This window comes from Quercus suber, unplaced genomic scaffold, assembly GCF_002906115.3.
Source record: "Quercus suber isolate HL8 unplaced genomic scaffold, Cork oak 2.0 scaffold_17, whole genome shotgun sequence".
Classification (NCBI taxonomy): Eukaryota; Viridiplantae; Streptophyta; class Magnoliopsida; order Fagales; family Fagaceae; genus Quercus; species Quercus suber.
In genome coordinates, this window is record NW_027069482.1 from 1254481 (window position 1) to 1315428 (window position 60948).

The 60948-nt window shown below is 33.4% G+C and overlaps 3 protein-coding genes and 2 long non-coding RNA genes across 14 annotated transcripts in view; all 5 read right to left on the reverse strand.

Annotated features, from left to right (window-relative positions):
• The window catches only part of LOC112034762 (UDP-N-acetylglucosamine transferase subunit ALG14), a 6130-nt gene extending 6068 nt beyond the window's left edge, over nucleotides 1–62 (reverse strand). Inside the window, exon 1 of the mRNA XM_024067579.2 lies at nucleotides 1–62. This exon is cut by the window's left edge and continues 233 nt beyond it. The gene's annotated coding sequence lies outside the window, so the exon portion shown is untranslated.
• A 16753-nt stretch (nucleotides 63–16815) lies between these two features.
• Nucleotides 16816–27675, reverse strand: LOC112004338 (uncharacterized). The gene is made up of 5 exons (XR_010623722.1): nucleotides 27586–27675; nucleotides 26873–27480; nucleotides 25930–26231; nucleotides 17351–17492; nucleotides 16816–17267 (listed from the first exon to the last, which is right to left on the reverse strand). It is a non-coding gene; the product is annotated as an uncharacterized LOC112004338 (long non-coding RNA).
• Nucleotides 27676–27704: 29 nt separating this feature from the next.
• On the reverse strand, nucleotides 27705–32685 carry LOC111998804 (disease resistance protein Roq1). The gene is made up of 5 exons (XM_065760346.1): nucleotides 32314–32685; nucleotides 28936–30046; nucleotides 28527–28805; nucleotides 27825–28437; nucleotides 27705–27739 (listed from the first exon to the last, which is right to left on the reverse strand). The coding sequence occupies exons 1-5, from the start codon at nucleotides 32580–32582 to the stop codon at nucleotides 27705–27707; spliced, it is 2307 nt and encodes a 768-aa protein (XP_065616418.1). The 5' UTR covers nucleotides 32583–32685.
• Nucleotides 32686–35552: 2867 nt separating this feature from the next.
• On the reverse strand, nucleotides 35553–50688 carry LOC112034734 (uncharacterized). Of its 8 annotated transcripts, none has more exons than XR_010623593.1 (8): nucleotides 50432–50688; nucleotides 49872–50087; nucleotides 48916–48987; nucleotides 43501–43586; nucleotides 42068–42478; nucleotides 41830–41898; nucleotides 40069–40163; nucleotides 35553–35865 (listed from the first exon to the last, which is right to left on the reverse strand). It is a non-coding gene; the product is annotated as an uncharacterized LOC112034734 (long non-coding RNA). The 8 variants fall into 8 exon arrangements; XR_010623592.1 differs by having other exon boundaries at nucleotides 35553–35879; nucleotides 50432–50687; XR_002885407.2 differs by having other exon boundaries at nucleotides 35553–40163; nucleotides 50432–50686.
• Nucleotides 50689–53580: 2892 nt separating this feature from the next.
• Nucleotides 53581–60565, reverse strand: LOC112034561 (alpha,alpha-trehalose-phosphate synthase [UDP-forming] 5). 3 transcript variants are annotated; one of them, XM_065759952.1, is made up of 4 exons: nucleotides 60419–60565; nucleotides 57632–59692; nucleotides 55817–56090; nucleotides 53581–54334 (listed from the first exon to the last, which is right to left on the reverse strand). In XM_065759952.1, the coding sequence occupies exons 2-4, from the start codon at nucleotides 59611–59613 to the stop codon at nucleotides 54011–54013; spliced, it is 2580 nt and encodes an 859-aa protein (XP_065616024.1). In that variant the 5' UTR covers nucleotides 59614–59692; nucleotides 60419–60565; the 3' UTR covers nucleotides 53581–54010. The 3 variants fall into 3 exon arrangements, with proteins under 3 accessions (XP_065616024.1, XP_023923149.1, XP_023923145.1); XM_024067381.2 differs by lacking the exon at nucleotides 60419–60565 and adding an exon at nucleotides 60095–60406 and having other exon boundaries at nucleotides 57632–59687; XM_024067377.2 differs by lacking the exon at nucleotides 60419–60565 and adding an exon at nucleotides 60095–60406.
• Between the last annotated feature and the right edge of the window lie 383 nt (nucleotides 60566–60948).

The following is a 60948-nucleotide window of genomic DNA, read 5'->3' on the forward strand; positions in this document are numbered from 1 at the left end:
ATTGTATTTATTTATTTATTTATTTATTTTGATAGATTCTAATTTGGTGTACAAACAAAACACAGCTCTCTCTCTCTCTCTCTAAAAAATGGGTAAAATACCTTAATTTTAAAACTACATAGCAAAGTACCCTCTTTCCAAAGTATTTAACAAAAAAAATTCATATTTTTAGAACTTGATTTTAACAAAATTTTTGTCATTTATTTTTTTTTTTTTTGAAAATTTAAGTAAAACTCAACCTTGCTAATATCGAGTTTTACTTAAAAATACACATAGAACTTGATTTTTAGAATATTAAGTTTTACACAAAACTCAATTTTATTAAAGTTGAGTTTCAAAACATAGGCATTTTGCTAAATACTTTGAAAAGATGGGTATTTTGCTATATAGTTTTAAAATTAAGGATATTTACCCATCTCTCTCTCTCTCTCTCTCTCTCTCTCTCTCTCTGCTTTATATTTTGACCAAAACTAAAAAGTATCTTTTTTTTTTATTAAAAAAATCACGTTAAAGTTTTAAACCCTATAAATTTTTTTATGGCGGAACATACTATTGGTCCCTAAAGTTTATTAGATAAGCGCAATTGTTCTCTCAAGTTTCAAGTGAGCGTTATTAGTCCCTCAAGTTTCAAATATGAGTATTATTAGTTATTCTGTTAATTGCTATTAATCTCATTGTCTACATGGCTAACAGAACTATGATAAGACATTTTTTTATGTCATGTCATAGTTCCCTCTCCATTTTCAATTGCTGCTCCACTATCCCTCCCTCCCCCCTCAATCCAGATAAACCCCAAGTGTAGAATACTCTCTGGTCCCAAATCTCACATATATTTTTAATTTTATTAACCACATTAGTCATAAATTATGATTCTTTTTCTTTAATAAAGAATTACAAAAGTTACATTAAATATTTTATCAAGGTTCAAAAAAAAAAATTATCAAGTTAGATATTAAATTCAAGTGAAAAAACTATGTCTCAAGATGAAAAATCTGTTTGTGATTCGCCTATTTTACAGGTAATTCTACGGTACCCCCCAAAAAGAGGGGGAGGGGGTATGGTACCCATTAGTAGGTAACCTGCTATACCATGTTACATTTTTCTCACATTTGACAGTTCCATCATCACATTGTGCAATTTCAATATCACATGTGACAGTTCTTTTCTCATATTTAATGTTCTCTTACTTTTTTCTCACATTTGAGGGTTTCATCCTCACATTGTGCAGTTCCAAAATCACATGTGACAGTTCTTTTCTCACATTTTGTGGTTCCCTTACTTTTTTTTCTCACATTTGACAGTTCCATCCTCACATTGTTCAGTTCCAACATCACATGTTACAATTCTTTTCTCACATTTAGTAGTTTCCTTACTTTTTTCTCACATTGGTAGTTCCCTTACTTTTTTTCTCACATTTAACGGTTTTATCCTCACATTGTTCAGTTCCAACATCACATGTGATAGTTCTTTTCTCATATTTGCTGGTTCCCTTATTTTTTTCTCACATTTCACTGTTCTATCCTTACATTATGCAGTTCTAACATCACATATGATAGTTATTTTCTCACATTGGATGGTTCCCTTACTTTTTCTCATATTTGACAGTTTCATCTTCACATTGTGCAGTTCCAACATCACATGTGATAGGTTTTCTCACATTTGATGGTTTCCTTTCTTTTTTCTCACATTTGACAATTCCACCCTCACATTGTGTAATTCCAACATTACATGTGACAGTTCTTTTCTCACATTTTGTGGTTTCCTTTTTTTTTTCCTCACATTTGACCGTTCCATTATCACATTGTGTAGTTCTAATATCACATTTGACAGTTCTTTTGTCACATATAGTGGTTCCTTTATTATTTTTTTCTCAAATTTGATGGTTCCATTGTCATATTAAGCAGTACCAATATCACATCTGCTTTATTTTTGTTACATGTGACAGTTCTTTTGTCACATCGGGTGGTTCTTTTACTTTTTTTCTCATATTTGACGGTTTCATTCTCACATTATGCAGTAACAACATCACACATGACAGTTCTTTTCTCACATTTGTCAGTTCCATCCTCACGTGACAGTTCTTTTCTCACATTTAGTGGTTCCCTTACTCTTTTCTCACATTTGATAGTTCCATCCTCATATTGTGCAATATCAATATCACATGTGACAGTTCTTTTCTCACATTTGGTAGTTCCTTTACTTTTTTCTCACATTTGACGGTTTCGTCTTTACATTGTGCAGTTCCAACATTACATGTGACAATTCTTTTCTCACATTTGGTTGTTCTCTTACTTTTTTTTCTCACATTTGATGATTTATCCTCATATTATGCAGTTCCAATATCACATGTGACAATTCTTTTCTCACCTTTGGTGGTTCCCTTACTTTTTACTCACATTTGACGGTTCCATCTTTATATTATGCAGTTCCAACATCACATTTGACAATTCTTTTGTCACATTCGGTGGTTCCCTTTTTCTTTCTTCTCACATTTGATGGTTTCATTGTCATATTGGGCAGTACTAACATATTTGACCTTACTTTTCTCACATTTGATGGTACTTCAATTTTTACTCACATTTGACAATTCCATCGTTACATTAGGTTGTATCAATATCACATTTGACTGTACTTTTACAATTGGGCCCACCACTAAAGTCACTTTTTTACTTACTAATAACTGCTCATCACAATAGCAATTTTTAAAAAAATTTGTAGCTCTAACAAATTCCGCTGAAACCCTCAACAATTTCTAAAATACCCTTAGAAACTAAAAAATTATCAAAATACCCTAAGAACCTAAAAAATGACCAAATGTTCTTGAAACCTAAAAAATGGCCGAAATGATCCTAAAACCTAAAAAATGTCTAAAATAACTACAAAACCTAAAAATGACCAAGATACCCTTTAAAAAAGAAAAAAAAAATTACCATAATGCCCCCGATACCTAGAGAATGTTTATAATACCCTTAGAGACTTAAAAATGACCGAAATACCTTTAGTACCTCAAAAATGACCTCGAAACCTAAAAAAGGATCGAAATACCCTCGAAACCTAAAAAATGACCAAAATATCTTGATTCCCTCTAAAATTACTGAAATACCCTTAAAACCTAAAAAAAATTATCAAAATACCATTAGAACCTAAAAAATGACCAAAATACCCTTAGTATCTAAAAAATGATTGAAATACCCTCAAAACCTAAAAAATAAACGAAATACCCTTAGAACCTAAAAAATGATCCCTATGAGCCCAAATGTTAAATTCACTATTGATTTGTTGGGTAAAAGTGTTGATTCATCTCTTTATAGAAGCATGATAGGTAGTCTTCTTTACCTTACTGCTAGTAGACCTAACATTAGTTACAGTGTGAGAGTGTGTGCTAGATATTAGGCTAATCCCAAAGAGTATCATATGATTGCTTTGAAAAGAATCATAAAGTATGTCAAAACCATTGTTGACTTTGGTGTGTGGTGCAACAAGGACATAAATGATGTCTGAGCTGGGTATTCTAACCCTGACTGGGCTGGGAATGCTGATGATAGAAAGAGTACATCGATGGGTTGTTTTTATGTGGGTAATAATCTTGTCTCCTAGATGAGCAAAAAGCAGAACTCTATCTTATTATCCACTGCAGAGGCTGAGTACATTGCTACTGGTAGCCGTTGCACCCAACTTCTATGGATGCAAAAACTTCTCATTGATTACGGTATTCATCAAGAGCATCTTACTATTTACTATGACAATACCAATGCCATCAACATATCTAAGAATCCGGTTCAATATTCTCGAATTAAACACATAGAGATTCGACATCACTTCATTTGGAAGCTTGTAGAAGATGGTACTCTTACTCTTGAATTCATTCACACTGATGATCAGAAGGCTGATTTGTTCACCAAACCTCTTAATAGCAAACGGTTTGAATTCCTTCGCCAAAACATTGATGTTATCTCCATAGATTGATTTTTTCTCCTCCTCATTCCTCATGCATTTGCATCTAGTTTTATGCATTGTTTTGTTTAACATGTTTTTCTTTGTTTATTTATTTATTTATTTTTTCATAAAAATAAAAAATAAAAAATTGAAAATCAGAAAAAATACAATAACAGTGTGTCTGTGTACATTGGTACTTGTGTATCTTTGATGGCCATTGAAACAAAGTTTTCTAAACTTTGTATCTTTTGTAGTTTAGATGAGCATCTCTATGCACAACTAAGTAAGTGAGTTTGGTGGCTCATGTTTGTGATGAGTAAGATTAAGTAATCTCTTGTACTTAACACTCGTATCACTCTTTTTGACGGGAAGGATTACAAAATCCTAAGAGAAAGGCATAAATAACCATCTCACCACCGTTGCCCGTCAATCATGAAATGACATCTGTATGCTTTGGCATAGCAAAAGTGTAATATCAAAAGCTTAACATCAGTGGGTATTTCTTTTCTCTCTCTTATATGTCCATGCATGGTTTGCTTAAAAGAAAATATGCTAAGAAAATATAAAAGCAAAAAGAATTAAAATGCTTTATATATGATTGCAAGCGTGTCTTCTAGGAGATATGGGAGTTATAGGATGTACCTCGAATGTGATAGTCCCAATCAAACAGTTATGATTATGTGTAAGTTAAAGTGATTTTCTCATATCTCAAATCGTCATAACATGTAGACACTTATACAATCTTACGATATTTTTCACACACAAAATGCAATATTCTTTGCTACTCTTGATATATGTGCGAGTACAATATGATTTGGCCATCACAAGGAATACATGTGTTAATGTATGCTCACTAAATTGTCTTAACTTATTTTTGAAATATATATAATTGGTTAGACTTGTTTAGTATGTGTGTATGTTTTGGATCTAAATGCTTGACATTTTTCTTGATGGGAGATGTTTTTGAGAGCTTAAAATGTTGTTTGGATCTTTGGTTGAGTAGCATGTATGATTGCATTCATGTCTGTGTTTTTCTCTTCTTTGAAAAATTATTTTTAAGCAATCTCGACATTTTCTCGATACCTCTCAACAGCTAGGCTATTTATCGAGCCTTTTGAGCTTCCTTTCTCGATAGTTGCTATCGTAATCTCGATCCATCATGATTCTTGAGATTCAATCTTGATAGCTGCTCGATAGCTACTCAATCCATCAAGGAAGTTTTTGTATGCTCGATAGCTTCTTGATCCATCAAAGTTTATTTGCTGTGAACACCTCTTAATAGCTCCTCGATAGCTATTTCTCATGTTTTAATTCTTGATAGATCTTGACACCTCTCGATCCATCGAGAAATTGGGATTTCTATATATAGAGTCTGCGCAACATTTCTTTCATTTCTCTTCGATCTCTCTAAACCCTTTCTGACATCTCACCTTCACAAACACCTCTCACTCTCACTCCAAATCACTTACGCACTCTCTCTTCGGTCTCAAGGTCTCTTCTTTTCTCCAGTATGATTCTATTTCTCTCATATTATCATGCATTTCATGATTTCTGACCTAACTTTTGGGATTTCTGATAAACTTTGGGGTTTTTCAAAATTTTGGAGTTTCTGTGAAAATTTTGGGACGAGTTTTTGTTTAAATGATTTTAAATCATCATGCATTGCATTACATTTGCGTTTTAACTATATTTCCATGCATTATAGATGTGTGTTATATATGTTGAATTGTTGTGTGTTGTTAGGTTTGGATTAGGTTGAGCCTATAATGATTTTTATGTTGCATATCACATGCTCATGCATTTTCATGCATACATACCTTTATTTCTTTATATTCTTATATTGATTTGTTTGTTTCTTTTCTATGTATCTCTCTCTCTCCCTCTCTCTTTCTTGCATTAGTTTGCTTTATAGCACCTAAATGCAAATCTACTTCGTCTCGAAACCCTCTTCGTGTCGGGGCATCTTCCTTTGATTCTACCCCCTCCCATGTTTGGTTCCGTGATGAGAAGGCCAAGTCAGACTTCTTGGAGAACTTTTCACGATGCGGCATTCATTTGGAACCCCAAGTCATTCTATTGGATTTTTCTGATACTGACCTTCCCACTATCTTCTACAGTCAGTGTTAGGAGTCACTGTGTGGCATCCTGGTCACTTGTCCCTCCGTGATCATATAGGAGTTTTACTCCAATATGCATGGATTCGATACTTCAATACCTCATTTTGTTACTCGCATTTGAGGTACGCACATTGTAGTCACTCCGGATATTGTATTCGAGGTACTACACATTCCTAGGGTAGCGCATCCTGACTACCCTAGTTGTGATCATCTCAAGACTGTGTCCAAAAACGAACTCTCGTCTAGATTCTGTGAGACACCTTCATCTTGGGATGACCATCAAAACACCCTTTGCTCAGGCTTTGCAAAAGATTCGAGATTCCTTAACATAGTGATGACATTTGTTCTTCATCCATTGTCTCACTATAACTCTATCACATAACCTCGTGCTCCATTTTTGTCATCCTTTCTTGAAGGAATCTCTATTGATTTTCCCTCTCACTTCATCCTATCCCTCATAGATGTCTATAGGAATACGACGACTCGTGATAAGCTAATCTTTCCTTCCTCCTATCCCGAGTCTACACATTTTTCGGTTATGTGTGCCATAGACGCAACTACCATCAGACGAAACGAGGCCTAGCTTCGATTGAAGTGGCCACGGACAGAGACAACGACTCCTCTGGCTTCTTCCGCTCCTTCCACATCCGCACCTTCTTCATCAGCAAGTGGTGTGACCGTCGAGGCGGTCATGGCGCAGCTGCAGTGCATGGATGCTCGCCTTGACACACTCAGTGATGAGTTTTGTCAGGTGAACACCTGTGTCAGTCGTATTGCTTGCCTTGGCGGCTTCGATCTCTCTCTCTCTCTGCTTTATATTTTGACCAAAACTAAAAAGTATCTTTTTTTTTTATTAAAAAAATCACGTTAAAGTTTTAAACCCTATAAATTTTTTTATGGCGGAACATACTATTGGTCCCTAAAGTTTATTAGATAAGCGCAATTGTTCTCTCAAGTTTCAAGTGAGCGTTATTAGTCCCTCAAGTTTCAAATATGAGTATTATTAGTTATTCTGTTAATTGCTATTAATCTCATTGTCTACATGGCTAACAGAACTATGATAAGACATTTTTTTATGTCATGTCATAGTTCCCTCTCCATTTTCAATTGCTGCTCCACTATCCCTCCCTCCCCCCTCAATCCAGATAAACCCCAAGTGTAGAATACTCTCTGGTCCCAAATCTCACATATATTTTTAATTTTATTAACCACATTAGTCATAAATTATGATTCTTTTTCTTTAATAAAGAATTACAAAAGTTACATTAAATATTTTATCAAGGTTCAAAAAAAAAAATTATCAAGTTAGATATTAAATTCAAGTGAAAAAACTATGTCTCAAGATGAAAAATCTGTTTGTGATTCGCCTATTTTACAGGTAATTCTACGGTACCCCCCAAAAAGAGGGGGAGGGGGTATGGTACCCATTAGTAGGTAACCTGCTATACCATGTTACATTTTTCTCACATTTGACAGTTCCATCATCACATTGTGCAATTTCAATATCACATGTGACAGTTCTTTTCTCATATTTAATGTTCTCTTACTTTTTTCTCACATTTGAGGGTTTCATCCTCACATTGTGCAGTTCCAAAATCACATGTGACAGTTCTTTTCTCACATTTTGTGGTTCCCTTACTTTTTTTTCTCACATTTGACAGTTCCATCCTCACATTGTTCAGTTCCAACATCACATGTTACAATTCTTTTCTCACATTTAGTAGTTTCCTTACTTTTTTCTCACATTGGTAGTTCCCTTACTTTTTTTCTCACATTTAACGGTTTTATCCTCACATTGTTCAGTTCCAACATCACATGTGATAGTTCTTTTCTCATATTTGCTGGTTCCCTTATTTTTTTCTCACATTTCACTGTTCTATCCTTACATTATGCAGTTCTAACATCACATATGATAGTTATTTTCTCACATTGGATGGTTCCCTTACTTTTTCTCATATTTGACAGTTTCATCTTCACATTGTGCAGTTCCAACATCACATGTGATAGGTTTTCTCACATTTGATGGTTTCCTTTCTTTTTTCTCACATTTGACAATTCCACCCTCACATTGTGTAATTCCAACATTACATGTGACAGTTCTTTTCTCACATTTTGTGGTTTCCTTTTTTTTTTCCTCACATTTGACCGTTCCATTATCACATTGTGTAGTTCTAATATCACATTTGACAGTTCTTTTGTCACATATAGTGGTTCCTTTATTATTTTTTTCTCAAATTTGATGGTTCCATTGTCATATTAAGCAGTACCAATATCACATCTGCTTTATTTTTGTTACATGTGACAGTTCTTTTGTCACATCGGGTGGTTCTTTTACTTTTTTTCTCATATTTGACGGTTTCATTCTCACATTATGCAGTAACAACATCACACATGACAGTTCTTTTCTCACATTTGTCAGTTCCATCCTCACGTGACAGTTCTTTTCTCACATTTAGTGGTTCCCTTACTCTTTTCTCACATTTGATAGTTCCATCCTCATATTGTGCAATATCAATATCACATGTGACAGTTCTTTTCTCACATTTGGTAGTTCCTTTACTTTTTTCTCACATTTGACGGTTTCGTCTTTACATTGTGCAGTTCCAACATTACATGTGACAATTCTTTTCTCACATTTGGTTGTTCTCTTACTTTTTTTTCTCACATTTGATGATTTATCCTCATATTATGCAGTTCCAATATCACATGTGACAATTCTTTTCTCACCTTTGGTGGTTCCCTTACTTTTTACTCACATTTGACGGTTCCATCTTTATATTATGCAGTTCCAACATCACATTTGACAATTCTTTTGTCACATTCGGTGGTTCCCTTTTTCTTTCTTCTCACATTTGATGGTTTCATTGTCATATTGGGCAGTACTAACATATTTGACCTTACTTTTCTCACATTTGATGGTACTTCAATTTTTACTCACATTTGACAATTCCATCGTTACATTAGGTTGTATCAATATCACATTTGACTGTACTTTTACAATTGGGCCCACCACTAAAGTCACTTTTTTACTTACTAATAACTGCTCATCACAATAGCAATTTTTAAAAAAATTTGTAGCTCTAACAAATTCCGCTGAAACCCTCAACAATTTCTAAAATACCCTTAGAAACTAAAAAATTATCAAAATACCCTAAGAACCTAAAAAATGACCAAATGTTCTTGAAACCTAAAAAATGGCCGAAATGATCCTAAAACCTAAAAAATGTCTAAAATAACTACAAAACCTAAAAATGACCAAGATACCCTTTAAAAAAGAAAAAAAAAATTACCATAATGCCCCCGATACCTAGAGAATGTTTATAATACCCTTAGAGACTTAAAAATGACCGAAATACCTTTAGTACCTCAAAAATGACCTCGAAACCTAAAAAAGGATCGAAATACCCTCGAAACCTAAAAAATGACCAAAATATCTTGATTCCCTCTAAAATTACTGAAATACCCTTAAAACCTAAAAAAAATTATCAAAATACCATTAGAACCTAAAAAATGACCAAAATACCCTTAGTATCTAAAAAATGATTGAAATACCCTCAAAACCTAAAAAATAAACGAAATACCCTTAGAACCTAAAAAATGATCCCTATGAGCCCAAATGTTAAATTCACTATTGATTTGTTGGGTAAAAGTGTTGATTCATCTCTTTATAGAAGCATGATAGGTAGTCTTCTTTACCTTACTGCTAGTAGACCTAACATTAGTTACAGTGTGAGAGTGTGTGCTAGATATTAGGCTAATCCCAAAGAGTATCATATGATTGCTTTGAAAAGAATCATAAAGTATGTCAAAACCATTGTTGACTTTGGTGTGTGGTGCAACAAGGACATAAATGATGTCTGAGCTGGGTATTCTAACCCTGACTGGGCTGGGAATGCTGATGATAGAAAGAGTACATCGATGGGTTGTTTTTATGTGGGTAATAATCTTGTCTCCTAGATGAGCAAAAAGCAGAACTCTATCTTATTATCCACTGCAGAGGCTGAGTACATTGCTACTGGTAGCCGTTGCACCCAACTTCTATGGATGCAAAAACTTCTCATTGATTACGGTATTCATCAAGAGCATCTTACTATTTACTATGACAATACCAATGCCATCAACATATCTAAGAATCCGGTTCAATATTCTCGAATTAAACACATAGAGATTCGACATCACTTCATTTGGAAGCTTGTAGAAGATGGTACTCTTACTCTTGAATTCATTCACACTGATGATCAGAAGGCTGATTTGTTCACCAAACCTCTTAATAGCAAACGGTTTGAATTCCTTCGCCAAAACATTGATGTTATCTCCATAGATTGATTTTTTCTCCTCCTCATTCCTCATGCATTTGCATCTAGTTTTATGCATTGTTTTGTTTAACATGTTTTTCTTTGTTTATTTATTTATTTATTTTTTCATAAAAATAAAAAATAAAAAATTGAAAATCAGAAAAAATACAATAACAGTGTGTCTGTGTACATTGGTACTTGTGTATCTTTGATGGCCATTGAAACAAAGTTTTCTAAACTTTGTATCTTTTGTAGTTTAGATGAGCATCTCTATGCACAACTAAGTAAGTGAGTTTGGTGGCTCATGTTTGTGATGAGTAAGATTAAGTAATCTCTTGTACTTAACACTCGTATCACTCTTTTTGACGGGAAGGATTACAAAATCCTAAGAGAAAGGCATAAATAACCATCTCACCACCGTTGCCCGTCAATCATGAAATGACATCTGTATGCTTTGGCATAGCAAAAGTGTAATATCAAAAGCTTAACATCAGTGGGTATTTCTTTTCTCTCTCTTATATGTCCATGCATGGTTTGCTTAAAAGAAAATATGCTAAGAAAATATAAAAGCAAAAAGAATTAAAATGCTTTATATATGATTGCAAGCGTGTCTTCTAGGAGATATGGGAGTTATAGGATGTACCTCGAATGTGATAGTCCCAATCAAACAGTTATGATTATGTGTAAGTTAAAGTGATTTTCTCATATCTCAAATCGTCATAACATGTAGACACTTATACAATCTTACGATATTTTTCACACACAAAATGCAATATTCTTTGCTACTCTTGATATATGTGCGAGTACAATATGATTTGGCCATCACAAGGAATACATGTGTTAATGTATGCTCACTAAATTGTCTTAACTTATTTTTGAAATATATATAATTGGTTAGACTTGTTTAGTATGTGTGTATGTTTTGGATCTAAATGCTTGACATTTTTCTTGATGGGAGATGTTTTTGAGAGCTTAAAATGTTGTTTGGATCTTTGGTTGAGTAGCATGTATGATTGCATTCATGTCTGTGTTTTTCTCTTCTTTGAAAAATTATTTTTAAGCAATCTCGACATTTTCTCGATACCTCTCAACAGCTAGGCTATTTATCGAGCCTTTTGAGCTTCCTTTCTCGATAGTTGCTATCGTAATCTCGATCCATCATGATTCTTGAGATTCAATCTTGATAGCTGCTCGATAGCTACTCAATCCATCAAGGAAGTTTTTGTATGCTCGATAGCTTCTTGATCCATCAAAGTTTATTTGCTGTGAACACCTCTTAATAGCTCCTCGATAGCTATTTCTCATGTTTTAATTCTTGATAGATCTTGACACCTCTCGATCCATCGAGAAATTGGGATTTCTATATATAGAGTCTGCGCAACATTTCTTTCATTTCTCTTCGATCTCTCTAAACCCTTTCTGACATCTCACCTTCACAAACACCTCTCACTCTCACTCCAAATCACTTACGCACTCTCTCTTCGGTCTCAAGGTCTCTTCTTTTCTCCAGTATGATTCTATTTCTCTCATATTATCATGCATTTCATGATTTCTGACCTAACTTTTGGGATTTCTGATAAACTTTGGGGTTTTTCAAAATTTTGGAGTTTCTGTGAAAATTTTGGGACGAGTTTTTGTTTAAATGATTTTAAATCATCATGCATTGCATTACATTTGCGTTTTAACTATATTTCCATGCATTATAGATGTGTGTTATATATGTTGAATTGTTGTGTGTTGTTAGGTTTGGATTAGGTTGAGCCTATAATGATTTTTATGTTGCATATCACATGCTCATGCATTTTCATGCATACATACCTTTATTTCTTTATATTCTTATATTGATTTGTTTGTTTCTTTTCTATGTATCTCTCTCTCTCCCTCTCTCTTTCTTGCATTAGTTTGCTTTATAGCACCTAAATGCAAATCTACTTCGTCTCGAAACCCTCTTCGTGTCGGGGCATCTTCCTTTGATTCTACCCCCTCCCATGTTTGGTTCCGTGATGAGAAGGCCAAGTCAGACTTCTTGGAGAACTTTTCACGATGCGGCATTCATTTGGAACCCCAAGTCATTCTATTGGATTTTTCTGATACTGACCTTCCCACTATCTTCTACAGTCAGTGTTAGGAGTCACTGTGTGGCATCCTGGTCACTTGTCCCTCCGTGATCATATAGGAGTTTTACTCCAATATGCATGGATTCGATACTTCAATACCTCATTTTGTTACTCGCATTTGAGGTACGCACATTGTAGTCACTCCGGATATTGTATTCGAGGTACTACACATTCCTAGGGTAGCGCATCCTGACTACCCTAGTTGTGATCATCTCAAGACTGTGTCCAAAAACGAACTCTCGTCTAGATTCTGTGAGACACCTTCATCTTGGGATGACCATCAAAACACCCTTTGCTCAGGCTTTGCAAAAGATTCGAGATTCCTTAACATAGTGATGACATTTGTTCTTCATCCATTGTCTCACTATAACTCTATCACATAACCTCGTGCTCCATTTTTGTCATCCTTTCTTGAAGGAATCTCTATTGATTTTCCCTCTCACTTCATCCTATCCCTCATAGATGTCTATAGGAATACGACGACTCGTGATAAGCTAATCTTTCCTTCCTCCTATCCCGAGTCTACACATTTTTCGGTTATGTGTGCCATAGACGCAACTACCATCAGACGAAACGAGGCCTAGCTTCGATTGAAGTGGCCACGGACAGAGACAACGACTCCTCTGGCTTCTTCCGCTCCTTCCACATCCGCACCTTCTTCATCAGCAAGTGGTGTGACCGTCGAGGCGGTCATGGCGCAGCTGCAGTGCATGGATGCTCGCCTTGACACACTCAGTGATGAGTTTTGTCAGGTGAACACCTGTGTCAGTCGTATTGCTTGCCTTGGCGGCTTCGTAGAGTCTCCCTCTCCTTCTCTAGAGGCATTTAAGGATGAGGACAACGATGGTGACTCCAACGATGATGATGATGATGAGGATGAAGATGCTAGCCCTTCTAGTAATGACGAGATGATCGCTTGATTTACTTATCCTTTGTCATTCGTGACAAAAAGGGAGAGTAGTTTTGGATATGAGAGTAGTCATATACATAGAGGGAGAGTTAGCATATGAAATTTTTGTTAGGGGGAGTGTTTATATTTTTTTTAGGGATGTAGTGAGGTTATTATGTATTTTTTTTTTTTCTTTCTTTTACATTTACCTCATGTATACCGGTCTTGTGACCATTTGATATACATTGTACTTACCTTTGGATATAAATATATATATATATATATATAGATGTATGTTATTCACCTATCTTTACATGTGTTGCTTTTTTTCTCTCTTTATGCACATGATTCTTATTAATTGTATGCAATCTTTTATTTCTGTTTCACACTAAGATGCCGTGATGAGTTTTGTTTAAAGTGTTTCAGAAATACAGGTTGTCAAAATCTTCTTGCCATTAACTCTCTTCTTGCAAAGTTTTTCAAGAGTTTGTGTTAGGATAGATTTTATTGTATTCAACAAGTGAGTATGAGTTGAGTGATTTATGACTTCTCTCATATGTTCATTTGTTTGTTGTGGTTTTGTCACAGATTGCCAAAAGGGGAGATTGTTAGGACATATGTGAATCATGTTAGGAACATATGTCAATATAGAATTGGCTAATCATTTGACAAAACACACTTTACTTGTAATTTGGTAGATCTATGATGTGTTTAATACTTCAAAAAACAAGGTTTCAAGTTCAAGTATTAAAGCCATGCAAGTCTGTCCAAGAATCAAGTGAAGAAGTGCTAGATTTTAAAACTCGACAGCTAGTATCTATCGAGATTTAAAAAATTGTTTAAGCTTGATGCTCAACAGCTACTTGATGGATAGGGTATCTGTCGAGGTTTATGAAAATCAGTTTTTCAGATCTGATTTCACTCCAGTCCATGTATAGATGTTTAGGCTTTCTTTTCTCACAACCCTAAACATATATAAGGATTGTTTTAAGCGCCGTCACAGCTGATGCAACTCAATGTAAAGTTTTTTCACAAGCATATTGTGAACCAGAGACATATGCCCTAGTTCATCTTTCTATTCAAGAAGCTGCAGTGTTTGTACAATGTAAGGTTTTATAACCAAGAAATTTCGTGATCTTCATCTTGTTGATGAACTGAAGAACTTTGCAGCCAACAACTTTCTCAAGTTGGTGAGTAAGCTGCGTACTAGGATCGCGCATCGAATTGGTTAGTCACGTACTGAGAGCCGTGCATTGAAATGAGAGATTTGGTCTGTTTGGATACAACTTATTATTGCTAAAAGTTGCTAAAAACTGATTGTTGCTAAAAACTGATTGTTGCTAAAAACACTGTAGCAAAATAATTTTTAAATGTATGAATAGTACCGCGAGACCCATTTTTAATATTTTTTTAATAGATAAACAGTACATGAACAGTGCGTGAACAGTGCACGCACTGTCATAAATAGTATTTTTTGTCCCACAAAGTCAGCAAAAGCGGGCCAAAAAAAAAGAGAAAACGTGCCGCAACTATATGCTCTATCCAAACCCTCACATTGTCACTACAAAACAAGTCCAATTGGGTATTGAGGTAAGGGTTCAACTGAAAGTTGGTATAAGGTACTAGGATTCCTTTACTTGTAACCGTTTGTTGTGATAATAATGAATTCTTGGGAGTGGTGACTTTAAAATCACCCGGTAGGGTTTTTGTCGTGTAGATTTTCCCTATTTATAAACAAATCACCGTGTCAATTTATTTTTTGCTGCATTCTTAACTTAATTGGTGATTATTTTGTGCTATCATGCTTATTGCATGCTAATTAAATTAATTAATTAACTTGGCTAATTAATTGGTTAATTCATTACAAGGGGTCAATACATTCTTGGCCTATCACATCTCATACCCTACTATAAATACCATTATACCCACAAAATGTAGAGAGTTTTTAGAGAGAATTTTGAGAGATAAATCCTAAAGAACAGCAAGATTGATTCATCCATAATCTTATACTTTTGATTCTCTAAATTCCTCTACTCTCACACTCTCCATTGTCATACCCATGAAAGGATCTTAAGTCAAATCCTTACCTCACCAAATTCATAGCAGTGAGAAGGTTCTTGGTGTTTGGGAAGCAATTCGAGAAAGAAATCAATTCAAATTGGTTGATGAAATGAGTTTATTGTGGGATTCGGTAAGTTAGAGAAGACAAAGTTAGGTGTAACCTTGTTAGAGGAAGAAACTTAGAAAGCTTAGGTGCATCAGTTAGATTAGGCTTGGAGGGTCTATTGCTGTTCATGTATCCCAACTAATTTTCTAGTGGATCATTTTACCACTTGGAGGGCAGTGGAGAGGTTTTTCGCCAAGTTCTTTGGTTTCCTTTTCGATAACATGTGCCGGTGTTATCTTGTGTTTGCTTCTCTCTATTCCTTACTTTTTGCTTTTACTTACCACTGAGTTATGATTAAAATATGGCTTAGAGTAGTTTGCATATTTAGGTGTTGCTTATATTTCATATTTAGCACATACATTGTTTGAATATAAGCTTGCTTTGGAAATTTTTAATTAGGGGTCTAAACATTCACAAGTGTTTTACACACTCAGTGAGCTTTCAAGTCTGAAGCTTGATCTCTTAAATCAGTGAAAGAAAACATGAAACTGAAACAAGTCAGTATCATAAATTTTACGAAAAAAGTCCATAGAAAAGAAGAGCAAGACAGATGTCGAGATTACAAATGATTCACTCAAAAGGGAAAAGCTTATTGATGAAACCATAAAGCCAAGTGGAGGTAACAATGGAGCAATCATTACAAGATTAAGCAAATGCCATAGTTATTGAAGAAGATAAGCCAATCATGAAGCAAATGGAAACAACTACTTCTACAGAAGCACCTGATGATAATGCACAAGGTCTAATGCCAACTCATCACACATTACTAAAGGCCTCAACAAATGTGGAAAAGAAACAAAATATTCCAAGCTTAATAGGACCAGCAATATACATATTTGGTTCAAGAGAAGGTGAAGAGTGTAGAACCACCAAAAGAAGCACTGACTTTTCCTGCTCTCAAAGAACATTTGCTCCTCCAGTTAATCAAGCTACCAGTCACTCATGTTCCTCCTACAGAAAAAGTGATTGACAAAGACTTCACACAACAAATGGAAAGGGACATGCTACAAGCTGTTTGAGCCAGTAGCATCTCGATTAGGTTCAACTCCTAAAGAAAGCTCACCCTTGACATAATTACTCTCCAAATTCTATTTTTAAGTCTCTAACATTAGTGTTTGTAATATTAGAGTAGCTTTATATTCATCACAGCCTTTAACTTAGATGCCTTCAATAACTTATTGAAAATAGCAAATAGTCTTTTCAGTGAATCTTTTGGAGCTTCATCCTTCATATCTTGAGGCAACCTCGAGTCTTCCTGACACTACATATTTGTAGACTTTAACAACATTGAAGCAGATGCTCTTAACAGACATTCATTAGAAGCTACATGATACAAAATTTTGGAGCATGTTTATGAAGTTGCTTAAACTCCTATAGCTCTAGGAGCATGATAGGTCACATTACATTATAGCATACATTTGAAATACAAGTCTCACACGAAGATTATTTCATGATAGACTATAACTACATTAGTTATCAATTGACTAAAATCAGGGTAGTTTTATATTCAACTGGCCTAAAATCATAATTAACTATCAATTGACAAAAATCAGAATCTAACTACAACAAAAACTAAAGATGACTCATTCTATTTTTTCCAACTCCTATAAATACAAAATTATTTCTCCTTTCCAGTGCTAAGACCCACTGTAAACATGAGTCAAGTATGGCTCTACTTGGGAACTATAGCTCGGTTTCAGTCCGAAGCTCTGAAGCTCAACAAATTCCTCGAGTCATCTGCCATAACTGTGAACGAGAAAAAGACAGTTAGACAAAGACACAAATAGAGAGAGAGAGAGAGAGAGAGATTCATGTATCACTTTACTTACAGAATAGAATTAGTGGCCATAAATTTTCTGGGAGCAAATTTAGTTGCCCTTGATGGAGTAGGAGAATTCCCAACTAAACCATCAAACAATTCATCCAACTTGGGAATTTCAATGAAAGATTTCATCAACCATTAAGGAGCATCTGCATATTGTAGGCAGAATAGTTTTAGCCTTTCCATTGTTTGTAATTGAAAATTTTAGGTAATAAAAATAATCAAGAAATACAACTTATCAAAATTGAAAATCAAATTCTCAACTGTGGCATAACAATTTCAATTGTATTCCTCCTTTCAACAGCAATCTTCACTAGTGGTACTTAGTTCTCATCGTATTACTTCCAATTCTAAATGGACATTTTAGATTTTAATTCCAACTTCCAAGGTTGTTTCTTTATTGAAATCAATTGGCATCTTAAGTCAAAGACATCAGTGCTTTAGAATGACTTCACTAGCAAAATAAGACAATTTTGGCAAGTAATAAATAAGCAAATTTCCATTGCATAACTTGCAAATAGAAAATTCAAGAGTATGAAACACTCAGGGTCCAAAAGCCCAGGGGGCAGAGAGAGAGAGAGAAACTTGCAAAATTATATTGCAATTCTTCACATAAAGGGGCTAACTCCCAGCAAAATTATATTGCAATTGAATTAAAAAAGAAAAGAAAAAAGTGTGTAATATCTGAGTCTAGGTAAAAGGAATTTTAGTCATACATGATGCAATTTGCATGGCCGTCAACATATTTATAGTGAAATATAAAGAAAAAAATCAACCAATATTGTGGTAGAGCTTTTCTTTATTTAACTACAGGAAATGGATGTTATACCTGAAAATGAAGCGAATATATCTTAGAAATTTATGGTACACCGTAGGATAGTATAAAGTAGCATCATCTTGACATTTGAAACTCTGATTGAGAAGAGTTCAACCAAGGCGAAAAGTTAGCCAAACATGCAGTGGATCAAAAAGCTACAAACATCCATTTAAGACATTATATTGGACAAGAAGGTCTAAGACAGTTAACAACACAAAATCCTTGTATGTATGCTTAACTATATTGACATTTGGCAGGTCATCTAGGACTATCCATGAAAAATATTACAAACTTAGAAGAAGAAAGGGAAAATCAAGAATGGAGGAAGTTTTTTTGAAAACAAAACTCCAAAAAACAAGTCATGTAGTTCAAAGAAAAAAAAAATTCAAGGTCTATAAAACTCACTTCCTTCTCTAAATCATTACCATCAGAAGAAAAAAAAAATCCTGCTAATTTCAAGATAATTGAGTCTGCCTCATTTTAAAAGCCCAGATGACCTTTGCTGAAAATGAAAAGGTGAAATCAGAAATAACACAAACTCTACAAGTATGGGCTTCAAAGAAGCACTATCCGCATTTTATCACACAACATGTTTAGTCCTTATGACGAGGATTTGGAGCAGCTTTGATGGAATGTAAAGCAAGTCTAGGAAGTACTATATGTGTGTATGTGTGTGTGTCGGACTACATGGAACAAACAAGAACGCCACTAATTGCTTCCTGCATCTGCCATGTCACTCCATCTTTCTTAGTACGGTCTATAATGATAATGACTAATGAATTTCACTTTTCCTGCTTGCATATCTTTCGAAATAAGTTAATTGGATTACTTCTGATTTCCTAAATAGTTTGCTTGAAGTTTATTTGATTATGGTTGATTCAATTACTGTGTTGAGTTTAATTATAGTAATTTTCTAAAATCTATGGCCTATCTTACTAATTTCACTTTAAGTATTTGATTTGTACAAAATATTGATGTGTGTTTCTTAATTGTATTACATTGAAAATTCACCTTGTTATTGGAATACCTAGTACAGAAGTAGGTAAAAAATGGTATGAGTAAAATATTAATGATTTTATTCCAACAAAAACAATGCGTGTGTCTTTTACCATCTTGTACATAAAACCAATGTGGAGAAGAGGTCACTTATGGAATTTCCAATTTTTATTTTTTATTATTTCTCCCTTTTTTTTCTTTTCCTTTTTGTTATTTTGTTCATGTTGTAACCAATGGTTGGTTTAAAATATCAAGCATTTATCATGTTAATTTTGCATGTTAATATTGCCTTGTTAATAGTATTCATACATATTATTTAATCATTTTAGACAATTTCGTGTTAGTTTGTGAACTGTACTATTTTTATGAGTGTCTTTTTTATTTGTACTATTCATAAATGATTGCTCCATAAATGCCATTTAAAAATTTCTTATCATGTTTGCCAGGCTATGGTAGCATAAGTTTAGCCCTAGTTTCAACTTGGAAGAATTTCCATACAAGGAGTCAATTATTATAGTTTCTTGTCAAGATTTACTATTGCAATTATGCAAGCATTGTCCACTGTGATACAAAGTCTTCAAGCTTCAGAAAATAATTTCTCTGGTTCCACAATTCTTAACCTCTTACTGCGCCAGGTAAAACCTTATATCCAAGTAACTCAAGCTTTTTGTTTAAATAAATAAATTTATCTCTAGATGGCTATTCTCCTTGATGGTTAAACTTTCTAACTTGCATAACATTAATTATCTCTCCCTAAAAATTTTGTTCACCAAGTGTTGACCATTAACACAACATGGAAGCAGTATATTAGTTCTCTTATTTCTTATCATTGCTTTTCCTAAATCTACGCTAAGATCATGACTTATGGCGGTAATGTATTGAGGTCATTGATTGGAAACAACAAAATGTGCAAGGAATGCATATATTAGATATTAGAGAGTTGTCATTAGGTGTTAGCATCAATAAGTTCATCCAAGATTATGCCTTTGACAGCCACTCAACTCCAAACATTAACTTAATTGATCTCACTCTCACATACACACATGCCCTATCTGTTTGACGTAGGTACCTTGTTAGTATTATGGTGTGAACTCTTCTTATAAATTGATGGTCAATTACTCAATCCTAAGCCAAAAATTTGTAGAAAAGCTTTTCTTTCCAACCACGAGAATATAATTTTCTTTCTTGATAAATGCCATAAAGGTGGAATTGCCATGGGCCAAACTACCATTGCCCTTGAGATACATCACTTGTCTGTAATAAATAATTATATTAGCAACTTGAATAACCATATATTATTTGAGATGGAGAAAATTTAATATTTAGAATAAGAAAAAATACCAATTGACATTTTTTGANGTCTATGATACTTTTCTAGGTTGGCTGGTCATTCAAGACAGGCTAGCCAAAAATTAAGTTACTGGGTTTCCTAAATGCCTTTGGGTGTGATCTATGGAAGAATATAATTCTACTTGATTGGTTGAAGAGTTTCTTTATATACAAACCAGAGGTATTTATATGTAATTTTATTTCTATTAATAATATTTGAATTAATAAGGATGGCAGCACCACAACTTCATCACTATTGGGATAACAACTATGGTTGCCTAAAATCGATCTTTCTGTCCTTTAGGACTCTTTTGAATGTATCTTATGTTGATATACTTCGTACTTATGCAATTGGTACAACTGTAAGTCTTTGTTCTATGATATGTGACGTGCTTATTTTTTGAGACATTAGAGCATCCACAGCAGTGGAGTTATTTTTTAGCTATTTGGCACCACAAAAGTTAATTTATTTATTTTACCTACACATTTTACAAAACATCCTACAGCAGTAAATTTATTTTACCTTTCAACACAATAAAAATAATATAATCATCGCAATAAAATATTCATCATATACAGTGTGGAGATCACACACACTATGCTGCACCTTGCTTGTGAGCTCATGCTTATAAGCTGCGGGTGGGAGGCGTCTCTCCTTGATGTGGGATTGAGCAAATCCGTCGGGTGACATTGCCTCCTCGGCCCATTCCCAAAGGAACAATACCTTCTAAGGGAGAGATTCGTTCCTCCACATACAGCATCATCATCTTTATTGTTTTCTCTCTCTTCTTCTTCGTCTCTCTCTTCTTTGATATAGAGCAAGCAAACCACCACACCACAACAACAATCACACCACGGCAATCACACCATAGCACACCACGACAACAATCACACCACAGTAATCACACCAACACACCACAGCAATCCACAGATCAACAACCCACCATAACTGACCCACATGCCACAATCCAACGATCAAAAATGAGAAGGAAAAACAGAAGAAAGAAGAGAAGCCGGAGAGAGAGAGAGAGAGAGAGAGAGAGAGAGAGAGAGAGAGAGAGAGAGAGAGAGAATTAAAGAGAGAGAAGAGAGAGAAATTATAATATATATATATATATATATATTTTAGCTTCTTGCTATAGTGCACATCCTTTTGGAGAAACTAAAATAGCTATATAGCTATTTAGCTTTACTGCTGCAAATGCTCTTAGAATGAATCTCTATACCTAAAAAGAAAATGTTTTTATTATTATTAGCAACTGTGAACATATTTCTATCCTTTGGAAGAATATAGTTGTATCTTGGATATCTTATGGATCCACCAACTTATTAAATTCTTTGGAGGTAATTTGATGCCATGGACACCCATTTCATCTCTTTCCTGCTTGCATATCTTTCGAAATAAGTTAATTGGATTACTTCTGATTTCCTAAATAGTTTGCTTGAAGTTTAATTTGATTATGGTTGATTCAATTACTGTGTTGAGTTTAATTATAGTAATTTTCTAATAATCTATGGCCTATCTTACTAATTTCACTTTAAGTATTTGATTTGTACAAAATATTGATGTGTGATTTCTTAATTGTATTACATTGAAAATTCACCTTGTTATTGGAATACCTAGTACAGAAGTAGGTAAAAAATGGTATGAGTAAAATATTAATGATTTTATTCCAACAAAAACAATGCGTGTGTCTTTTACCATCTTGTACATAAAACAATGTGGAGAAGAGGTCACTTATGGAATTTCCAATTTTATTTTTTATTATTTCTCCTTTTTTTTCTTTCCCTTTTTGTTATTTTGTTCATGTTGTAACCAATGGTTGGTTTAAAATATCAAGCATTTATCATGTTAATTTTGCATGTTAATATTGCCTTGTTAATAGTATTCATACATATTATTTAATCATTTTAGACAATTTCGTGTTAGTTTGTGAACTGTACTATTTTTTATGAGTGTCTTTTTTATTTGTACTATTCATAAATGATTGCTCCATAAATGCCATTTAAAAATTTCTTATCATGTTTGCCAGGCTATGGTAGCATAAGTTTAGCCCTAGTTTCAACTTGGAAGAATTTCCATACAAGGAGTCAATTATTATAGTTTCTTGTCAAGATTTACTATTGCAATTATGCAAGCATTGTCCACTGTGATACAAAAGTCTTCAAGCTTCAGAAAATAATTTCTCTGGTTCCACAATTCTTAACCTCTTACTGCGCCAGGTAAAACCTTATATCCAAGTAACTCAAGCTTTTTGTTTAAATAAATAAATTTATCTCTAGATGGCTATTCTCCTTGATGGTTAAACTTTCTAACTTGCATAACATTAATTATCTCTCCCTAAAAATTTTGTTCACCAAGTGTTGACCATTAACACAACATGGAAGCAGTATATTAGTTCTCTTATTTCTTATCATTGCTTTTCCTAAATCTACGCTAAGATCATGACTTATGGCGGTAATGTATTGAGGTCATTGATTGGAAACAACAAAATGTGCAAGGAATGCATATATTAGCATATTAGAGAGTTGTCATTAGGTGTTAGCATCAATAAGTTCATCCAAGATTATGCCTTTGACAGCCACTCAACTCCAAACATTAACTTAATTGATCTCACTCTCACATACACACATGCCCTATCTGTTTGACGTAGGTACCTTGTTAGTATTATGGTGTGAACTCTTCTTATAAATTGATGGTCAATTACTCAATCCTAAGCCAAAAATTTGTAGAAAAGCTTTTCTTTCCAACCACGAGAATATAATTTTCTTTCTTGATAAATGCCATAAAGGTGGAATTGCCATGGGCCAAACTACCATTGCCCTTGAGATACATCACTTGTCTGTAATAAATAATTTATTACAGCCAACCTAGAAAAGTATCATAGACTTGAAAGGTTCAAAGCAAACCCCAACTCATTGTAACAGCACAAATTGTTTGCTAGACATTTCCCTATTATTTACTTTAAACACCAATAAATACTTAGGCAATCTAGAACATTGTAGAGTTGAAAGGTTAACCAATAAGAAGGATGGTTTATACACTTCTCACCATTTCAAACCTTGGTTAGAAACCAGGAAGTGCAATGAAGATTATACACATCTTGAGTTTGTACTTTTGTTTCTCTGAGCTCAAAATTACCATCTTGTCTTTACATTCACACATGTTAGGGGACTCATATTATTCTTCCTTTCATCTTTACTTTTATTTTATTTTTTTCCAACTAAATTGTTATTTAATAAATTGTATCCTTTTAATTTAACCAACTGGAAGATATAATAGGAAAGAAGTAGCATTCAAAGCAGGGCCAAACTTGGTTGTTTAAACATGATAATTCAACGTCAAAAGCGAAGCGACATTGAATATTCACATGACTTACAATGCATAGAAACTAGCTGGAGTGCCCAACTGTAGTAGCAAAGGTCTGATTAACTAAGCCACTCTTGAACTAAGACCTACTCTTATTAATGAGAAAGCCCTCATACAAAGGAAAATAAACTTAGGCTAAAAATGAAAATACGGCATACAACATGCTATTGCTTCCCCCATATGATACAAGTCATTCTATGATGTCCTTAGTCCTAACATAATCACTTCTCTATATAGTTTCTCTTTCTGATTGCTCCTGTTTTGTAAATTTCAAAACACTTGGTGAGAAATCCAAGTAGTTGATAATGAAACCATTCAATTATTATTATCTTCTGACATTGATTATTATTTTGTTAAGTGGACATTTTCATAGGGAGGTTTTTGTTATTGTTTGTTATTGTCAAGGAAGTTAATAAGTTATTTCCTTTTTCAAGGCAAATAAGCTGCACTTTTGAGAGTATTTAGGGTACCATGGAAAAGAAAGATCATTGCTAAGGGCCTGAAAACAACTTTTTGTTGCTCTTTGGGGCCATGTTTAACTTTGCCTTGAGGTGAAAAATGGGACTACATCACACAAAAATACAATCCCTCTTCAGAATGTACAGCAATCTAGAGATAACAGTATACAGTAATAAAGATTTCCATCCATGAGAAGTGAAAGCATACAAGCATAAACAAATTCTTTTCATATTTATTTGTATGTGAGTTTTTGTTGTTATATTATTGCAATTTTAATGTGGAAATTGTTATATGAACCTATGAAATATCCATCAAGTTACTATTAACCTTGATTTATTTGTTCATATATACTCTAAAGATAACATATATAATATTATATCATGTCAGTATGAAATTAATTGACATTTTTTGATTTATTAGTACTTAATAAAGAAAACAAATATGTATAATATATTAAAATAAAATTGCCAAACTATTTTGTGTATAACATGGGTTAGCGACTAGTTCAAATAAAAACCTATCATCGTTGATTGAACTCTCTCAAAATAAATAAATAAATAAATAAACTAATGAAAGCAATATTCAGCATATAAATGGAATTAAAAGTTTATCCCAACGGCAACTCCAAGCAAAAGGGAGAAATGAAAGACGACTAGGCTAGCAACGATCTCTCTCTCTCTCTCTCTCCACTTAAAATATTCAATTATTTTTTACCATCTACTCAATTACGCTGCACCTGCAGTGCACAAACGTCTTAAGTTAACCAATTGACTTACACTTCATGCCTAGCATCGAAACGACATTATTTTGATTGAGAAAACCCAAACGTTTTCTTTTTTGAACTAACTAGCAATTATCTGTTTAGAAATCAAGAATATCCACCAACTACACCCACAAAGGCCATACACAATAAAGGAAGTCTAACGACACAAAAAAAAAAAAATATATATATATATATATATATCAAGAACACAATAAAGGAAGTCTAACGACACAAAAAAAAAATATATATATATATATATATATATATCAAGGCATTTTTACAACATTCTTGTTTTTTGTTGTAGTGAATTTTCATATAATATTTTATTTAACTTTAGTTTGATATATGATATATTAATACCTCAAATGTAGTGACATATTGTTTTGATAGTAGAACAATTTTACCACGATAATGGCAACATGAGCACAACAACAACAATAAAAGGTTAACACTTGACAACTACGAGACAAAATTGGAAAATAAAAAATAAAAAATTAAAAAAAACACACAAAAACAAAAAATGTGATGGAGGAAGAACATGTAATTTATTTGATACGGCTACTGATTCTTCTGAGATCTACAGCCTGTGGGCCCTTTTACTCTCCTCTAAAAATAGTTTGTTAGGCTGAACGATTACTCAACTTATCATCTATGATCTATGATTTGTAGATTTCTATCCTTCAAATTTATCCATTGCTCTGTATGCCGTATTTTCATTATCATCTATGACTATGATTAAGATTTATTATCTATCAATTCCAACTGTGCTAGAGAGGTAACATCAATAAAAATAGAGCAGAGAAGAAAATCAAATGGGCAAATGAAACAACAGAACTAAAGAAGGAGACAAACCTTGTCATAAAGTGCAAAAGAATTGAACACTCAAACAGAACTGACAAAGGAGAGAATAGTTTCAAGGCTGTGCTCAGATGGAGGCATATTTCTATCAAATTCAATCAATATGTTCTACTCTTCTTCAATGGTGAAGTCAGATTGGAGTCAGAATCATTGTGAACAAAGTAAGTCCCATTGAAGATGAACCCATATCAAACCCCTCATAACAAACATAGTAACTCCGTCTCCATTATATGCTTGATTAAACTCTTTACTTCTTCATACAGTCAGAAACTTATAGTCATATGCCCTGGTGTATCCTGTTAGTAATCAATACTTCATCAGCTGGGTCTTTTTTTTTTTTCCTCAAGCACTTAATCAATTTTTATGAGATGCTATAAACTTAAATAAATGATATGATTAAATGCACTTAGAGGATCGCATAAAATTCATGGAAAAGAACTTGGGTACACTTCAACAAGCTACAAAAAATTCGGCTGTTACAAAGGCCAAGTAATACAACAAAGCTTAGTTAGTTGAAGGATATCACACAGCACTCGGCTTGGTTTGTCTCATTCAATTTTTCAATCTCACAATCAAATAATCAATAAAAAAGTAAACATTCCATTTCATAGTAAAAGCTATAAAATAGCATGCCCAAGTGAGAAATAAAAAGGTCCAACCAAAACAATATAACAAAGAATTCTAATAAGATCAATTGTTGCTGCACTAGACTAGAGATCTCAGTAATTACAAATTCATACATGAAATGCTAAATGCATAAATGGATCAACCTAGAATTCAATACCATCCTTCTTTCTAGTTTCCACAATCTCTTTTAATTAAGATGTATTTTCCTTCAATTTCAACCGTACTGGAGAGGATATCATCAATAAAAAATAAAGGAGAGAAGATATAATTAAGGGTAAATGCTACACTGCAACTAAAGAAGGAGACAAACCTTGGCATATATATATCTCCCGAATTCAATCAATATTTTCTCCTCTTCTTTAATGGTAGATTCAGATCGGAGTCAGAATCATTGTCAACAAGGGTAATGGCCATTGAAGAGGAAATACTAGATTTTTGAGGACAACAGGTACATTCTACTTTGACCCCCCACCTTCTAAACTCTAAGGTAGGAACAGGTGGAATTAATCCATATGTAACCTCAACATGATTGTAATCAGATGGATTTGATTCATTCAACAGCTTCTGCAATTTGAGATGTGATCTAGAAGATATCCATAATATATTAGAAGCATCACGATATGGGGTAATAAAATTAATCAAAACTTTTTCAAAACCATTAATGGAGAGGTAAACATTTAAAACAGCTGGCGATGGATGCGGCACCAGTCCTAAAGCGAAATAGAAGGCAAAAACATTTGGAAATTTGCGACCAACACGGAATGATACGGAATTTCCAACACTTTGATGCTTGCAATTCAACCACCTTGGAATCTCTGTACCTGGTACCATAAAACTACGCTCATCCCCCCAATGAAAAAGGAACAAATCTCTACTTAATATGTCGCTTCTTTCTCCTTCACTTAAAATTTCTCCAATCTGCATATAATTAGCAAATTCAACCAATTAAATTAAGAAAGAAAGTTTTAAAAAAAAAAAATTGTTTTATTTTTTATTTTTTATTATAACTTGAAAAAGAGAGACCTGATTCAATAATCTGCTTGCATCTAATGACGTACAGCCCCTTGCATCTACACGTTTTATAAATTGTGGAAGCCTCAAAATTTGTCGTAGTTGCTTGCAACTTCGTATATCAAGGCATTCTAACGTAGTAAATCTGTGTAGGCTTTCAGGGATGCTAACAATATCAGTCCCAAATAGACTTAGAACTTTCAACACGGGAAAGTAATTGGGCTTCATCAAAAATTCTAATTCGATTCCACATTCATAGATATACAGTTCCCTTAAGCTTGGAAACCCATATTCGGAAAGTCCATCAAAAAAATTACACGGTGGTCTCAATTTGGCAATGTCAAAAGATAAGAACTCAAGCATTTGCAATTTGTAGATGCTGTCTGGAAGATCCCTCAGGTTGTGGCAACCTTTTAACCATAATCCAGTAAGCTGAGTAAGATGCTCGATTGATGAAGGCAACCCTCTGATGCCACTCTCAGATAAATGTAAATTCTCTAAATTTTTCATTTCTTGATGAATATTGGGGAATTTCTCAAGCATAGAGCAATGCTCAAGATTAAACACTTCGAGCGATTTCAACCTGAGGTTGTTTGGAAGATTTCGAAGACTCATACAGTATTGTAGGTCCCATATCCGTAGCCTATCAAGAAATCCAACAAACTCATGAACCGTAACTAATTTATAACAAAAAGAAAGGTTCAATGTCTCTAGGTTTGTGACACACAATTCATGAACCGTAACTAATTCAGTACAAGACGAGAGGTCCAATGTCTTTAGGTTTGGAGCACACAATTTAGGTAATTCTGTAATGGAGTCACACTCCTGAAAATTGATATGCTTTAAATTTGTTAATTGGATACCCTGTAGATTAAAAAAACTGAAAATTTAGTTTAGCCAACATTCAAAAAAAATGTAAAGAAATTATAATTCATAAATACTAATAATCATACCTGCTTAAATATTGTCTCCATTTTAATGCGACTACTCCAACTCATATTGAGTGCAACAAGCTTTTCAGGACAATATTTAGATGGCCAGGAGGAAAAAGGAAATTTATGCCATTCAAGTAACCGTAACCCATTAGGGAGATATTGAAATTCTTCACAAATGTGTACATTTTCAACTAAAAGAAATTTAAGATTTTTCATCCTTTCAAAAGGTTCACCTTGCAATTTCATGGTTACCGGTTCAGGTGAGCACAATATCATTGCTTGAATTTTATCAGTCCCCTAATTGAACAAAGAATAAAACAAATAAGTTTGATTATATAATTTTTTTAAAAGCATAAAAATTTTGAAATTTAAAACAAAAAAATATATATATTTGGAAAAAGGAAAAGTGAAGTAAAAGAACTTGTACCATATTTCTAGTTAGCACTTCATAAGCATCCTCATAACACCATATCCTGCTACGATTTTCAGGGTTTTCAGATTCTTGTTGAACGATTTCCCTACCCATTTGTTGTAACAAGTCATGCATCGACAATATGCCATATTCATCAACAGTTATGAGACACTTATCGATAAGTTTGCGAATACCATAATGTGGATATAAATTGCAAGTTTCTAGTATATTTGTAACATAATCCTCCTCAAATCCCTTAAAAAAACAAGCAACATTGAGAAAAATATCCTTTTCAATTTTTTCCAATCCATTATAACTTATTTTGAGCCTTTCTTGAATTTCTTGGTGAGGAATTTTTTTGTGCTTTTCTAATGCATTTTCCCATTCCTGTATACTTTTTCCACACAAATCAGAACCTATTATTATTAGTGCTAATGGAAGACCATTGGCGTAATGTATAATTTGCTTTGCAACTTCTAAATAGTCTTCCCCTAGTTTATTCATTCTGAAGGTGTGTAGGCTGAAGAGTTCATGAGCTTCACGTTGATTCAATCCCTTAACCTCATAAACTAGATGATCTTTTCCAAGAGTGGTTAGCACTTGTTTGTCTCTTGTTGTTATAATAATTCTACTTCCGGAACTAAACCAATCATAACTTCCAAGAACATTATCTATCTGGTTTGATTTATCCACGTCATCAAGAATTAAAAGAAGCCTTGTATGACAAAGCCTATCCATTATCAGTTCAATTCCTTTGGGAACACTGTCCACCTTTAAATATGGGTCTTGTAATATCTTAGAAAGAAGTGTCTCTTGTAGTTGGATTATGCCATTGGTTGTCCATGACTTTTCTCTAACATTCTCTAGAAAGCAGCTCTTATCAAACCGATAAAAAATTCTATTATAAACAGCTTTTGCAATTGTAGTTTTACCTACTCCTCCAAGACCATGAATCCCTAGCATGCGAACACCATTTGACTTTGTATCCAAAAGCAATTCTATCTCCTCCACACGAGAATCTATTCCAACTGGATATTTAGCGACAAATAGCTGTGTCCGATTTGATATGGTACTTGATATCTCTTTTATAATTCTTTTGATAAATTGAGTTTCAGATTCAAAGCAACTGCCAAGCACAAAAGCATAAGAAGCATTTGATGTGTTAGACTATACGAAAATCTATATATTTGTATGTGTGTGTGTGTAAAATACTGGAAAAGTTTTATTTTTGATTGACCTTGTAGAATTTTTTTCACATACGCTTACGAGTTACGAGGCCACAGAATTTAAATGCCATTATATATATATATATATATGTATGTATATATATGTATATATATGTATGTATGTATGTATGTATATTCATATGAATTTTGGTCATCTCCTAATTGTAAGTGGTGGACACTCACTTTCATATGAATCTACCACTTTTCTACATCGCCCACAATCAAAACTTTACAGTTATAGTAAAAGTTGTGTTCCTAAACTTTTTCCTCAATTAAATTAAGCACCAACTTAATTATGAAATGCTTCCTCCCACTTTTCCCTCTTTTCCCTTTTTTCTAAAATTTGTTTTCAACATTTTCCTCTATACTAATGTCTATTTATTTATTTATTGTCTTATTCTCAAATTGTTGCTTGGTAAGCAATTAAGGATGCGATTATGAGATTTTCTCTCCTTCCCAATATGACAGTATTTCAAAAACCATATCAAAATGTAAACAACAAGGGAATCAGCAAAGAGGAGGCAATCTAGACTATACCTATGGGTTATCTCTTGTTTATTTCCTACTCAGTACATGGACATAAAATTCAGAGGTGTGAAATCATTTACCTTGAAGTTTATATCCTTTATATATTAATTTAGATATGAATGCACATTTACTTATGTATGACGAACTTGAAGTTTTAACATGTGCTAATTTTGAGTATACAATGTAAATGCATTGGTCTATGGGATTACAAGTTATATATATAAAGAGTAAGTGAGTAACAAAAGTAATATTAAGGGGCCGTTTGGTTCACCGTGGTATTACATTATGCCATAATATTACGTTATTATAATCTTAAATTAATGTAACCTCAACACAAGAATACAACATTAAATTGATTAGGAAGGTGATGAGATTAAGATGATGTGATATATTTTGTACTTTTAAATTATGGTAGTGTTAGAAAAAATAAAATAAACAAAAAACTTTAATATCACATTATTCTAATGTACGCATCATATCAAGGGTACATAACGGCAAACCAAATGCCCCCAAAAGAGTAATTGTGTTTCATGTTATGATGAAGGAAATTACTAATTATTCAAATTAGTATACAAATGAAAAATTAGTATACAAATTATTTTTTAAAGCTATCTAAATATATATTTTTTTTTTTATAAAGCAAATGAAAAATTGTGTGTGCATGCTCAAAGAAGTTTATCTCTAAGCGTATTCACGTATTAAGAAAATTTTATAATTTTCATGTATTTATGCATTCTTTATAACTCATACCACCTAACCCCTTTTATTGAGCTCTGTTAGCTTACCTTCTTTAAAAAAATAAAATAGAAAATCGGTGAGCAGGTTTTGTGCAATAGAGTAGTTGCTGGAGCCTTAGTTGAGCTTCATAAGAGCTAGTTTTATTTTCATTTAGTTTTTACTTTCCATTTAGTAGTTTTGCGCTCAACTTTGTAGTGATGTTTGTATATATAAATCAACAGTTGAGCGTTGGAACTTTTGATGTAATAGGGGATTTTAGTGTGTGAACTTGTGGTATATTCCAAATTGATGATGTTTGTTATTATTTAGAGAAAGATATTAGATAAGGCATTTATCAACTAACAAATAGACAATTTTTTGTTCACAGGTTTACTTTGGTTCATATTAACATCAGGCTTAAGCTTGGTATTGACATGTTGGTCATGGTTGAAAATGTGGAATTCAATTGGATTGCAAGTCGTGACAATTTTTTTTTTCTTGAAAAAATATCTTATTCTGAAATTTTTGTTTGGCAAGTGATTATGGATGTGATTGTGACTTTTCCTCTCTCTTAGCTTCTCAAAAAACCGAATCAAAATCTATATGGAGAAAGGAAACAGCATAGAAGAGGCAATCTAAAGTGGATCCAATGTTTCTCTAGTCTCTCTTGTTTATTTCCTATTTAGTTCATGGACATAACATTGTAAGGTGAAATCATTTACCCTTCTAGAAGTATATATTTTTCTGTGTTAATTTAGAAATCAATATTCTTCTACCTACGCATGATGAATTTGAAATTTTACCATGTACTAACTTTGAGTATGCAATGCAAACCCTTTGATTATTTGAAATTAAATGGTGATAACAAAACAATTAACGTTTTATACTACAAGAAGGCAAAAAAGTAGTAATAGATACATACCCATCCTTGTAAGAGAATCCAGCCAAATAAGTTACTTTTGTTAAAGCTGCCCTCCAACTTTGAACCTTATCTTTGTTATGATTTTCTTCATGTTCAGTTAGTGCAATCCTAAACTTTCCCTTTTGTTTACGTACTTCTGATGGATTTACTTTGTAAAATACAGGTAGAACTAATTGGCCATAATTCTTACACTCAAGAATTTTGACAAGCTCATTCAAACACCAAGTTGAAGATGCAAAATTTTCAGAAAATACGACAATCGAAATCATTGACAATTCTATCACTTTGAGAAGTTCCGTTAAAATTTCTTCTCCTCTTTGAAGATTATCATCAATAAAGGTGTTAAAACCTTTGTCACGTAAAGCCTGATATAAATGACCGGTAAAATTATAGCGAGTATCTTCACCTCTAAAGCTCAAGAAAACGTCATAGATGAATCGGGCTGTGGAAGAACAAAAGCCTCCTTCGTTGATTTGCAGAGCCATCAGAATCTATGAGCAAAAGAATTGAGAAAATATGGAGGGAGAAGTAGAAGAGAATGAAAGAAAGATGTGACTAAAAATGGAAATTAAAAGAGATACAAGTGAAGAAAGCATATATAGACTATGGAAACAACCTTACTTATATATAACTCGCAGTGTCCATAAAATTAAAAGGGTCCAGTGAATGTGTGCTCTTATGACACATATTAACAAATCCATTTTTGGAAAAATTTTATTAGAAATTGAAAAAACTATCAAAACTTTTTCAATTTAGCCTTTACATGAACTTTCATTCCTTGACTGGCAATGTCCCTAAAAGTAAAAACACCTATTTAGGTGTGCTTATATACCGCTTATTTTGCTAAAAATTAAAAACACTGTTACAAAATAATTTTTAAATGTGTAAATAGTGCCATGGAACTCATTTTTAATGAAAGTTTTGCTGAAAAAAGAGGTTTATGGATCTCGTGAACAGTGCACAAGACCCATTGAAAGTGCATTACCTTTGCTGAAACGCGCTTCTAAAAAAAAAAAAAATGCAGACGCAAGATAGTGCTGAAAAGGATAGTGCTTTTCAGCACTATCCAAACGCATACTTAGCGCCGATTTGGATAGCAATTCATTCCACTGAATCCTGCAGCACGTTTTCCCCTTCTTCTTTTTTTTTTTTCATGCATTTTAGGGACAAAAGTTACTGTTCATGAGACAAAAAACACTATTCATGCACTATTTTGGTACTGTTCACAGGGGTTTTAGGGACAAAGAGTACTGTTCATGAGACAAAAAACACTATTCATGCACTATTTTGGTACTGTTCACACGCGTTTTAGGGACAAAGAATACTGTTCATGAGACAAAAAACACTGTTCATGTACTGTTTTGGTACTATTCATGCACTGTTTGTGAGACCCACAGCTACTTTATTCAGAAAAAAATATTAAAAATGGGTCCCACAGTACTATTTACACATTTAAAAATTATTTTGCTACAGTGTTTTCAGCAACAATCAGTTTTCAGCAACAATAAGCTATATCCAAACGGACCCTTAGGGTCCGTTTGAATACCGATTATTTTGCTGAAAACTGAAAATACTGTAGCAAAATAATTTTTAAATGTGTGAATAATGCCGTGAGACCCATTTTTAATAAAAATTTTGTTTAAAAAAAAGGTTTGTGGATTCTCTAAACAATGCACGAGACCCACTAGAAAAGCCACCACATCCACAAAACGCTCAAAAATAAAATAAAAATAAAAAAATAAAAACAAAAGGAATTGCAGATGCACGCGTACCTTTTCATAAATACCCAAATGGGTACTTAGCACGCATTTAGCTTAGAAAAACTGAAGGTGCGGCTACTGTTCATGCACTGTTCATGAAGAGTAGCTTCATTATTTGACTTTTCCACTCATTTTTACTCACACCAATGGCTCCGTGCACTATTCACGAGACCTACAAACTCCACTTTGCAACAATTTTTTCATTAAAAATGGGTTTCACGGTACTATTTACACATTTAAAAATTATTTTACTATAGTGTTTTCAGTTTTCAGTTTTCAATAAAATAAATTGTATCCAAAAAATGGACCCTTAGTCTTTTACACTAACTTTATTCTGTCTTTACACGAACTTTCGTTACCTGACTGGCAGTGTCCCTAAAAGTAACTGACAATCCGACGCGTGTTGACTTAACAAATCCAAAGTGGGAAGATATATGCTTTGAGGCTTTGAGCAACGTCGAAAGAAACTAAAGAAAGTGCTAGAAAGTAAATGCACTGAAGCCGTAAAGCAAGTTAGCAACGTCATATGACATTGAAGCCATAAGGGTATCTTGATTTGAATCCTATAGTAAAGTGCTTGATTCAAGCTTGCTGTGCAGGTTGTTAATTGGTTTATTCTTATTGCGGGGTCCTTCAAAACAAAAGGAAAATTTATGCTGTCTTCTTTTACTTTGATCACTTGATCTCTTTTATAATTTTGTAAAATTACGCTTTGCTATTAGACATGAACTTCTCTTAAATTTTTTTTAAAAAATGTATACAAATAATTCTTGAGATAGAAAGATTCACACTTTTTAAGTTTATTTTATTAATTTATAAAGAACAAAATTTTCCTACAAATTAGCTTGCAGCCAATAGCTACAAACTTCCTATATCTTTTTATTGGATGTGAATTTTGACAAATTTACCATAACATTACATTTTACTATTATATCATCTATGCTTGCAAAATTTAACAAAGATCAAAGATTAATAATTATGTTATCAATCAAATATTTAAATTTCTATTTGTTTGTAGTACTAAATTATGCATAAAAAAATAAGTTTCTAGATTTTTTTTTTTTTTAAGAAGAAAGTTTATAGATTTAATAGTAAATAATATCTTATTTGAATGAAATTTGATATGCATGTTAAGAAAATAAAGAACATGCAATCCAACGATTAGATTTTTAAAATATGTAGTCATTTTAATTTTTTAGTGGGAGTTTGTGAACTTTATCCAATTGTCTCATTAGCTTTTTTTTCTCCCTCGAATAGTTTGATTTGACCTAGACTCTCGCACACAAATTGATTATCTCTCTCGAGTAAGAACAAAAATTATTTTGAATCTTGGTGTGTGGAATTGCACCCAACATGATGTTCAATACTATAGTTTTATCTTGAGGCTTTGTTCTATTAAAAAAAAAAAAAAAAAATCCAATTTGCATGGAATTTTACTCTAAGTAGTATAAATCAGCCTTCAAAAACAACACATTTGCATAATACTATAGTTAGTGAGACTTTTCAAGTTAACTTGTTTCTTTTGTTTAAAACTAGTGCATTCACATAAATAAGTCCCAACAAAATTAAAACCTTGAAAAAAAAAATGGCACTCTCCCTCTTTCCTTGTACACATTTGTTTAGTTTACAATGTAAAATTTACATTGCTAGTGTTGGGGCCTTTTTTGTTTTTGTTGTACGTTGGGCTGGGCTGCCTCCTGCGGTAGTGGGCCTAAGTATTCTGAGTAAGGAAGTTGAGACTGGTCCAACTGCAACTCAATTTGGGCCGGCTTGTGCACAAACTATGCCTCGTCTGCTAGGAGTAAGCTTATGGCAGACAGAACTTTTTTAGATGAGCCATGGCAGGTAGATATAATAACAACAACAAAACAAAGTCCTCTGACTATTTAATAAATGACCAAATAATCCCTATTTATGAAACATAATCACAGTGGTAACAATGACTTTACAAAAAAAATAAAATGAGTAAATGATAATATGAGTTAATTAAGAAGAAGCATAAATCAAGTCAAGTCTGGTCCGCAAAAGCAAAACCAAAGAGGAAAGAACGCCTCCTCTTAACGCAGCTAATCTCCCAGGAAAAGATCCTATCACGGAGATTAATGGCTTTGAGGGAAACAGACCTGAATGGTTAGTGCCCAAAGGAATCCTTTTTACTTTTTGGAAGAGAGCAGGATTTTGAGAGGGATAGAGAGAAATCGACCTACTGTTGCATGCCCACTGTATTAACTCTCTCCGTTTTTCTTTTCTCTTCTTCTTTCTTTGTTTTTTAGTTTTCCTCTTATCTTTTTTCTTTCCTTTGTTTTTTTTCATTTCGTGATCCTCTCCTGTTTTTCGATCCTCCTTTTTCTGGGAATGAAAAGGGTTTTCTTATAGTGCCTGCCATGACCAGATTTTACTATTTTGCCCCTTAACCACCTTTGTCTGGTTTAGGTGTACTTGCCGATCACCACTAGTTTGTCTATGTGCCACTCCCCACTTCCAAACAAAGGAAGGTTGTCTTATTTATTAGTCTACCATAGCACCCTTTCTTGCCACGGTGTAGGTGCTCTCTCTCTCTATCCCTCATGGAATGCACCTAGCAGTTCCCCCTCAAACTTGCTTCTTTTGGGTGGTCTGTCATCCCAGCAAGACATACCCCCCAAAAGAGCTTGGGCAAGAGCCGTAGAATAGGTCTTTTCCCCTCTCCCCACCGCCAAACCATACCCCCTTACCTCTAACCCATGACCCCACCACACCCCATATTGGCTGGGTACAGGCTGGTGGTGCCTGGGCCTTGCGCGTGCCTCCCTTTCATATATGTCCAAAATCTGCCTGCTGCTCATGCGTTTGCCGCGATCTGGAGGCTTGCTTGCACAGTCTACCGCCCTTCTTTGACCTTTTATGTGGGTTGTTTTATAACTCCCCACTCCCCTTAGGGGTTGGGCTTTATTTGACACTAGGCTTTATATTTCTTCCAGCCTAATTCTTGATTGCCTTCATGTCCTGCCATATTACTCTGTCATTCCTGCTGTAATCACTTGATTCTGCTGAGCCTCTTCAGGCCTGCCATTTATTCTTTCCCCAATGGCTTAGCATGGCCATGGATTTTCTTACTTATGGGCTCCTATGTCCCTTTTGTTTTCCTTTGGGCATCCTCGGCCCATTTGCTTGTCTTAGGCTTCCTCGGCCCTTTTCCTAACTTTGTGTTCTCATGGGCTTTTACTAACTTCATTGGGCTTCCCCAACCTAATTACCTCATACTCATCTTTGTGGTTTGTGGGTCTGCCATCAATCCCCTACTCTCTTTGCTTGCATTATTTTAGGCCTGCCACGGCCCATTCTTACTTTTCTACATCACACTGCCCATGGGTTTGCTATTTGCTATTTCTCTCTTTTCGGGATCTTTTGAGCCCATTTGCTTCCTCAAGGCCCATTTATTTATTTTATGGACCTGTGATCCATTATTCCTGCCGCTTGGACTTAATGGTTCTTGTTTTCTATCTTTTTGCCAACTTCTTTTCAATCTGTGTTGCTAGGCTCTTTTCCTTCTCTATGACTTCTCAAAAATGGCCCTCAACAGCTAGTACAATGTAAATCTATAATTTCCCTTTTATATCACATTCTCAGAGGCATTTCTATTTTTTGGGTAAATGATGTAGGACACAATTTACTATTTAATTATTGTAATTTATTATTTTTGGTATTTTTATGTAAAAAAAACGTTATTTTAGGTTTAGGTGATTTATTTCCTTGTTTTTAGGTGCATTTAATGCTTTTTTAGGTCAAATTTGGTTCCTGTTATGGTTAGGCATCAATTAGGAGTTATTTTAGATTATATTTTCTTGTATGTCAAGTTTTAAGGAGCCCTTAAATAGGCCTCTAAGTCTGTAAACGTTTTTGATAGACTATTATCAATAAACACAGACATTTTGTCAATTTTCTCTTCTGGTGGATTTCAGTTTTATCTCCTTGTGGATTCAGGGAAACCTCTCATGGATTCGAGGTTTACTACCCAGAAACTAACAGTTTAGTTTCTGTTTCATCAAGAGAGCATCGTGTGTGCTCTTCTTCAGGCTTCCACAACATCAGTTGGTATCAAAGCCTTGACTTACCCTGGTCTAATTGCTAACCGACGAGACGGTAACCACCACCACAACAACGACGAATAACTTAGCGAGTATTACGTGACGTACAACAAGCACTTACAAATATCTATGCTAGGATAGCTCCATTGAAGAATGGAACCAATAGGGATAACTGCAACGGAGACATAACTCACGGGCAACCTATTGGTAAGCAAATTTCATATAGACCTTATAAGAGAATTGCAAGTTTTAATGGTTATTTTTTAAAAGAAGATTTTCTTGATTGGTTACTTGATCTAGAGGATTTATTTGACTATGAGAATATTTGCTATGAGAGAAAAGTTGGACTTGCTTTGTATAAACTTAGTAAGTATGCCTTATGTTGGTGGGAACGAGTACAATCTAATAAAATCCGACAAGGTAAAGACAAAATTCGATCATGGCCAAGGATGAAAAAGATGCTTGCTATCAAATTTTATCCTTTGGATTGTGAAGAAATCTTGTCGTATACAATACAAGATTATTATTGGTCAAGAAGTTCATACTTGAATTATTTTGAAGAGCCAAATATTCCACCGTTAAAGGAAAAATTACATGTTAAAGAAAATATCTTTCTTGAAGAATATGGAAAAGTCAAAGAAGAAAATATAGAGATTTCTGAGGAAATTAATGAAGACCTTGTTATACGAGAAGAACCTAAAATCAAGATTGTGGAGGAGATTAATGAAGACCCCATTATAGAGAAAGATCTTGAGGTTGAGATAGTAGAGACCATTAAAGAAGAAATTATAGAGAAAGTTGTCAACGATCTCGATGAAATCAAGTTAGATGATTGCAACATTCAAACTCCTATTATTTTATTGGAAGACACCAAAACAAAGTTTATTGATTTTATTGGGGTGGAAAGATTTGATTTGATCATTGACTCTTATTTGGTGAATATTGTCAATTACATGAAGATCAAGGGAGAAGAAGTTCAAGTTGCCCAATTAATGACTTTCAAGTTTGGCAAGAAGACAAAGAAGATGAAGTATTCAACATATTTGTTCTCTTGGCATGGGAGATTCCAGATTTCAAAGATGAACTCGAGGACGAGTTTGTTTCAAGTGGAGGGGTCTGATGTAGGACACAATTTACTATTTAATTATTGTAATTTATTATTTTTGGTATTTTTATGTAAAAAAACGTTATTTTAGGTTTAGGTGATTTATTTCCTTGTTTTTAGGTGCATTTTAATGCTTTTTAGGTCAAATTTGGTTCCTGTTATGGTTAGGCATCAATTAGGAGTTATTTTAGATTATATTTTCTTGTATGTCAAGTTTTAAGGAGCCCTTAAATAGGCCTTTAAGTCTGTAAACGTTTTTGATAGACTATTATCAATAAACACAGACATTTTGTCAATTTTCTCTTCTGGTGGATTCCAGTTTTATCTTCTTGTGGATTCAGGGAAACACCTCGTGGATTCGAGGTTTACTATCCAGAAACTAACAGTTTAGTTTCTATTTCATCAAGAGAGCATCGTGTGTGCTCTTCTTCAGGCTTCCGCGACATCAGTAAAGGTTACTAATAAATGTATCCATTATAATTTAGGATTACTACATTTTCCAATAACAAAAAAAAAAAAAAAAAAAAAAAAAAAAAAACATACGGGTGTGATGAATCACTAATACCAAAACAATTACTCTGTATTAAGCTAAGAGTATACATATGACAAAGTCAATAAAACCTAGGCACTAACTAATATATGCAATCCAACAAAGTTCTACAAACAACGAAAACAAAAAGCCTGGGCACTTTGTCTTGATTAGCACTCTTTCCACTTAGAAAATTGAAAATTGAAAGAAATATCTAAAGAAAAGCCGGGCCCATAAATAATCTTTGTTATATTAAAAAACATAAAACATGTTTCAAGTTTCAATTACTTGTACCTTGCACCAAACGTGGTTGTTATTCCTTGTGCTTCAAAAATTTTGCATCCAGATGATTACGGAGTAGGGAGAACGGGAGCAGTAGCCTCTTTTGCCTATTTTTCAGCATAAAAAACATGTCCACACTAAAGCCCAATGATCCAATCATCAACATCAAGGCAACAATCATAAAAATCTAAGACTGAAAGAGAATTGAAAGAGGAAATTGAAGATGCATCTCAAAATTAAGTTTAAGGCAAAAGAAAAAGAAAAAAAAAAAGCTACATATTACCTATACAAATATTAGGCAATACGCAGTTTCTATCAACAACAAAATAAAGGATAATGATTACAAGTAATGATGATACTGAAGAGTTTGCATGAGATCCAAACCAAATTAAAACCAAATACTAAGGGCAACTCATAAAAATAAAAAGGAAACGTAAAGTTACGTAATATGTAAAAGGGTAAGAGAGTGTTCTTTCTTTGTATTTCTATATTCAAAATGACCATTTGAAATATACACAAATTCTAGTGTGAAATAGTATTTAAATTTTGAACAAATAAAGATTGACATAGAAATATGTGAGGAAGAAAATATAAAAAAGATTGAGTATTAAGAAAATTATCTCTACTTATGCCTCAAAGTGAAACAGAGTGAGGGGAAGAGAAAACATTTATTGATGTCTTGTTTTGGTAATTGGGTTGTAGTTAAAAATAAATAAAGGTGTATGGTAGTACTTAAATTTACAGATGAGAAGTTATAGCAGGAGTGTTATTTTTATTCAAAATAAAGAAGAAGGGAATTGAAAAAAAAACAAAAAATTAAAATGTGAGAGTAAGGAAACCGCAAATTTAAAAAAAAATAATTAAAAAAAAAAACATTCGGTTAAGAACTAAGCCTTGATAAAGGGTTTTAAAAAATATTGGGAAACGTGAATTTAGTGATCGAAGGAATATAAATAGTTGAAGTAATTCAAATATCACTACAAGAAAAGAGTTTACTAGCGAGGGTAAAATGCCCTCGCAAAAATTCAAACATCATCGCAAAAGGCTATTATCTAGGGCATGTGACCCTCGAAGGCCGTTGTATTTGCTCTTGTTGCTAAAAGAGATTTGCAACCATGTCTTCGCAAATAGATAATTTATGAGGCCAATTTACTGTCGTTACTGAACAAATCCGTCTTCCCAAATATATTACCAAACGGCGAGAAAAGTCGACTACTTATTTTTAGCGAGAGGAAGTAGTCGTCGTTAACAACTATTTGTGAGGACCTTTATACCCTCGCAATTAATTATTTGCGAATTTCAAATTAACGACATACATTTTAGAGACAAAAAATGTCATTGCTAAAATTTATTTGTGAGGACTTTTAACCCCTTACAATTAGTTAGGAATAATGGTGATGACATTAAGCTGTCACTTAAAATGTTTTTGCAAGGGGTTAAGTGGCATCACTATTCTATAAATTGCGAGGGACTTTGTCATCACTATAAAATTATTTATGACCAAATTTTTATGTCATCGGTGATAATATTTTATATAATTTGTTAAATATTTTATTATTTATTTATTTTTAATTATTTTATATAATTTTTTTTTAACTATCATGTTACGATAGTACAATAATTACTAAAAATTGATCAATTGAAAGATAAAAATCCATATAAGTTCAAACTTTAAAATATAGAATATACAAAGAAATCCTGAAATTAAATCTTGTTTTAAACTTAAACAACTAGAATTATGAAAAGATCTATACTAGTCTTCCTCTGAGTTACCTTTCAAGTTGTTTTCAACCTCCCCCGTGTTATTGATTGAGTTGTCCTCTTCATCTCTACTAGTACCATCTTAAAAAAAATTTAAAAAAAAAAAAAACAAACAAACAAACAAAACAAAACATTAAACATAATTCATACACTAGAATATTAGCTTTTATAAAAATAATAACAAATAATGGTTAAAGAGAGTGCAAGAGAGATAGAGAGAATTCATGACATATATTTCATTTATACTCACCCCCTAATCTCCATCCATCCATTTATCCACCATCTTTTTCCAAAAGAGTGTAGGAATGAAGGAATGACCATTCTTATAACGATCTTCTTTCTCTCTGTACTTCTTAAAAATAGGATTTTTAATGTGAAACATCCAATCAGAATAACAGCATTTCACCAATTCTACAAATTCTTTCTTCACTTCCTCATCTGGTTGCTTATGCTTAAAATGTTGAGCTCTATAGCAAGCATATAGAGTTTCAAGCTCAGATCTTGGGTATTTACTAAAAGTTGTCCAAGCTCCATTCAGCTTTTGGTAAAAAAGAATGGTAATCTCTCGAGTAGCTTTTGGTGTGATAATTATGCCTTTACTTTTACCTTCCCTTGCCATGTTTGCCTTTTTTTTTATATAAGCCCTTGCCACTTCTACCTACTATTAGTTAGTATTAATATGATGAAAGTATATAATATAAACATGTATTTCCAATACGATTGTGTTAAAGACATGACCCACTAGTAAAAGATGATACTCTAGTATAAGATGATACTAGACCTTATCCTCAATCCAAAAATACTTATTGCTACAATCAACACACAAATAATTGATTTTCATATCTTTATTTATTGAATGTTTAAATGCACACTGAAGAAAATTTTCAACCCCATTAATATATCTAGTAGAATGATGCATCCAAAATTTATCAACTGGCATTTTATCTACTCCCTATAAAGTATCATATTATACAACTAACAACAATAATGGTTGCTAACACATATATAATTATGCACTCTTAAAAATAACTAGCACAGTTAACATTGGGTCTTCTAATAGAAATATCAAGGATTCGCATATCTGGCCACAAAATAGAAATATCAACACAACCTAAAGAAAGTCTTAAGCCAAACAATTGAGATTGGACAAATATGTTGTCAACATCGTCATCCTAATTAACTTTTTCAAATAATCTATAGATTTTCAGCTCACTACAAGCCTTACACATTTAAAACTCACATCAAAGAACTCTACCAAATTTCCGCATTTAATATTCCTTATAGTGTTCCTAAAATTACCACAATATATATATATATATATTCAATAAGATACAAAAGTTTGTATTTGCCTGTATACGAGATTAAAATAAATAAATAAATAAAATCTAATTATAAAAACATATATAAATAAATAGCTTCAATCAATATTAGTATAGATATATATGACTAATTATTTTATGGGTTTATTCTAAAATACAAAAAAAAAAAAAATTAAAAAATACCCATTTGTCATTTGGTTCAAAATTAAACTTATACAATGGAAAGATTATTCATAGCCACCAAAATCCAAATTGCTGGAATTGGAAATGATAGTTGATGAAGACAACAAAAAAGAACAAATACACATAGTGTACATTTACAAAAATCAAGCATGTCATATAAGAGAAAATAATTGGAACTCACATTGCAGTGTGTACCAAGGCGGGACCTGAGATAGGGAAGTAACTTCTTCAATTCCTTAGCCATCCTACTATTTGCACCTAATCCTTCTGCAACAACACCAAAGTAAGGGAGATAATTATTTTCTTTTCTTAAAAAATCATAAAAAGTGAACCGAAAAAGTAGAATATGCATGTGTGTGAGAGAGATAACTCATCAACAAGCAGTAAGTGTAAGAGATTTAGGGTTGAAAAAAGAGTGATAACTGAATATATATATATATATATACACTCACTCCAGCTAGCCAAAATGATCCAAAACCTCACACAAGAATATTAAATGAAAATGCAGAATACGATAATGAGAGAAAGGAAAATACCTTATAAATTGACGGTAAGAGCATTCTCATTAAAGATTGTAAAAATTTTAGCATTTAGCATCTCAAAAAGTTACTTTATTCATTTTAACATCTCACTTTACAATACACTCAACATCAAAGGTTCTATTATTTTACCACTTCATTTAAATATTCTTTTTTTTATTCTTTCTTTATGTTTTCAAATAACTACCATGATTTCTGTACCCAGCAACAACCCTCACTCCTCTCTCCTTCACCAACCTTCTCATCCTCGCAGCATCAACAAATGATCCACCTGATGCATACATGCTCAATGCAAGCAAATAGCCTGATAACTTAGAATACATATCAATTAAAGAATTCCCCATATACACTTCAAAACCAAAACCTCTACTGATCACTAACCCATGGCATTAAGTAATCCATCAGAATTCCAGTGCATCTATTTTTATTTTTATTTTCATTCTTTGTTTAGGACCTTTGCTCAAGCTTACAAGTGCAGCCCATGATAACAAAATCCAAAAACAAATTCTCAAAAAGCAACCAAATTTGCATTGATCACACCATAAAAGGATCAAGATATAACATCAATAAAAGCAACCAACCCATTTGTGAAATCATATGACTAGCACATGTGGTTGGCTACCCATCACCCCAAATTCTAAATTCAAAGTTTGCAAAATAACAAATCATAACCTCTACAGATAGCTAGAGAGATTTTTGGGCTGAAGATTGTTCTAGTTTTGTCATTTTGCAGTGTCTTTAGTCACATTAGTAGCTATGCATGTGCAGATAGTTAGAGAGATCTTCCCTAATGATAGTAATAGAGTTGGAGAAAATATTATATTCAACTAAATTTAGAGTACTTAACAACCTGAAAGATAATTTCTATTTCAGTGAAGGTGTCCATGGTCCCTATTGATCTTTTATTCATATTTTCCATCAAGCTTTACCTTATGATAAAATATGACAAGACAAAATATGCACACAATATCAGATTGTGAGCCTTAGAGAGTTTCACCATAAATAAATTTTGACTAAAATACATTGGCAAAACCAAGTTTTCCCATTCTAAAAGAGAGACAAAAGCAAAACATGTGCATACTGTCTGAGTAATGCATAAAGGCCCTAAAGGGTACCATGACAAATATAGCAGCAAGGAATCCTAACAGCATTTTGGTCCCTCAATAAGATAGATACAAAATTACAAATGAATGTGGCAGACCCCATTAAGTTCACAAGACATGATAGTAAATAAGACCTGTCTTGCAATGTCAATAATTTGACAATGTAAACTTATAATTCAAAAATATAACTAGACAATATTGTTAATCTGAGATACTAATGGAAGCTACTCTAAATTTAGTTAACCCACATGATAGGCCAAAAATGTGTTGACCCCTTGTGATGAATTTACCAATTAATTAGCCAAGTTGATTGATTAATCAGATTAACATACAATATGCGTGGCAACACAAACAAATCACCAAATAACTAAATGCAGCGGAAATTAAATTGACACGGTGTTTTGTTTACGAATGGGGAAAACCTACACAGCAAAAACCCCATCGGGTGATTTTAAGGTCACCACTCTCGAGAATCTACTATTATCACAACAAGCGGTTACAAGTAAAGGAATCCCAATACCTTATACCAACCTACAGTTGAACCCTTATCCCAATACCTAATTGGGCTCGTTCTGTAATGACAATCTCTCCTTTTGGTGCACGGCTCCCAATACGTGACTAACCAATAGATGCACAGATCCTAGTACGCGACTTAATCACCAACTTGAGAAAGATGTTGGCTGCAAAGTTCTTCAGTTCATCCAGGTGATGAAGATCAAGAAACTCCTTGGTCACAAAACCCTACGGTGTACAAACACAGCAGCTTTTTCAAGAGAAAGATGAACTAGGGCAAATTCTATCTCCAGTCACAATTTGCATGAGCAAAACTTTACTTTACACTGTTGCAACTGTGTAACCTTTGACGGCCTTTAAAATAATCCTTATATATGTTTAGGGTTGTGAGAAAAGAAAGCTCAAACATCTATTTACAGATTAGAGTGAAATCAGATTTGAAAAACTGATTTTCATAAATCTCGATAGATAGCTTATCTATCGAGCTAGCTGTCGAACATCGAGCTTCAGCAGCTCTTTGAACCTTGATAGTTACTAACTGTCGAGCTTTAAAATCTAGCACTTCTTTACTTATTTCTTAGACAAACTTGCATGGTTTTAACATTTAATCTTGAAACCTTGTTCCATAAAGCAATTAACACATCTTTAGATCTACCCAATTACAAGTAAAGTGCGTTTTGTCAAAAGATTAGCCTATTACATAACATATTGACATAAGATCCATAGAACTCAAAAAATGACTGTAATGCTCCCAAAACCTAAAAATGATCAAAATACCCCTGAAATCATGAAATGATCGAAATACCCTCAAAACTTAAAAAATTGACCAAAAATGCCCCCCTAAAACTTGAAAACAACCAAAATTTCCCCCAAAACTCTCTAAAATTACCATAATAAGTTGTATTTTTTGTATACTCATTGAAATTTAAAATATGATAAGTTATCTAAAAAAAACTATCTAGTATGTATAGTTTTCAATAAGTTTGGTGTGAACTCATAATTTCAAAATAATTTTATGTAAATGTTCAATGTTACATTGATGGTTTCCCTTTCTTCTTCTAGTTTTTTCTAAGGCTAAATGAAATTACTAATATAGTTATCTTCAAATGAAACTTCAATACTAAACTTTTCAATTAATTAAAAATTATCTTTCAATTAATACTATTAATAAATTTTTAAAAAATATAATAAAAGTTTGATTACTTACTTCTACTATTTTTTTTTTTTTTTCACAATCTTACTTCTACTAACTCCATCAACAACTTTTGACACCCCTAATATTTAATGTAATAAATGAAATTTTTTTTGAAGCCAACATTAAATCCCATGTTTCCAATCACTAAATTTGCCAATTTGAACTCCAATTAGACCTGCACCGCACAAAAAGAAATTTCAATGTTCAAATAGATACATGTTTGTTAAGCACTAAGATTATACCATCTAAAAAAAATCGTTAGGAACAACAATTTTCACTAGTGATGGTTTCAATCACACTTCTTTTGCATCCATATCATCTTATAAAACCAGATCAAATAACTTTGCATGTTTTGATGTAGGATTTTTTTGCCATTTAACATAATTTTTGAAACAATATTTTTAGTTGGCATCTTTTTGAAACATATTTGTAAACCAACATTTCGAGTATGAGTCTTAAAGACTCGAGATTGCTTAAGGAACTCAAGCCTTTAAGACTTGAGTACAGGATTGAGTTCTAGTAATTTATATATATAGAACTCATTCACAATATGTTATTTGCACACAAATATATATATATATATACACATTTTAATATTCATCAAGACAAGATTAACTATGACATAAAGATGCAACAACTTGCCCAGCAATTTGATTATACAATAGTAACAATATAAGGCAAAAATAATGTCATAGTCATGACTCATGACAAGTCTATTCCTTAGTCCATACTTCAACATTTTTTTCCTAGGGCCAAACCTAATTCTTGCATTCCCTAAGGCCAAAACTACAATTGACCAGTTGGAATAAAAAAAGAGTTATTAATTAGACATGGTGTAGGAGGTTTTGGCAGGGCACAGTCCAAGAGCTCCCTAACTTATCATTCCAAGGGTCCAATAGGAGCATAGTAAACTTGAGAGAGCTCTGGTGCATTTCTCAATCTGATGAATCGCCTTCACTTCCAAAATCAAAACTAAAATAAAATATATTTAAAAATCTAATATGTATAGATCAATGTTAAGATTATACACACTCCAAGTTTAAACCAAAATCAGGAAATTCAGAGCTTCACAACAAGTGCACAACATTCTACAGACTAATGTTACTTTGCTTTTACATAACAATGTTTGAAAACTCAACAATACAAATTTAAATATAAAAAATGCGCAAAGCTAATAATCAACATGTCAACATGTATCTTTCAATTTCTGTAATTTATTTGTATTTCAACTCTCTAGAATAAGCACTAAACATAACTAGTTACATTAGAAATGTTCTCTACAGCATTTGCCTGACGATCTTACTCTCTCTGTTTCATATGAACAAATTTCCAAGAGATAACATAAGCATATAATGTTATGAAGGTATGAATATGGAAGTAAAAAAAAAAAATGAAATCTTTACGGAAATTGCAAAGCTGCACCGGCTGATGCTTACTAAAAAAAAACTAAGTGGAGTTCATCATCTCTCTATTAATTACAAAGATAATTGATACTAGCCCATAAATCTATAATTTTCCATCTTCATTGGGGTTGGAGACTTTGGCATAAAATATACATGATATCATTGTTAAAACTCTCTTATCAAAATTTAAAACTACAAATCAAATTCTTCATAACTACCTAAAACGATTGAGAAACGAAGGGTGACACCCATAAATTATAAGGAGATGAACATGTAATGGAATCTAAGCTCTTTTGCCAGGCTTAACTTGTGCCAAACTGCTTACAAACTGACAATTTCATGCACACTGCTCTTATTACTAGTAATAAAATGATAAAACAAAAAATGTTGTAATAGAATTATAAATCTGAAATGGAAAGAATACTAAAAAAAGCTTCCCTTTGGTGGAGAACACAATCAAAGAAACCTTGATTACAAAGGCAAAGTGTTGCTTGAGTGCCATTTGCCACATTTTGAAGTGGTGACTCCCAAGCATGCACATTTTCACATCCAAATAACTCAAAGAACTACGAGGTTAACATAATTATAAGTTATCCAAAACTTTCAAATGGGAACTTGCATAATTATTATTGTTATTTTTTATAATACTCTAAACCTGCAACTAATAGAGTGACACTCTGTATTACATACTGCAATAACAATACAGACACACCAGATTTCCATAAAACATAATACATAACCAATGGGCAAACTTGCCATTGTTTGAATGACCTGAGACTCATCACCTAATGTTGTAAGCATAAATAAATACATTAATAGATTGCCATAAAACTTAGTACATACCCAATGGGCAAAATTGGTGAGTTTTCAATCATCAACTGATACAGTGGAAATGGAAGGCATGGTTGCAAACGCCTGAAAAAAATAAACCATGTTTGTAAATAAAACAATTTTATTATTGAAAAAACCAAGGAACATATTAACAAATCAATTTTCACATTACGAAAATCAATTGGTTATCACCAGGAATATGATGACAAAGAAGATCCTTCACAAAGTATAACCCAAGTTATTAAACTTTGAATCAAAACTTCAACGAGTAATGCACAATTTACTGTCAAACTACCTGCCAAAAGTTGGGGAAACTTAGACACAAAGCTTGAGAATATATATATCCATGGGAAGACAGGTCATAATTGGGATACTAAAGTTGATAGAACTATAACGTTGCAAAATTTTTTTGTTTTTTTGAGAAGCCAACCTGGAAGTCCAGGAAAGAAATTTATTGAAAAATAACAGCAATAATGTGACAAAATGAAGATTGTTCAAATTTTTAGGTCCAAGAATGGTTTGGTTTTTGGAAATTAAATTCAATGATATGGAATTTGATGGCTTCAATTATATTTGTCACCACAAGGGCATACATTCTTTGTTAAAATATGCATTCCTACAAAAAGGAAAGCGAGTTCCTACTCCTTTGGGATGATTCTATGAAATTGGCAGAATATACCTAATCTACTTCCCACATTACACAATTTCTACAATAAAAAATAAAATAACCTACAATGTCACATCTTACAACCGCCAATGACACATAACCCTGTGCATCAAAATCAGGCACCAAGACATTTTATTCCTCAATTTGCATTCCATGGGAACAAACTTAACTAATTTCCTCTAATTTAACCATATATACACATAGAACTACGGCAAGCATGTAGAAATCACAAGAAATTGTAAATTATAACATTGAAAGGAAATAAATAAAAATCAATAAATAGAGAGAGAAAAGAACCAACCTTTTATTTCCTCCAAACCAGACAGCATTGGAACTCTATTGGCCTCCAGCATCCTAGAAACTTCCAAACCAGAATCATAAGCTCTAATAAAATGGTCTTCAACATCCTTCAATGCCTCCAACAATTCCGTGTATCAATCACTCCAAAACTTAGCTGGGACGAATGATGGAGGATATCATCAATAATGTGACCAAATGAAGATTGTTATGCAGAACCCTGTCATCATGCATAATTATTCGTATATAATGTTAATTTTACTTAATTTGAGAAGATTTTGGGGGACAACCCGTTTTGGTTGATATAAATTTCAGTGCTTGGATCTTTGTTCCCAAATCATCACACCTAACTAGCAAACATATAACCCGAAATACCCAAACCAAATCAAGCTGAAATGCCCAAACAAATTAACCTAAAATAAAGAAGAAAAAAAAATCCAATTCTTACACAAGACCTAGCTTCTCCATACTAAAATAATCATATCTAACCCAAAAAAAAAAAAAAACAAATCAAATAAATAAATAAAGAAAAACAGTTTCTCAAATACTAAACAAAATTCTCACTAGTAGCAGTGGCGGACGATCTAACAATGCTGGATGGTGAGTGGTGGCGACAGCAGCGACGGTGGCTTGCCAGGTCTCTTGTTCAACTTCTTAGCCCTCTTTGTCTTTCGTTCTCTTTTTTCTTTTTACCAATCTTTCGTTCTCTGTTTCTTTCTTTTTCTTTTGTTTTTATACGCTACCTTTCTTTTTTTACAAAATAGAATTTCTCATCTACCTAATATAAAGTGTACATGTGTGAAGATCCACCACACTCCACACTCCACACCCCACGAGTATATATACTTGTAAAGTGACCACTAAACCAAGAATGTGTGATAGTGTATACGCTACCTATTCTACCGGTAATTGGTCTACTACTAAACTTAAATAAACGATCAAGATTGAAACAATAAAAATATACAGCTAAGATTTGGGTGGGTACCATACCCACTAAAAATATGGGTGGGTACCGTAGAATGACCCCTATTTTACTGAAACTGAAAACTTTTTGTTGAAAGTACTGTAAATAAAAATAAAAGTTAGCTGAAATAGTATAGTGAGATTCATAAATAGTACTAAAAAGTACAATAAAACTTATAAATAGTAGCAAAAATAAACTGAATAATAAAATAAGTGACTTTTTAATTTTTTCCCGAACATACACGAAAGGTAACATCAAATTAGGCCGAGATGTTGAGTATATAAGAACGTGAGCACGTGGGTTGAGGATGTACCGAATTTCTTACATCAGCATTTTCTCCCTAATGCAATTCACTCCAATAGAGTAAAAGTAAAAGCATATGATTATGATAATTGAAGAAAAATTCTAACCATTCCATTGAAAAGGGAATTTTTTTTTTTTTTTTTTACCCCGTAAAATTTTAGTTAATCACTATTGATCTTTTTAATGGATTCAAGATTCCTATAGTTTAAATTCCAGTTGCTTTTGCATTTTCTCCAATTAAATTTGAGTCAATTACACTATTTTTCTAATGGGTTCTAAATTTCTATCTTGCGAATTCAAAGATGTTTTAGAATCTAATCATGCACCAATTCTTCTTCCACTATCAAGTTGCGTCAACAATCGAATAAAGAACAGCAAACTGTGATGCCCAAATTATGTGAATTTGGACTCAAAACTTTGTATTGACATATGCTGACCTTGAATTTCACATCAAACTAATAGGTCCATCTAGACTATATAAACAATTACGATTAACTTAAATTGTGTCTAATTCTTTCAGAATATAGGGCGAATGTTGGTCCCACTGCCAAAATAGGTTTCTAGCTATAGCAAAACCACCCACTAAGTATCAAAGAGGGGCTTAAGTTTCCAGCATTAGCAGTGCTTAAAATATGTGCTAAACATGTTGCATTTTTGGATGTGTGACACTGAAACATGATTTTTATATTTTTAATTACCATATGTCTTACATCTAAATAAAAACTAGCTTGTAATCTAAAGGCATATGCATGTGATACATTTACAAATAAGCATAAAAAAAATGCGTATTAAAATTTTATCAAGTTTATATATAATATATAAAATGTTTGTATATTTGAAAATATAACTTAGCTACTTATAAAATAAATTTAAATTTATTTGAAAAAAAAAACCATTTATATACAATCCATTAGAACCTAATTGGTAAGAGGATTTTTGTTTTTGTTTTCAAAACAGTATAAAAACAATTTTCAAAAAATTGAACTTAAAACTAGTTTTCAAATAATAATTTTTATATTATACATGTTTGGCTCTCACTTTTAAAAACAATTTTCAAAATACTAAAAACAAAAAAAATAATTGTTTGAGAGGCCATTTCTATATTTGAGATTTAAAAATATATATACATGTAGTTTTCAAATAATAATTTTTATATTACACATGTAAATTACTTTTTTCTTTTTTTTTGTGGAAATGATAAGGGAATAGAGCTCATCATGTACTTTTTTTTTTTTAAATGATAAGTTTCAAATTTGAAGTGTGAGAATTCTTTTTATGATAAAAATAATTTCTTTAATTTAAGAGATAAAAAAGTTTGGACAAATATATGAAGTCAACTGTTTTCAATTTATTTACAACTATGTCATTAAAAACATTTTTTGTATTCTAAAAACACTCACTTAGCCGTTTTCAAAATCATGTTCTAAACCAAAAATATAGGATACAATTTTTTGAAAATTATATTTAGAAAATATTAGCCACACAATAAATTCAAGTGTGAGACCTACCATTTTATGAATTGTAAAACAAAAAACTATATTTAAACACTCTTACCAAGCCGACCCTTAAATTCTTAATTTTAGTTTGTTCAACCACTATTTGAATAATAATAATAATATAAAGGGAAAACATTTAATAGCAAATGTTATTAATTTTATGATATTTTTTGTTTACGTTGATTTAGATTTAGTCTAAATGGAAATGAAACCTCTAAACTGAAGCCTAAATCCAACATAAATATAAATTTCATTTTCATTATTATTATTATTATTAGTATTATTTTATAAATAAAAAAATTCCCAAACCTTTCTTTTTTTTCCTTGTCAAAGTCAAACTAAACCTTTCTTTTTCCTCTTTATTTATTTATTTTCGGACCCTTCAACTTTTGTTCTAATAACTCACTTGAAATAAAAATTAAAAATAATAAATTACAAATTACACCATCTAAAGTTTGATAGTGTTTAAATTTTACGTCTTGAAATTTCAGAATTTAGATTTTACATTCTGAAGTTTGAGAGTGTTTAAATTTTACACCTTAGCATTTCAAAATTTAGAATTTATCCTCTAAATTTTAAAAGTGTTTAAATTTTACTCCCCTAGAGTGTTTTGATTTTACACCTTAAAGTTTTAGAATTTAAAAGCGTTAAATCCAAACACTCACAAAATTTTGAGGGTAAAATTCAAATTCTAAAACGTTAGGATATAAAATCCAAACACTCCAAATTTTAAGGAGAAATATCCAAATTCTAAAACGTCATGATATAAAATCCAAACACCCCTTAATTTTAAGAGTGTATTCAATTTATCCATAAAAAAATTATATGAACATGTTACACAAAATTAGACTCTAATTAAAAATCTAGTTGAATTTTCTCTCGAAGGGATCTTATACCAAGTAGACATCCTTGACGTATTAACTATTGATTACTCCTCCAAAAAATAATAATAATAATAAAATAAACTCGATTATTTATGTTGAATTCAACTATAAGAAGGATACTGCGTGCCATGCGTTTGCGCAGCTTCCTCTAAAATTATCACAGCGAGCCTATCCTCTGTAAGCTCCTCAGCCAGCCCTGTGAAATGTTTTTGGCTCGCTCCGGCAAAGCCTCAAGAGAGCCAGAGAATGAGCTGCTATCCCAATGGCACATTCACCCGTTAAAGAATCATGAAACCCATCATCAACAAACCAATAGTATGACACGAACAATACAACTTTTACTTTGCAATCTGACAGAAATGAACCTACTACACCTACAAAATACTGATGAACTTGTCTCCAACCAGAAGACGCACACAAGTCGAGAAATCTTCACAAGATGAACCCTTTCAGATTATGATAGGGCCCTGGAGAAAGGAGAGAAAGAGAGCGAAGGCTATTTACTGTCTGCGATAACCACTCGCTGAGAAGGTTGGGGAATGTTTCTAGCAGCCTGCTCTGAAGCATTGGCAAGGCCCTGCAACATTCTCACAATCTCAGTTGTGTCTTCCAAGTAGTACTTGGCCTTGCTGGGTTTCTGGCCAACAGTGCAAGCAAACACTTCAGCAACCGGGGAAAGAGAATCCCTTGCACTCAGTATCACCTCAAACATGTCCTCATCCGACCTGTCATCCCCAATACATAGAACAAAATCTGGAAGCATTCCCTTCTGTCGCATTGTTGAGAGGAGATGTTCGGCTACAATACCTTTATTAACACCCTGTTGAGTAGTCACAGAATCACACACAGCAAGATTTTAGCATATCTCTCATTTTGTAAGAATAAGTTTTTCAATTTAAAGGAGGCTTTCTTTTGATTGTTAGAACAGAAAGGAATGAATCTCTCAAAATAGCCAAAGCATATGGGCAAATCATGCAGAGGAAATATTACTTCTAGATTCCATTAATTTATGAAATGCACTATGAATTTTTCATAATTTAAACCGATTATGGTTGGTACCACGTTAACCCAAAATCTTAAATTATTAGGTTTTGAAATCAAATGTTAAATTCAACAGAGGAAGACACATTGCTGCATCACCATTTTGAATGCAAGATAGCAGTTACCAACCACGAATCAATCTGAAGATGATTAAGTTCCTCTCTCCTGTTTAATGGTAGTTAAAATTTTTGCACCTGATGCTGTTTAGCAAATACTTCCTTTTCTTCACAAATGGACTACAAAATTAAGTTTTGTCGCTTGACTCAAGGAATTGTGGTTTGATTACCACAGATATTTTAAAAATAACCTTTCAGTTATGCTTCCTTTATTTACTTTTACCATTTCTAAGGTAGATTCAGATGTAGTTAGTCCAGCGCGTAATGGATAATCTTTCTAAGGTTCTCTCCATAATTAAAACTTGACACTAACCCCTATTCTACTCATATGAGATAAGAAATTATTCCAACTTGGGATCTCATTATAACTTCCCCCACCCCTCTTCTCCCTTTTCTTTCTGCTAGGTATTTTACCTAAATACTAACCCTTACAAAATAACAACCACATAAATCCTTGGGTACTGTATCAGATTCGAAAAGAAATAAAAATAAACTGTATAATATTTAACATAAAAAAATTGTCTATTTCTTCAGTTTCTAAGCTAAAAAAGAATAAGAATGAGAGGAAATTCAAGTCTATCCTTAATTGTGTTGTAACCTGGCCATTTGATTGGAAAACAAGAAACTGTAAAAGTTAATAGAATGACAGCTAAAATACATCCTCTATAACTGGTAGAGTTTTATAATTTTGGTGCTCTCAGGACAGAACAAGCTCACTGCTAGCTCATGAGATAATTCAAGAGTTTTGATCTGGTTAATTTAGTTGAGTGGGATGAGGCATTCCTTTGGCCTAAAGGCTCTCTCTCTGGTCAATTTGACTCTATAAAATAAAACATACTAGTGGAAAAAAAATATTATAGTTTCCTTTACAATAGGTGATGATGATACCTTTAGAGTCCATAAAAATTTGACACTTTGGGAAGCCATGGGGGCACTGGGCAGGGGAGTAGGGATGGCAAAATGCCACCACTCCACTCCATACCCAGGTTTCCTTGCCCTGGGGTTGTGTGTGTGTATTTAAGGCATCAATGAAAGCAGCAAGATCCATGAAAATTAATGTTAACTACCAGTTCTCCAGCTATTAAATCTTGGCACCTCATTATAGACGGATATATGGAATGCAGAAATAGAATTGCACCACTAACCTGAGGTTTAACTTCTACTATGTGTTGGCCACTCTTGACAGAAACTGGCTCATTAGCGAGAACACTCTCCAGGTGGTCAAGAAGCTCCTTAGCCTGGCATGAGCCAAAATCTGGATCTGCATATTGATAACTCCAAACAAGAGCACTCTCTTTTGTCTCTATGGTAGATCCATCAGTTGTTTCAGTATATAATTGCATTACTGGCTCAGCAATCTGTTTCCAATCAAAATCTGGCACAGAAACACAAGTTTCCCAATCTGCCTCATGATTTGTCCTGGAAAGAACAACAATCAAATTGAATGACACAAAAATAATTGGGGTTTGGAATATGCTTTTTTGACAATATTGTGAAAAATGAATGCCAACTGAGGAATGGATTGTTAACAATAATTACAGCCAATATTACGCTACTATATGCTAAAACAAATGGAATAAAAGATATAATGACAATAGAATAAACCTTTTAAAAGCTATGTGATCACTACATATTATGATAACAATATGACTGATTTGCCCTTGGACTTTGGCTCCAGTGTTAAAGTTGGGTTGGTTGGGTAGGTGTTAGGTTCAAAACTCATGAAGCAAATCTATCTCCTTCTGAACTCAGCTGTGATTTTGATTACAAATCTTTAAGAACAGAAACTTGATGGACAATTATTAAATGGATTGCACAACCATATGCTGGTTTCATTTTATAACATCCCTTAAAACTGTTGGGTATACATAAGTGAGTGGAAATCCCACACACAGAAAATAATCAAATATACCAAAAACTAGAGAAATTAATGCAATATAATTAAGCCCAAACTCATAAGCTCAAACTTTTAGGTTAAGTGGTATAAGACCTCAATTGGAGAATCCCAAGGTATTATGTTATACAGAGAGATCTCAAAGCCCCATGGAGAGAAACTAATAAAACACAAGCTTTTGGGTTAAGTGGTGTCCCTAAATGTTAAGTTAAGGCCTCAATTAAAGTCTCCTCACAGTACTATATTCACAACAAAAGTAACCAAATTGCCGATTTTTCAGGTTGAGGGCAATAGACTCTACCACTTAGATGATTTCAACATGCAAAAGCCTGTGAAGCCAAGCCTGAATAGATTTTAAGACTCAAATGCTGTAGGAACATCGGATATATGAAACAGCAATATATGGAAAATTAAGACTTTTCAGGTTTGGGATTTAAGGGGCATCTGGATATCTCCAGTAAACTGGATGGTCCATTCAAATTGCAATTGAAGACAAGCTGGTGAAATATGAAGGTTTGAAATAACCACCACCACAAGGGCTGTCAATTTTAGAAATCCAAATTTAAGTAACAGAAGCAAATACATGTAAATGAGATCCTAATATCACTTTTCCATTTTCTCCTTGGCTTTCCAACATATGGCATGAAGCTGTGGATATTAGTCAGCCAACCAAAATGGACATACTAGAGATTAGCTCTTCATTCAATTGAAGACGCAAACCTAAGCCACCAAATTTGCAATAACTAACAACCATGATCCAAATTTAAGACTCATCCATTACTACCACAAGGAAACCACCGTTGTGCAAATTAGGTTCTATTCAATTCACAAACAGATTAAGGGGAGCTAGTTAACACTTCTTCTGCAAAGAAAACCAGCAAATTCACCAATTGAATAAACGAAATTTCCTAGTATATGCTCAACATCATTTTGCATGTTGCCCATATGACATTGAGGAACAAATTTAGATGATGGTTAAAAATCAAAAGATCACATTTACAAGTGTGAAGAGCAGCCTCATGTTTGACATGGGTCTATTGTTTGGAAAAGGGAAAAGAGAATGTACCTTACAAAATAACCATGCTCTGCTGCAAGCCCAAGATTTTCACAAGCAGAAAACCACTCGGTTAGAGTATTTCTTCCCTTCCCACTAACAAGGAAGACAACATTTTTGGGGTCTCGGCACAAGCTGTTTAAGATTCCAACAACTTCAGTATTAGCAGTTGTCGTAATTGAGCCAGGCAACATCATAGCACCATCATAATCCAAAAGAATTGCTCGGCTCTTGGTCCTCTTATAAGATGAAACAATATGCTCAACTGAAAGTTTTCTGAAATTTGGATCCAAAGCGATCACTCGAAACCCTAAACCAAAACCAATTCCCCAGCACCTCCTCCTCACATGGTCCCTACATGCCCTTTCAAGATCTTGCAAAAAGCTACGTGCCCAATATGCAACATCATGAGTACTGACATACCTATAGTGCTTCTCATGCCTCATCTGTTTTTCAGCCTCAGAGACGATTAGGGCAGTATCCATAGCTTCAGCTACAGCATCAATGTTCCATGGGTTAACTCGAATTGCACCACTGAGTGATGGGGAGCACCCAATAAACTCAGATACCACCAGCATGCTCTTTTTTGGGGTCGATGGGTTTAGCCTTAAGGTCTCATCTAGTTTCTCATTTCCTTGTCGGCATATAATATATTCATAGGGTATAAGATTCATTCCATCCCTCACTGCTGTAACAAGACAACATTCTGCAATGACATAATAAGCAATTCGTTCAAAAAACTGAAGTGGGGTATCAATTAAGACTACTGGCTTATATCCTTGCCTTCCAAATGTTCCATTGATCCTGCTCACTGTGGCTTTAGTTTCAGATTGGACCTCCTGTACATCCTTCCCTCTGCCCCTTGCAGGGTTAGCAATCTGAACCAAAACAACTTTTCCCCTCTTATCAGGATGTTGTATGAGCAATTGTTCCATAGCCAGAAGTTTCAAGCTGATTCCTTTAAAGATGTCCATGTCATCAACCCCAAGCACAACAGTTTGGCCTCTAAACTGATCTCGTAACTCTGCAACCTTAGCTTCGGTATCAGACAGATTCAAAACAGATTGAAGCTGGCCTATATGAATCCCAACAGGAAGAATTTTAATGCTTACAGTGCGGCCATAATACTCGAGCCCAATGTAACCCCGCTTTGATTGATAAGAAAGCCCAAGCATTCTACTACAACAAGATAGGAAGTGCCTAGCATAATCAAAAGTATGGAATCCGATGAGGTCAGAGTTTAAAAGAGCTCTAAGAAGTTCATCTCTAACAGGAAGTGTCCGGTATATCTCAGATGAAGGGAATGGACTATGAAGAAAGAAACCAAGTTTTACCCTATTGAACCTCTTCCTCAAAAATGTAGGTAAAACCATCAAATGGTAGTCATGAACCCACACAAAATCATCATCAGGACTGATCACTTCCATTACTTTATCTGCAAATATCTTGTTCACTGATAAATAAGCTAGCCAAAGGGACCGATCAAACCGACCACCAAGATCCGGTGATAGAGGGAGCATGTAGTGAAATAGAGGCCACAAATGTTGCTTACAGAATCCATGATAGAATTTACTGAAAAGCTCAGTAGGGATAAATGCTGGTACACATTTGAAAGTTTCAAGTAAAGTTTGAGCAACATCGTCTTGCTCACGAGGATCAATCTGTTCTTTAAGACAGCCAATATAGGTTACTTCAACATCTTCTCCAAGGCCATCTTTAAGTTGTAATAGAAGTGAGTCCTCATCCCAGCTAAAAATCCACTCTCCACTGTCACTTCGATTTGCCCGAAGAGGAAGCTGGTTTCCAACAATGATCATCCGTTCTTGAGAGACGGATGAGGGAGCATCAGAGCCAGTGCTATCATCATCTAGCTCGGACAGTACACCAGCAACAGTTGCAACTCGAGGAAGCCTCCTCCTCTCACGACCAAAAGTTAGAGAAAGAGCATCACCAGAAGCAAGATCCAATAAGTTAGAATATGACCTTGAAACCATTGTGATTGAGGACAATACACTTTTGGTCTACAAGGAGTACAAAGAGGACTCTCTTGATTCCTGAAAATCAAGTTCTACACTGAAAAAAAAAATTATTATAATAAAATCAGAACGTATATGCCAGAAGTTCCCCAAATCTCTTAGCAAAATGAAAATATAAACCCCCCAATCACTCACTATCCCAGTAACTGCATATATGTATATGTAAATTTTCAACAGAAACTCAGTTGAGCCTCTCTTGAATTCTACATATGATTCCGAATTATGAAAGCCTAACCAGACATAAAAGAGGAATAAACAAACCAGGCATACAGATTCTACAAATGACAATTATACATACATACGTACATATATATGATTGACAATCAGCACTTATTTGAACAAAACTCATAAGAAATCTGATATTAAAAAATTCTAAGCAGATTTGGGAGTACCCAGAAGCTAAATCAGACAAACAGACATCAAATGGTTACAAAATTACCTCCAGAATCAAATCATACAGCAACCCGGGAAAACCAGGAATGTCAAGAGGCTCTATTTGGACAGCAAAACTGACGAAAGTGGCTTAAAAACGCCAAATGCATAAGCAATCCAGTATCCATAGATAACAAATTTATATATTTGTATATATATATAATAAGAAGCTTTAGAGAGTCAACTTTAGCTAACCAGTAGAAGATGCAGCCATACTTTTGAAGTGGGAAGTGAGCAAAAGTAGGAGAAAGTGGCATGCAACATGAAAGAAAAAAGAACCACAAGAAAGATAAAAGCTTTATAATGGTACAAACAATAGAAATGAACTTACACTTGAAAGCATGGAAGAAAGACAAAGAGAGAGTGTGTGTCACACTGTGTGTGTGTGTGCGCGTGTTTGTGAATAGATAGTCAAGACACAAAAGAAAGATTCTCTCTCTCTCTCTCTCTCTACTTTGTGACAATACCATTAGCAGAACTTTTCTTTTACTCCCAGTTTGCACAAAAAGCTTATTTGTGATTTTTTTTTTTTTTTTTTCTCTAACATCCGACAACAAGTGGGATGGGATGTCCTTATTCTAAGGAGAACTTGATTCCCTCTCTCAGTCTCTCTCTCTCCCTCTCTCCAGTCTCTGAGTGTGACTGTGTGTGTGTTGGTGTGAGTGAGCGAGTGACTGAGCGATTAGTGATTACACGAGGAACAGTGAGAACAGTACAGTCCAACGTTTCATCCAACAAAAAAAAAAAAAAATTACACTCCGACGTTGTTAACCATGGTTAGTTTTTTTGTTTTTTTTATTGGTTTTGATTAACTGCTTGCCTTCGTCTACCTAACGCAACTAGAGGCTATTGGTTCAAGGT

Coding starts and splice junctions, on each gene's coding strand:
- LOC112034561 (XM_065759952.1), bottom strand. CDS start 59,613: ATGGTTTCAAGGTCATATTCTAACTTATTGGATCTTGCTTCTGGTGAT. Junction 56,091..57,631: donor GAGCATGGTTATTTTGTAAG/GTACATTCTCTT, acceptor TGTTCTTTCCAG/GACAAATCATGAGGCAGATT. Junction 54,335..55,816: donor TAGTAGAAGTTAAACCTCAG/GTTAGTGGTGCA, acceptor ACTACTCAACAG/GGTGTTAATAAAGGTATTGT.
- LOC111998804 (XM_065760346.1), bottom strand. CDS start 32,582: ATGATTTCGATTGTCGTATTTTCTGAAAATTTTGCATCTTCAACTTGG. Junction 30,047..32,313: donor GGATTCTCTTACAAGGATGG/GTATGTATCTAT, acceptor TGTGCTTGGCAG/TTGCTTTGAATCTGAAACTC. Junction 28,806..28,935: donor AAGTGCTAACTAGAAATATG/GTACAAGTTCTT, acceptor TTGTTCAATTAG/GGGACTGATAAAATTCAAGC.